The sequence below is a fragment of the Pipistrellus hanaki genome, assembly GCF_964339955.1.
Source record: "Pipistrellus hanaki genome assembly, chromosome: 1".
Classification (NCBI taxonomy): Eukaryota; Metazoa; Chordata; class Mammalia; order Chiroptera; family Vespertilionidae; genus Pipistrellus; species Pipistrellus hanaki.
The window spans coordinates 2845545-2915431 of NC_140503.1; the positions used below are offsets into that span (position 1 = coordinate 2845545).

The window sequence follows — 69887 nt, forward strand, 5'->3', positions numbered from 1 at the left end:
CTGAGGGGGGCAGGCTGGGCTGAGGGACCCCCTCCAGTGCAGGAATCTTCATGCACCGGGCCTCTAGTCCTTCTAATAAAAATGTCCGAAGTCCTCACGCGAGCCGTTAACATCCCCACAGGCGGACAGGGCAGGATTACTGACCCTAACGGATGGGGGAACTGAGGCCCCGCGGCTGAGGGTGGCAGCTAGGGGTCACCACGCCGGGAGATGGCGAGGGCCTAACTTCTTCTTTTAAAAAAAATTAATAATAATAATAATAATTTTATATATATATATTGATTTCAGAGAGGAAGGGAAAGGGAGAGAGAGATAGAAATGTCAATGATGAGAGAGAATCATTGACTGGCTGCCTCCTGCATACACCCAACTAGGGATCTAGCCCGCAACCGGGCATGTACCCTTGACTGGAATCGAACCTAGGACCCTTCAGTCCATAGCCCGACGCTCTCTCCACTGAGCCACACCAGCCGGGGCAGGAGGCCTAACTTCTGATGCTCAGTTCCCTCGCTGCCCTGTCCCTCCCGCCCCCACGCTCCGCCCTCGCCGGAGCCTAACTTTGCAATATGGGCAGGGAGGAGCTGAGCAGGGGGCGCGGGGCTGCCGCTGCCGGCCCGCACAGCAGAACACGCAGAGGACGCAGGCCTGACCTCATCGCCGGAGCCCAGCCCCCCATCTCAGGCCAGTGCTGCCCTCAACGTGCCCCCCTCCCTCCGGGAAAGCAGCCTGAGCAGCCCCCTCCCACTGCTGAGCTCGGAGGCCCGGCCCACCTGCCCCCAGCGCGCCCCCGGCCACAGCTCTGGGCGGGGACCGCAGTGCAGCGGCTGCTCCGGCTGCTGTATCCAGAGGAAAGGTCAGCAGCCGGGAGAGGCCGGACAGCTACGTCCAGCCCCCGCGGCCCCGTGACCTTCCACGGGGGACCTCTAGGGGACCCTACTCCCCTGCCCGCCCCTCACTCCCTCTCACTCCCAGCCCGAGCCCCGGGGGCCACATCCCCCCCACGGGCGGTGGGAAAAGGCAGTTGGTCCCCAGGGAGGCGGGGCCCAATGACAAGCGGCCAGGCTGTGCACACAGGCACCGTCTTCATTACGGGCTGACCTGTGTCCCATTCCGGGAGACAGAATAGCTTAAAAATAAATCCAGGCCCGTGAGCGCTCCCGCGCCCCAGGCCCGCCCGCTGCCAGCGGTTGTAAATAGAGCTAAGCCCTCTGTCAGGGGATTACGCTGAGGCTCAGCGCAGGGCGGGGGAGGGAGGGTGGCGGCAACAGGATAGAGGAGCAGGTCTGCTTCCTGGCAGCCTCGGGAGGTCATGGCCACCGGCAGACACGAAGTTGGACGCCACGTGGGACGTCCCAGGCCTTCGCAAGCTCTGGGCATCTCCAAGAGGCCGTCCAACCTGTTAGAGCCCCTCGGAGATCAGGGCAAGGTCTCCGAGGCTGGAGAAATCCAAGAAGGCTGCCTGGAGGAAGTGGTATTTGGAGAACTCGGTCACCAGGAAGAGTAGGCGTTTGGCTCTCACCTGACGCTGAAACACATGTGTTGTCATGTCCAGGAAGGACAGCTGTGCTCCTGGGGAAAGGCCAGCTGCGAATGGAAGACCTCCACACCTCCGCTCGGCCCCTGTGCTGTGTGCTCTGAGGGTAGCAGCTTGACCTCTCTGGTCCTCTTTCAAGTGCAAGGCACAGGCCCTGCCATGGCCACTTGCCTCAGCCAGTTCCTGGGAGGAACTTAGAACATGGGCGGGGTGTGTGTGTGTGTGTGTGTGTGTGTGAAGGGAATGGGGGGAGAGCCTCAGTGTGTCAGCTGCCCAAGGACTACAGCATCTGGAAAAATCACTTTGATGAACTCTACGACCAGCCACAAATCACTGCATTTTAAAACCCATTCCAAATGAAAAAAACCTCCGCGGAAGGCTCCGAGTGAGATGTTTCTCTCTCCTTCTGTAGCAGCAGATGGAGGGGACGCCAAGCAGATGCTGCTGAGACAGGCCCGCGGCCGCTCTGGGCCAGGAAGGCCTGTGGTGGGCAGCAGACTGAATGCTGAGCCGTAGGGCCTGGTCATCCTTTGGCATCTGGGGGGAGGGAAGCCTGCTCTGCAGGTTGACCTGAAAATAGTGGCCTGAGCTCTAGCCTGTGTGGCTCAGTGGGTAGAACATTGGCCTGAGGACTGAAGGGTCCTGGGTTCTATTCCGAGGGCCCGTACCTCCGTGGCAGGCTCCATCGGGCTCTCGCAGGAGGCAACCAATCAATGTGTTGCTTTCACATTGATGTTTCTCTCTACGTCTCTCTCTCAAAAATAATAATAATAATAATAATAATAATGAAAAAATATCCTTGGGTGCGGATTAATTTTTTATTTATTTTTTTATTTATTTTTAAAATATATTGTATTTTATTGATTTTTTACAGAGAGGAAGAGAGAGGGATAGAGAGTTAGAAACATCAATGAGAGAGAAACATCGACCAGCTGCCTCTTGCACACCCCCTCTTGGGGATGTGCCCGCAACCAAGGTACATGCCCTTGACCAGAATCGAACCTGGGACCTTTCAGTCTGCAGGCTGACGCTCTATCCACTGAGCCAAACCGGTTAGGGCTAAAAAAATTCTTTTAATTAAAACACATATTTAAAAATATAAAGCAAATAAGGAATAAAACAGCGAGCTGAGCTCTGCACAGTGCAGATTCCCTCCGAGCTTCTGCCCAGCCACACCTCCTACTGCTGGCTCCTCTTCTCCCCCTGCCCTCCCACCCCAAGCCTCTGCTCCAGCGCTCCCTCTCCCCCTCAACCCCCATCACCAGGCGCCTCAAACCACAAGGTTCCAATGACCTACCACCAAAGCCTAGGACCACTCCTCTGCCCAGCCACAGCATGCCGGGGGGCCCCCACCCTGCACCCCAGCACTGGTCATGTGGTATCAGGTCAGCCTCACCGCATACCTGAGGACAGCCCCTGCCCAGCTCAGCACGTGGCCAGGCATTCGGTGGGTGCCTGAGGGAGCGTGGTGGGGAGAGGGGGTAGGAGGTGCCCAGAAAGGCTGGGCTGTGGGGGCCAGGCAGCCTCCTCTCTGCTCTGATGAAAGGCCTCCTTGCTGGCCAGAGGCTAAGTCACAGGCAACTGCCACCACCTCCGGGAAGCCTTCTGGGGTTGCAGCCGTTTCTCCTCATCTCCTCGTCGATGTCCCATACGGAGCACTTTTTGACATCCTGCTTTCCGTTGTTCAGAAACATGCGGACTGCACCACCAGGAGGGCCGGGGAGTAGCTCTCAGGTGACAGGTGCCATATTGTATGTATGGGGCTTCCGTATCCAGCCTCACTCCCCTCCCCCACACCTGGCCCCAATCCCAGGGCCTGCACTGTGCTAGGAACACAGGGGAGGGACAGGAGGCATTAGGCAGATGAGCGTACCGCCTGGCTCCGTCCCTTATAGCAGCAGCCTCCACCCCTGGTTGATGCTCCCAGCTTCACACCGGGGGCCACACACGTTTTCTGTGAAAGGCAGGATAGTAATACTTTCTAAATACTCTCCGTTTGGCAGGCCCTGGAGTCTCTCTTGCAATGACCCAACTCCGCCATTAGAGGGGGAAAGCAACCATAGACAATACTTAAGTCAACGGGCACCGCTGTGTTCCAATAAAACTTTATTGACCAGACAGGCCAAGGGCCAGTCTGCCCGTCCTGCTCTGGAGGATCGGTGGAGACGACATTCAATCCCCTCGCCACGCAGACCTCAGACCACAACGTACAGTGTCCCAACAAACACATCATCGTACCTCTTCCTCCTCAGCAAGCCCGGCTTCCCACGTAGCACGCACACCATCTGAAACCACGGCCTGCCTCCTCGGCGACGGTGCCCCCACTGGACACAGACCCAGGAGGGCCGTGGCGGCTCCCGGCACCTGGCACACACACACTGGGCACCTCTTAACCTCTGAGGCCTGAATGGAGGTCACTGTTATTATTACTGTCGTTGTTGTTGAAGGTCTTCACACATATACTAAGGTTGCGGACTATTTTTTTAAATATATTTTGTTGATTTTTAGAGAGAGGGGAAGGGAGCGGGATAGAGAGCTAGAAGCATCAATGAAAGAGAAACATCCTTCACCGATTAGCCACTCCTACATGCACCTCGACCAGGGACGGAGCCCGCAACCCCAGCATTCACCGACGTGGTTCCTGGGTCGAGGCTTAACCACTGGGCCACACCGGTCAGATGCCAACTACGTTTAACGTGTTCATCTATGCTCCTTGGTTAACCATTTGCATTTGCAAAACCCTCCCTCGCTGCGGTGAGCTGCGGGGAATGATGATCCCCCGTGCTGGCAATGAGCAGGCGGCTCGGAGGGGATGCTGCCCGCGGGGGACCCGCTAGGACCGAACCCAGACCTCCGGCTGTCCTCACTCGGGCGGTGTCGGGTGGGACGAGCACTGGATGTGGAGTCTCCAGCTCAGCCTTGCGTACACGGACACTCCTCCTCACCTCTGCGCCGCGGAGACAGCCATGCCCACTTCGCCCTGGCCGGGCGCTCCCGGGGTTAGCGCTCCATTCCCAACACCAAGGCTGGGGGTTCGGTCCCCCGTCAGGGCACGTGAGTCAACCAGCGAATGCGTAAGTACGTGGGACAACAAATCGAGGCTTCTCTCTTTTTCTCTCAGATCGACAAATAAAAATAAAATGAAAAGAATGCCAACCTCACAGGGCACTGGCGGGATCGAATAATAGACATCAAATGAAGCACCCGGAAGAGGACCCGAGGCAGGGGAATCTGTCACTGTGGCTCCTGTTACATAACGAGATGACAGCAGCCACCACGGCCCTCCTTCCCCCCCCCCCCCCCCGCCTCCCCCCACGCCCCAGCCTCAGCAGGGGCTGGGCAGGGCCTGCCCAGGAAAGTGATTGTGAAACTGTCAATCCCTCCGGAACATTCCCGACCAGTGTTTGGTGACGCCCTGGATCCAGGCAAGATAGAAACTGTCCCTCCCCCCAAACACACAAACACAACGACACGCAGACATCACCCCGAAAGACAAAAGCCAATCTCAAAGGCCCCGGTCTCCCCGGAGCTTTAACTGCCGTCGAGAAAAGGGTTAAGTGTTCTTCGCTCACATCTGTACCCGCGCCCAGACGGCTGCAGAGGCCAAAACTGAACTGGAACCGGAACCAGGTCCCGTCCAGCCAGGACAAGGGCCCGGAGTCTCTGCAGCCAAAGCAGAGGCGAAAGGAAACGGCGACCCTCCAGCAGGAGGCGCCCCGTGCCCTGGCGTCCTGCCCCAGGGGCCAGGGCCAGCCTCTGGGAGGTTCCCGTGTGGCGGGAACCCTGTGTGCTGGGGAACGTGTAGGGCTGGGGCGGACACACACACACGGTGTTCCACCCCTGTGCACTGCAGCAGAAAGCGATTCATTTGGTCTCGGGTTTAAGTATTTATTCCTCAAACACAAAGCCACGCTGAGTGCACACATGCCGTCCGGCATCTGGCCTCCGAGGAGCATCTTCGGACGGAGCCACCCGCTGGGGCTCCGGCTTCAGAGGCCCCGCCTTCCTCCGAGGGGCTGTGCGGAGTGCGGGGGCCTCCCGCTCTGTGGAGGCCCGTGTGCCTTCGCCGGTCCCAGCGAGCACTCTGAGGGCTTCCAGAGGACTAACCCACTCCGTCTGGAAGGAGGCGTCTCGGGGCCTGGCCGGTGATGTCAGTCACTGGTTTGGAGATGGTTAAAGCGGCATCGGCACCGAGAGGCCGGCCTGTCGGACGCCACCGCCACCGGGTGATCCAGACCCCGCAGCCCCTGGCCTTCTCTGCGGGGAGCCCCTCAGGAGGCGTGGCCACGTGGGAGCCCCGCCCTGCACTGGGGGCAGCCTGTTTGTGACATGCCTGTGGCCACAACAGTCTGCTGGACGTGGATCTTGTCCTTGAATTTCTTTTTAATAATTGGGATCATGTAGTATGTAGCATTTAACATATTATATTATGTTAAAATTTTTAATATTATGTGTGGTGGTTAATTTTATGTGTTAATTTGGCTGTGCTACATACAGTTCCCAGGTTTTGGGTCAAACATTATTCTAGATGTTTCTGTGAAGGTATTTATATATATATATATATATATATATATATATATAATATATATATAAATCAATTTCAGAGAGGAAAGGAGAGGGAGAAAGAGATTCATTGGTCGGCTGCCTCTGCACACCCCCTATAGGGGATCAGGCCCAGGACCCTTCAGTCCGCAGGCCAATGCTCTAACCAGTGACCCAAACCGGCGAGGGCAAGCGAGAGGGATTCTTAGGTTCTCTCTTCACTGACGCTTCCCAGGGCTGGGCTCCTGAGAACCAGTGAGGACCGCAGGAATCCAGAAATTACAGGCCCGCTTTGCAGGCCGCGGCTCGCCGTCATTGCCCCGGCCTGGTCCCGGGTCACCGGCCCGAAGACAATGGCTTCTTATTTTCCCAGGATCCACCGCGGCGTGGCGGGCCGAGGCCTTCCCTGCGGCCACCCGGCTCCGGCACGGCCCCCGGGACGCCCAGGTTCCCCAGCCAGCGGGCCCGGCTGCCAAAACCCTGCCAGATTGATTCATTCCTTCCACAACTTTTGAAAAAAATTTCAAGGTCATTTCACAAAGCTCGGAAATTGAATCCAAATCCACTCCCAATTCTCGCCCTCTTCCCTCTAAATCTGCGTTCCTAAGCCTCTTAGGGAGAAGACAACTATTTTATCTTATCAGCTGCTCCGGTCTTAAGCCCCTGTCCTGTGGCCATGCAAACACTCCCACACCCAGGACAATTAGAGAAACAATTAGCAACAAGGTGTGTGCCCGATTCCTAATTCCAATCTGCTTGTGTCAGGGTGGCCCTGCGATGGGAGGGTGTCAGACACTGCTGGGGGCCTTCGTCTGTCCCCTCCAGCCCCTCCCTAAGCCCCCTCAGGGGGAGGACCCATCCCCATCCCTCCAGCACCTCACCCCGCCGATGGAGGCTGGGACCAGTGCCCAGCACCCCTGCCCCCTCTTTAAAAAATTTTTTAAAAAATATTTTATTGATTTTTTTACAGAGAGGAAGGGACAGAGATAGCTCTCTCTCTCTCCCCTGCGCCCTCGTGTTGCCCAGCCTCCCCGCTGGGACTCCACCTTCATGAGGGTGAAGGGACCCATTCCCCCTCCTTCGTCCCCGTAAGGAGGTGACGGACGAGGTGTGCAATGAACAAAGGAAAGCGGACTGGGGGGCGCACCGGAGGGACCCAAAGAGCTTCGGGGGGGGGGGCTCTGGGTGCCTAAACTGCTTTCCTTGAGCCCCTGAAAACCTCCCCGGGTTCGGGAAATGAGCTCCCTGTCACGCCCTCCCGCCCCGTCTCCCCCTCACTCAGGGGGAAGCCGCCAGCCTGGCTTTCACAAGCAGCCCTAGAGCAGCATCCTCCACACGGGTTAAGACAGAAACTCCACGTCCGCACGTCTGAGAGGCCACCGGCTCAGGCCTGTCAGGAGAGGTGCTCTCAGGGTGAGGTTAGCAGAGCGGCCTTTCCCCGGCCCCCGCCCCATGGCAGCCCAGAGCCCAGAGCGAAAAGCCGCGCTCCACGGAGCTCCCTCACAGTCAGGGGGTCCACGCCCCCCCCCGCGCTGTTACTGGGCCAGGTGCCCACTCCCGGAGGCCGCTCCCCACACCTTGCCGGACCCGCAGGGGTCTGTGGGAAGCCCGCTCGGTCCGTCAGCATGTGCCAGGGCCAGGCTTTTACCGGGGCCTCCACTGCCATCCGGAAAAGGGCCCTGCCTCCCGCCTCCTGGGCGCCTGGGGCCTTCCGGAAGCCTCTGCAGGGGACAGTGCTGGGCCCGGGGTCGGCACAGTCCACAGAGCCAAACAGCAACAGCACAATGACTGACATTCCTTTGGAGAGCCACATTTTTTCAACTTAAACTTCTTCTAATGCCACTTCTTCAACACTCACCCAGGCCGTGGCATTTTGTGGAAGAGCCGCACTCAAGGGGCCAAAGAGCCACATGTGGCTCTCGAGCCACAGTTTGCTGACCTCGGGGCAGGCGAACGCTGGGGTTGCAGTGGCGGTCCCGCTCTCTGCACTGAGCGGCAGTCCATTCCTGTGTCCGGGGCCGCGGCAGGCACGTGCTGTGAACGCCTGTCCACAGCCGCGGCCACAGAAAGCGCAGAGTTCTCCTCTTGGCCCCTGTGTTACCGCTAAGCCCGGTCTGCTCTGCTGTGAGATGGGAGAACACCTCCCGTCCCAGGGGAGCTGTGCGGCGCAGAAAACACTCAGGCCGGCACCGGCGTATGCCCAGCCCGTTTGAACACACACACACCACTCCCCACACCCTGACCCCACTCCCCACCATCGCGAGGCCCTGAGACTGCTCGAGGCCGCGTGCCGCCTGCTCCGTGACACCAGCCAGCCTCCGGACCCCACGGCGGGCTGACGGCAGTCGGAGCCCCGCTGCCCTGGGACTGCAGAACCAGGGTGGACTGTAAACAGACAGCCACCCTGACATCCCCTCCCTCCCTGTGTCACTGTGTCTACCGCCTGTGAGCAGAGCTGTACTGCAGCGCTGCTCCGGCGTGGCCACGGGGGAGCAGTCCCCCCTTCTGAGCCCCCCCAGGGGCTTCTGGGGGAAATGTCCAAGAACCTGCCCCCCCCCCCGGGCCCCCTCCCTACACTCGCATGGACCCCTCTCCAGACTGGGCAAATGCACGCTTTTTCAAACACAAGGTCCCCCACACGGGAAGTGTGAGCGCGCGGTATGGACAGAGGCACAAAGGGGTTCAGAGTCCCGAAGGTGTCCAGTGCCTCAGGGTGGGATGCTGCTGCCACTGCTGCCCTGTCAGAATGTTCTAGAGCCGTGGTCGGCAAACTCATCAGCCCACAGAGCCACAGATCAACAGCACAACGGTTGAAACTTCTTCTGAGAACCAAATTTTTTAAACTTAAACTCCTTCTAACGCCACTTCTTCAAAATAGAATCACCCAGGCCGTGGTATTTTGTGGAAGAGCCACCCTCAAGGGGCCAAAGAGCCACAGTGGCTCTCGAGCCGCAGTTAAGTCAGCGCCCATCCTGGACCCCTGCAGGCTCACCCCTCTGCAGGGGGATGGGGTCTGCACCGGGAGCAGCCCTGGGGAGCAGAGCCAGCAGGCGAGGCCCCCACCCCGGAGGTCTGCCGTCTGAGGGCGGAGGGCGGCCAGCACCGTGAGACCCTCTGAAGCAGAGGCACGGCTTGCTGAGCGTTTCTCCCCAGCGGGAGCACTTCCCGTTACGGTGTAAGACCGAGCTGTCCCTCTGTTAGGAACCGAATGTTGTTCAGACAGTTAACCTTCCAGAACCTCAATTTCCTCGTCTGTGAAAACGGTAAGACATTCCCCACCCCCGAAGCTCTCCAAAGAAAGTGAGATCATGTACACAGATCCCGAGGTGCCGGCCGCGACAATAAAAATCCTTATTTCTAAAGGAGTAACCACTCTGCTCGCGTTCGCCATCGCGCCATCGCGGTGCCGGCTCAGGGACACGGAGAGCGAGGGGCAGAGGCGGCCGGTCCTTGGTCTGAGGTGGCCCAGGAGGGAGCCTGGGTGTGAACCGGTGACCTCGCCCCCTGAGGGGGCCCTGGCCGCTGCCGCCCCTCCCCCTCTGCGGTCTAGGCGTGCTCCTTATTCAGGAGGCGTGACTGAGAGGCACTTCATATCCCGCCAGTGTCACCTCATCTACTCCAGAAGCACCTTTTAAACATGTAAGCAGCTGTGAGAAAACCTGCCTCTTGTAAAGAGCTGTTACCTCGCACGGGCTGAGGCCACAGCGGCACGCACAGCCGCCCGGAGGGTCCTCACGCCCAGGGCAGCGCAGCCCGGCAGGAAATGCCGCTCCGAGGCGGACACATCGCCGCCGAGCTGGGAGCTCAGTCTTCGCTTCCTCGTCTATAAAATGGATTTACCGCAACACCTACATTCCTGCAGGAGAAGCCACTTGTGCCGGCCCTGGGTGTCCCTCCTCCCTCCCGCTGGTCTGGGAAATCACCCGAAGGCTTGCCCTTATCTTCCTCCCTGGCCGAGCACTCTCTGGCCTTACCCAGCCTTCGCGGGAAGAGGACGGGCGCCCAGGCTGGCCCCGCACTCCTGGGGCCCAGCCAGTGCAGAGAAAAGACCTTTGGGGAGAAGGCAGGAGGAGCCCATGCTCCCGCCTGCACCGCCTCCTCCTCCACAGCCGCCGGTGCGCTCTTAGGCCCGGTTGGCCTGGCCGCCAGGCCCCCAGCACCAAGCGCTCAGGGAGAAGCTCTCAGGGCCCAGCGCCGGTCTCCACTGGCCGGGGCACACAGCCCTAGCCGCTGGGCAGGAGCCAGGAGGACTGTGGCAGAAAGGCTTGCCCTGGAGGAGACGGGCGGCAGCAGCGCCCAGGAAAGGCCAGGAAAGCAGAGGGAGAGAGGGCACACCTAAGCCGGACTGCACTGCCCTCACCCCTCCGACAGCAGGGCCTGCTGAGTGTCCCAGGATCCACAGCTCCCTTTCGGATCCTGCTTCCCCAGCTTCCTGCCTGCACAGGAGGGAAGGACCCTCGCTCTCCCCAAGGGTCTGGGGGAAGGGGAACCTGAGGCCGCCCTTCTCCTGCCCCCCAACAGACCCCCGCGCTCCCCACCCCTTCCAGGAGACCAGAAACCGAGTGTGCTTTCAGACCAGAGTCCCCGCCCGCCCCATGACGGATTCATGCCCAGTTTCTTTTTCTTTTGGACGCGGCAGAGCTGCCCAGTTTTCCTTCCAAAGCTGGGCTACATGGCTTTGTTTTCTGGCCTCAGCCCCTGGTCCCGGAGAGGCGCAAAACACAGCCCTTGACCCATCTTCACGGCCGTCACTTTATTGTGTTGTCACCTTTAACTTAACTATAAATACTACAGCGAACGAGCGAGGCACAGGTGGCTGCGGCTGCGGCCGGGACTGCGGGGCTGCAAGCCACCCGGCGCTGCCCCACTCGGGAGCCAGCCGGCCGCCGGCCGGCCCGGCTCTGTACACTATTTACAGCTCCGGTTCCGCTCCGGCCCTGGCCCTCTCCTGCAAGGCGGCGTGTGTGCAAGAAAGTGGCATCGTCTGTCTGTGCAAGTCCTTCCAGCGCGGCGAGCACCGGGCCAGCCGCGGCCGTCAGCTGTCCGAGTCCAAATCGCTTTTACCTTCCTCTTCCCTCTTCTCGGGCGACGCCTTGGAGGTCGGCTTGGGCCACTTCTCCGCGTTTTCCGACTCCTCCGACGAGGACCGCTTCTGCCGCCGCCACTTGGCCCGGCGGTTCTTAAACCAGACCTGGCGCGCGGAGGACAGAACAACGGTTACAGCAAAGGCTCGCTCGCTGGCTCCCCCAAACCTGGGCGCCCCGGGCGAAACCCTGTGACTCAGAACCCCGGGCAGGAGAGCGCCCGCGGCAACAAAAAGAAAGGAGACTCGCTCCCTCTCCCGCATTTCCCGGCCTCTTCCTGGGCCTAGAGGGCCCTCCGAGGCCTCCCGGCCGCTGCCGCCGGGACAGTGCAGAGTGCGGAGGCCCGGGGAGGCGGCGGGCCGGCGGGGCCCCGGATCGGGGAAGGGCCTTGGGGAAGGTCTCGGGTAAGGGGCCGCGCCTACCTCCACCTTCTCCTCGCGGAGGTGCACCTTCCGCGCCAGCTGCTCGCGCGTGCCCACGTCGGGGTACTTGGTCTCCTGGAAGAGGTTCTCCAGCGCCTCCAGCTGCTCGTCCGTGAAGATGGTGCGGTGCCGCCGCTTCCGCCGGCAGTGCAGCTGGTTGAGGAGCTGCAGCTCGGAGCGCGACAGCGTGCCCACGTTCATGTAGGGCAGCATCTGGTGCGGCACCGGCGACACCAGCACCGAGCCGGGGCCCTCATAGCCTGCGGGGAGCGGGCGCGGTCAGCGGCTTCCCGGCCCCGGCCCGCCGCCCGCCGCCGCTCCAACGCTAAGGAAACTCGCCTACCAGGGAGCGCTGGGGTGGAGGTGCATGGAAACCAGGGGTGCAGGGAAACGGGGGGATGCGCCAGGGTCCACCCACACGCCAAAGCCCTAAAAGCCGGAGCCTCCTCCGCAGACAGTTCCCGCTAACTCCCATCAGGCCGCAGCAAGTGCAAACCCCTGCCCCATCGGCAAACACGGAGAAAAAGAAAATAAACGGGGCGCGGGGAGGGATGATCCAGGTTTGCAAGAGGAGGAAAGTCAGAGGGAAGTGGGGAAAGCTGGCGCCGCCGCCCGCCCGCGCCCGAGTTGGAGGCCCCGCGGTGGCGGCGGCGGAGGCCGGGAGCGGGACCTACCTGGCGGCGCGGGGACGCAGGAGCACTGGGCGCCCAGCGGCGGCACGGCCCCGCAGCACGCCGGGCCCACGGGCGCCGCCTGCACGTGCAGCTGCCCGTAGAAGTAGTTGCCGTAGCCCAGGCGGGAGCCGCCGACCGCGGCCGGGAGGCCCGCGCCGCCGGGGGCCACGGGGCGCGGGTAGAAGGCGCCGTAGTCCGGGGAGGAGGCGGCGCTGCCGCCGGCGCTGTACAGCGAGTCCCCGTGCAGCGCCGGGAAGACGACGGGGGCGGCGGGCCCGGGAGCCACCGGCAGCACCGCGTCCTTGCAGCGCGGCCGCGCGGCCAGGATGTTGTCGATGCTGAACATGCTGGCGGGCATCCCCGAGCCCCGCGCGGGGCCGGGACCGGGACCGGGGGCGAGCGGAGGAGGAGAAGCGCCGCAGCGTGGGGGGGTCCGCGCCTCCGGAGCCGGAGCAAACCGAAAGAGAGCGCCGGCGAGCGCGGCCGCTCCCTCCCTCCCCGCCCCTGCGCCCGCCTCCCTCCGCCTCCGCCCTCCGCCCTCCGCCCGCCCCGCGCCGCCGCTCGCCGCGCTCCGCCGCGGGCAGCACCGAGTTTCGCGCAGCTGAGCCTCTCGTTGGTTTTATACCGAGCCGACGTCATCCTGGATTTGGTTCCCGGTAATATGCAGATGACAAACAGGCCAGACTTGGCCCTCGCCTTTCCTGGGGGGGAGGAGGGGGTCTGAAGGGGGGAGGGGCAGAGGTGCAGGGGGAGGGGGCGAGGGGGCCCGCGCAGAGATTGTGGATTGCAAATTAATGAAATTAACCTAATCTTTCCCATTCGGCCGCCCCGCCGCGGGCCGGGGAGCGGGGCGGGCGGCCTAATTGCCCCGTTAATCTCATTAATGCCGTCCTTCGGCCTCCGCGCCCCGCCGACCCTCCGCCCCACCTTTCCCCGCGGATAGGGTCCCATTATTGGTGCCATTTCCTCCACAAAAAGCTCACATTCATTGTGGCCCATTCTACTTTGGGGCAACTTTTCTTTTTTCCCCCCTTTCCAGTTTTGTTTTGTTTTTTGGAAAGTGTGAGGGGCAGCGTCCACCCCCAGTGGCACCGAAAGGTCCGCTCCGGGCCGCCCCGCGCGCTCCTGTCACCTCCGCTTTCTGTGTCTCTGGGGCGGGTTGGTTCCCTTTCGTTGTGGCGAAGGCCAAACTTCCTAAAGGCACAAGTGATGGAAGAGGTGCCCGTGCTTCTTTAAATATTTGTATGGGTGTATTTTATTTATTTATTTTTTGCAGTCACTTTGGGTCTGAAAACTCGCCCAGCAGCCGGTCCCCAGGCCTTGCCCGGCGGAGACAGAATCCGGCCGCTGGCCACGCGGCCGCCAGAAGCAGCGTTCCGAGCCCGTGTCCGGCTGTGTGCCGCGGGGGCACCTGGAGGTTTTGTGTTTTTCCTTTTTTTTTTTTATTTTGAAAATTAATTACATTTTGGAAACGGGTTGTCTTCTCTCCCAAACTTTCTGTTTCAATACGAAAACGGGCTTTGGGGATTCCCCCTTCCCCCCAACAATTGAGTCGCGCTTTTCCCCTCCGACTGGCCGGCTCCCGGCCTGGCCAGGCCTCCTCGCCGGCCCTCCAGGGGCAGCCCAGGCGGGCTCCGGCCTCCGCCGCCCGGCTCCGCTCGCCGCCGGCGGGATGTGCGGGGTCCTCCCCGCGATCCCCCGCGCGATCCTCCGCGGGACCCTCGCCGGCACTGCCCGCCCACCCGCCCGCCGGAGCCTCCGGGTCGCGTCCAGCCCACGACGGGCGCAGGCAGCTGAGCGCCCGGAGAAGGTAGGGACGGAGCGCGCGGAACGAAAGGAGCCCCCAGGCCCCGCGGGCCGCCGCCGGCTGCGCTCTCGGCCCTCCGGGCGGGCCGCTCCGGCCGCCGCGGGCAGGAAGGAGCAGCGGGGCCCGGGAGGGCGCAGGGGTTCCCGCAGCAGGGCAGCCGGGAACGCCGCCCCTGCCCCCGCGTCTCCGGGCTGAGGGGCCCGCGGGGCAGCCGGGGTCGCCGCACCGGCTGAGAACGCGGGCCGCCCCTGGGCGCTGGGCACGGGAACGGGCACTGTCCGCGGCGGCTCCCGGGGGGACGCCGAACCCGGGCGGCGCGCAGGAGCGGCCGGAACAGGGAAGCCGGCGGCGACGCTGCTCCGGGGCCTCCCCGCGCCGCGCGGAGCTCCGCGCCCTCCCCACCGGGGCCGGAGCGCCCACCGGGGCCGGAGCGCCCACCGGGGCCGGAGCCCGCGCTGCCGATCGGAGCGCCGGGCGGACGGAGAAGCGGCGGCGGCGGGGGAGCCGCGGGAGCCGGTCTCCGTGCGAGAGGCGACGGGACTTGCCATTGAAAGCCGCTCCGGAGGCAGCAGTGAGGCCCCTCCGGCGGGGCCAGTCCCGGGAAGCAGTGCAGCGCCTTCCCTCTCCTTCCCGCCGGCCGGGCCTGTCCGGGCTCTAGGAGGCTTCACCCCGCCTCTCCCGGTGCCAGCGCCGGGGACAGCGCGAGGCGGCGGCTTTGGGGCTCGGGCCCGGCGCGCGGCGGGGCGCGTGGGGGACCGTTCAGATCCCGGCCGAGCCGCCGGGGCAGAGGCCGCGGAAACGGGGCGAGGTCGTGCTGTCGGCGGCCTCTGTGCTCAGAGCGCAGACCTTGCTGCACCCGAGCCGCCTCCGCGGTTCTCCCCCTCCTTCCCCTGCGCCCGGAGCTCCTTCTAAGCATCAGCCTTAGCCTGGCCCGGCTCTCCTGCGGCCCCGCGGGCCCACTGACCCCGGAGAAAAGAGCACCGTGCGCGGCCACTTTGGCAAACCACCCCCTCCCTCTGGGCCCTGGGCTCCTAGGGGTAGAGCTGAGGTCTGCGCTCAGGCCTCTCACCAACCATTTAGAGTGGCTGCCCAATTGTTACCCCATTCCAGCTGAGGCTGGGTGGACTTGGGGGCTTTTTTTTTTAAGCTTTTCCTTGGGAAAAAGGAGTGTGCCTTCCCCACCCCTCACCCCTCCAAGGGTGCCAGCTGGGCCCGAGAAAAGGAAAATCCTTCCCAAGTCCTGCCCTCCCGCAGAGGGGCTTCCTGGGAGAGAGGGGTCACAGGGACCCCAGGCCCCCCAGCTCCCCACAGCGGGGTGCCCTTGGCGGTCTCTGTCTGCAGCGCTGGGCTGGGTCCGCAGGAAGGCAGGGGCAGGGAGGTGGCCGGGCCCTGCAGCTGCCTCCTCTGGCCGAGCCCACAAGTGTCCGCCCGCACCCAGCAGACAGCCAGCGGCCTCGCGACGGCCGCGCCATTGGAATGACAGCCGCGTCCACGCAGAGTGTGTGCGGCCCCGCAGGCCCCACTCAGCATGGGGGGACCCGAGCGCCTGGTAAACACGCCGCTGATTCCCCCCATTACCGCCCAAACACGATCTCACACAAGCAATCACCGCGCACAAGTCCATGGAAATGTGTTTGCCGAGGCGCCTGTCGCCGCGGTAATAGCCCTCATTTTTGAGACATTAAAGGGCGGATCAGCGGATTCCGCGCGCTTAAGGTGAACGCGCGGTACCCGCGTCCGTCTGTCCACCCGCAGTCATCGCTGACCGGGTTCCTCCCGCAGAGGACCTGCTTCTCCCGCGGAACGAACGCAGAGCCTGCCCCCGCGCCTCCTGTCCCAGCTGTTTCCACCCGCACACAAGCACCCGCCGCTTGTTACAAGCAAACAAACAAGCAAGTGAACAATAAAAGCCGTGGCCCCAGCGTCTCAGAATTACGGGAACGTGCTTTTCCTAATTCCTCAGCCTCCTGCCCGGTCTCAGAGCGGAGCGCATACATAGCTGGATGGTTTCGGGGGGCTCTTCTGTCCTGTGCAGAGAGGGGCCTGTCCTCTGGGCGCGGGGCCGTCTCCCAGGGCCAGCCGCAGCCGGTGGGCAGCACCAGACCCCCGTAGGTGTCACTGCGACTCCACTGTCTTTGGGCTTAAAAAAAACCAGTGCCTCAAACCTGCCTCAGGGCCCTGCCGCCCCCAGGGGACACCGCTGGTAGCCTGGGGTATTTGCCCCTGGGGGGTTAGGTGGGTGCGGTAGAGAAAGGCACAAGTGCCACCGAGCTGCCCTGCTCCCGGCAGGAGAGACCCTCTTTTCCCAACATCCCAGCTCTCGGCAACCTTCCCGATGAACGCACTGAGCCCCTGGGGACGAAATCATCGAGGTGTTAGGAAAACTCAGCATAACCCTGGGGGTAAAGGAGAGGGTGTCGAAAAATGACGCGTTCCCAAAGCCTCAGAAAAAAAAAAAAATAGCTTCCAGGGTTGCAGAAACCGGCGCTCCACAGCGGAGTTATTTACTCGTTTATTTCCAAAGCGGCTGCCTGTTGCTTTTGCAAATCGCGGAATGCAAATGCGGCTAATTGTCCTCGGCGGGCTTCCTCTTGAAGTGATTAGCGGAGTCAGTCATTTGAAAATTAGAGCGAACGCACCGCCGGTTCCCAAGCCCCTCGCTAATCGATATCAGCTTCTAAAGTTTTCATTCATGTAAACCTCATTAATGAAGATCTTTTATTTAAACGTCAGGGGGATTTGAAATTTAGAGTAAATTATGAAGCTTGTATGTCTAGCCAAGTCATGGGTCAAATGCATTTGTAAAAACTGCTAAAAGAGCATATGGTTTTGAATTTTTCTACAATGACTAGTGTTTAAATAAATTGCTTGTACTGCTTAACTTCATGTGTAATTTTGACAGAAATTGGCCTATAGCCTTTTGATATGTAAACATTTCAGCCTTTTATGCGGCATAAAAAAGACACGTGCTCTTTAGGGCCGGCTCAGGCGGTCACCCTGTAATTCAGAGGGCTGGCGCGTACCATTACATTCTTGCGAGATTTCAACTTTCAAGTGGCAGCCTCGGGGAGAGAGGAAAAAAAAAATAGAAAGAAAGAAAGAAAAGAAAGAGGATATTTCAAAAGCAATGTCCATTTGAGATGAAAAGCTGCAAATGAGGTGAGAATGTGCCACTTAGCTATCTGAAAGCAACGGGCAAACCATAGTTATTAGAGAACATTTTCTGTCATTTTTCTTTAAGCCAGCCCGTCCCTCGGAGGGGACACTTATGCAGGCCGGGGGCTGACTGGCAGCTCATTAAATGCTCGTCCCGATCCGTCTAACATACAAATAGGTGTTAAAACTCTGCGTCTCGCCTCAGGATGTTCCCTGGGAAATGGCTCCCTGTCATGGAACCCATTAAGATGCAAAAATCACTCCGTCTCAGGGGAGAGTCTTGGTGGGCGCGGAGTCACAGGACACAGTGGTGGGTCCCGGCCTGCGGGAGTTTTCTGGGTGGGAGGCTGTGGGTGGGAGGGTGGACGTCGGTGCAGGGTGCCATTTCAGACGGAAGGCCGGCCCGGCCGCCAGGGTTCCTGGAACACATCGGGATCCACAGGCGCCCCTTTGTGGCTCGTATCCGTCTCCCGCACATAAGCATGGGGATGTGGATTGGTCGGGCTCCTGGGGGGATTGGGAGCAAGCGCCCCCACGGTTGCTAGACGGAGCCACTGGACGTGGTGTGGCTGGGGCAGGGCGGGCACCCCTCCCCTCCAGGCTCGGCCCGCACGCTCTCCCGGAGACCGGCCGCTGCAGGGTGGAGGTGTTGGCGGGGAGCAGACGTCCTGGGCAATGGGCCCTCTCTTTGTGCACAGCGGAGTTTTCCGAACAAACAAAGGAGGTCCTCCTTATAAAAACCGAGCGGCGGAGGGAGGTGTAATTAAGAAGAAAGAGAGGAGGAGGCGTTTATTTGCGTTTCGTGTGCAGCATTCCGGCTCATGGCACTACGGTCAGCCAACGGGAGGACGTGTCCCTGACTTCGGGAAGCCCCCGACTTGGGGGCTGTTTTCTCTCTCTAAGCGGCCCGCGGCCCTGTCTCAGCCTTCTGTCCATCTTGATGTGGACAAGGGTCATTTTTTTCGTTAGCTATAGTTTTAAAGTTCTTAAACACATACACACACACACACACACACAGACACACACACACTTGACTTGTTAATGACATAGTCCTGGACCGCCCTAACCATTTTGGCTCAGTGGATAGAGGGTCGGCTTGCGGACTGAAAGGTCCCAGGTTCGATTCCGGTCAAGGGCATGTACCTTGGTTGTGGGCACATCCCCAGTAGAGAGTGTGCAGGAGGCAGCTGGTCGATGTATCTCTCTCATCGATATTTCTAACTCTCTGTCCCTCTCCCTCCCTCTCTGTAAAAATAAATAAATAAATAAATAAATAATCAATAAAATATATTTTTTTAAAAATAGTCCCAGACCTTTTAGCTTCTTCACTTCCAGGCATTTACCCCTGAAATGTGTCTGTGATCCCAGTTCGCTAAGCAAGATAGATATTTTGGGTAAAAGAGGGGCGCTCAGCCCTGAAAAGATAGTGTGGGAGGTTGGAGGTAGTGTTGTTTTGAAGTAATAATGCTATCGAAGAAAACGGAAAGTTATTGGAAAAGCCGCAGCGGTACAGTTCGGGGCTGGGAGGAGTGGGTGTGGTGGGGGTGCCAGTCTGTTCCACTTTCTCTCAGAGGGTGTGACAGCGGCGTGGGCTGCGGGCCGGCTCGGGTCTGCGTGTGAAATGGAGGCGAGGTCACGTTGGCTCTCTTTCCTCGTCCCGGGAGGGAACCAGCAAGCAGCTTGCTCCGAGCTCGCTGGTGGCAGTGGTTCTGACCAGTTTTCTGAACTAGAAGGGCAGTGCCAGGACCGTTAGCTCCTGTCTGCCTTTCCGGGAAGCAGCCAGACGCGCTGGCCCATGTGTCCGTGCAGCAGTCACGGCTTTTGCAGCCTGAGGGGTCCGGGGAATGGGGGCGGCTGTTCTTCCAGAGGCCACAGGGCTGTCACCTGTGCAGTGACAGCGGGCCTTGCCGTGAGCAGAGGAGGCGGAGCCTGTAGCAGCCTGGCTAGAGACGCCAGGCTAGTTCCCTGCGGTCCCTGATGGGAAAGGAGATTCCCGGGAGCCACCCAGACTTTCAGTGTGATTCTGGTTGGGGCTTTTCATGGCCTTTTCTCAGCCAGGAATACACTAACCCCCGACACACACACACACACACACACACACGCACACACACACACGCCCCCCCACTTATATACATACACACACCACACCACACACATGCACACACACACACACACGCCCCCCACTTATATACATATACACATACACCACACCACACATCACACACACACTCACACCACACATCACACACACACACACCCCACATACACACACACACATGCACACACCACACACACACACACACACACACACACACACACACACTTTGTTTTGCACTCCTGCCCATTCCTGGCCCTGTCCATCCCCACCAGCTCCCGGGCACCTCCGGCTGGAGTTGGTGTTTATTCTCTTGTTGGGGCGTCTGCCTCCCAGGGAGGAAGCCTCCTGGAGCTTGAACCCTGATGTGGATTGGGTTTCACTTAGCAGCCAGATTCCTCCTGCAGACCAGAAGGTCTAGGGTTTAAAATCGCAGGAGCCTCTCCCGCCGCGGGCCGGTAATTTATGTGAAACGGGGAAATTGTCTGCGCAGTAACGGCAGCCGGGGGAATTCGGCAGCGAGCAGCCAGGACAGTTGGACGGAAAAGAGGGCTCTGGCCCACAGGGTCCCCGCGGCTGTTAGCAGGCCCTGAAGAGCATTCTGCGCCCCCGTTCGCAGGCGTGCTCGGCGCTGCCAGCAGGTCACCGTGACATGTGACATGTGCCGGTGAACGGTGATGTCGGAGCCTGTCCTCCGGCTGTGACAGACTTGCTCCGGAGCACCAGCTCCTGCCGTGTCCGGATCGTGCAGGATCGCCGTGGACTGGAGACGGAACATACGTTTCTGATCACACTGTCCGCATTCTGATTTAGGCCTTGGCCACTCCCCTCCGCACCCCCCTCCCGCCCTCAGAAAGTAGCTTCCAAGTTAAACTAGAGCAGGGTGGTCAAGTGAATGTTTGACTTGAAGTAACTTTAAAAGAATGCGTTCGCTGTCCGGCCTTCGGCGCAGGCGGGCGGGCCGGTGGCGGTTCCCAGCTCCCTGACCCGGGAACCGGCCCTTCCGACGACGGGCACGCCGCCCGTGGGACAGGCGACCCTCCATTGGGTATTTCTCGCTCATGAAACTGGAGCCTCTGGGCAATCTTGCTGCTCGGCGCTCTGTGGGGCGGCCCCGTGTCTCCCCTGTGACCCGTTGTCTTCCCCGGGGTTCCCGCTCTAACTGAGGGCAGGCGCCCGCGCCCCGTTCTAACTGAGGCCGAACCGGCCCCGGGGCGGCTGACCAGGTCTGACCCAGGGCAGGCTATGTGCTTTGTTGTTCTAGAAAACGGGACGAATGGGCCGGGCGCCTGATCCTGAAGGTCCGGCCCGAGAGAGAGAGAGAACAGTGCCGCCTCTGTGCCCAGCTGTGCCCCTTGAGGGCGGGCGCCTGCGTCCCAATGCCTCTCTAGGTGGGGACACAGGACAGTGAGGACCCCCTCTGCCCAGCCCCCCCAGCAGAGGCTTGAACTTGATCTCAGCTCTGTGGAGCTCCAAAGCCAGCCCTTGCTATCATACTGTGTCAACGCTAGTCAAACAAGAGAGATGCCCAGTGCTCATGCTGGCAAGCCAGAGCCCTCTCTCCCTGGCACTGAGTACCTGCCCGCCTCCCTCCCCAAGTGTCCCCTGTCCCCGTCCCCCAGGACAGCCCTCCCCTGGGCCCTGGCCGGTCTCCACTCCTCCTCCACGGCCGCCCCTGCGGTCTGCAGGCCCACCCCTGGCTTCCCGGCCCTGCGTGGGCCTGTCCTCCCCCACCCTGAGGGGGTGCCAGAGGGCTGGCTGGGGTCTGGAGTCAGAGGTGTCGGACGGGACCACGGGCTCAGGCCCCAGGCGCAGCGGCTGTGCTGAGTGACCCTCTGGGTAAGCGGCTGCCCACGCCCTGCCTCCAGCGCTCTGGATCCCAGGCCTGAGCGCACTCCTGGGGAGCGTTAATGGAACCCAGTGGGTGCTCTCCTGGAGAAAAGAAAGGAGGAGAGGGTGAGACAGGCCATCCCAGACGCTGGCCGGTCCCCGTGCAGCCCCCGTTGGCCACAGGTGACACCTGCGGCCGCACCTGTGCACACAGGCGGGCGCTGCTGTCACCTCTGGGCCCGAGGACGGACACCCTCAGCGGAGCGCCCGCCGTCCCTGGGGGGCCCCCAGTGAGGAGCGTGAAGGCGTCCCAGGGGAGCCGCCTCTGCCCACCTGGGAAATGGGGAGCCATCCAGAGCAGCAGGCACCTGCCACGGAGCGTGGAGGCCCAGGCCCCGGGCAGAGCCTCCCGCACGCCCCTGCCTCCCAGGGTGCTTTCCCCTCGGGCTGGGAAGGGGAACCGGCCCGCCCTCCGGACCGGAGCGGTGACGGCCAAAGGCGGCCCTCCTCCGCCTGGCTGTGTGAAGACCACGGTCTGCCCGCCCTCCGCACTGACCGGGGGAGCCTTGCTCTGCGCAGCCGAAGGAGCAGTGGCCCGGGGGCACTGGGGCCCTGGCGGTGCGTCTCGTGTCTAGCGAGAGCCACGCCGAGCCGCCTGCCCTGTGGGTCCCAGAGCTCCCGGTTCCGTGGCTGCGGCCCCCCTGGGTGGGGCTCAGGGCTCCCAGGAGCGTACGAGCGGCCGGCCTGTCCGTGCTGGGCCCGGCCGTCGGCTCTAGGACATGGGATGTGGGCCCTCCTGGGGCCTGTGGTGAGGGTGGGAGGGGACGCTCATTCAGCAGCTGGGGTCCTACGGGTGCAGAGTCCCCGCACAGGAAAAGACTGGACCGTGAAGGGGCACACACACACACACACACACACACACACACACACCCCGCTCCCCGCCAGCAGTTTATCTGAGGACGGGAAGCCCAGCGCCTGGGCAGCTGGGACAGAGGCCGGGCTCTGCTCGCTCATCACGAGAGGCTCACCCTGTGGGGCTCCCAGGAGAAGGGTGCTTCCCTCAGGAACTGCAGCTTCACCGCCAGCTGGAAACAAAGGGGCTCAGGCAGACCCTGCACCCAGCTTTTCTGCTGGGACCGAGGGCCGAGCCCAGTGCCGGGCCCAGGCCTCAGGCTGGAGGGTGGGGCACCATAGCTGGGCCTCCGGGTAGCCTGGGGCCCACCAGATCCCCCGGGGTGCAGCCTGGCCTTCTGCTTCTTCAAACAGCAGCCACCCAGCTCTGCTGAGGCAGAAAGAGGGGGGCTTCCCCATGGTGACTCCCCACCACCCACCCACCCGCGGACCCGCTGGCCCGTGGCTTACCCGCTCTGCCCCGCACGTGTGATTCAGAGATGAGCCGACCACGTGAGGCCCCCCCCCCCCCCCCAGAAGCCCCTCCCGCCCTCCCTGTGCCCAGGCTGAGGGGGATGAGTGTGGTGTGGAGACACCGGATCGTTCGCGGTAGGTGCTCATCAAACAGGCCGCCGCCCACTCGTCACAGTGCCCACCGCCCCGGGCCCGGCGCAGCCTCACGGCACCGACCAGGAGAACCTCCACCACGTACTGCCCAGCGGCAATGGCCAGTGGCAGAATTCTGGCCTAGTGTGACGGTGTGTGTGTGTGTTCGCATGCACATGGCAGCGCTGACTGAGCCAGCATGTGGAAGGCAGTTAAGTGTTGTGTCCTGTTTGCGGGAGGAATAAAGACGCAAGAGAGAAAGACCCGGAACCCCTGTGTGGAATCAGCAGGTGCGATCCCCTCTGGGGCAGAGGGGCCGGTTAAAGGGGACGCAAGCCTTATCGCTCAGGCTTTGTGTCTGCACAGAGACCCGGCAGCTGTATTTACTGTGGAATTACATGTGCACCCGATGCCGGCATCTCCAGAACGCGAGTCTCTTTTCCCCTCCGCACAGACAGCTGTGGAGGGAAACGGCTCAAGGTCAGACAGTGACAGGCGATAAGCCCCGCCCCCACCCCCTCCTCACTTCCTCCGCCGACACCTCATCACAGGCAACCCGCAGCCTTGGCAATGAGGCCCCTTGCTAATGACTCCCTCCTGGTCAGCGGCTGGAGGGGAAGGGTCTGAGTGGTCAGCAGCTGGAGGGGGAGGGTCTGAGTGGTCAGCAGCTGGAGGGGGAGGGTCTGAGTGGACAGCAGCTGGAGGGGGAGGGTCTGAGTGGTCAGCAGCTGGAGGGGGAGGGTCTGAGTGGACAGCAGCTGGAGGGGGAGGTTCTGAGTGGTCAGCAGCTGGAGGGGGAGGGTCTGAGTGGTCAGCAGCTGGAGGGGGAGGGGTCTGAGTGGACAGCAGCTGGAGGGGGAGGGTCTGAGTGGACAGCAGCTGGAGGGGGAGGTTCTGAGTGGTCAGCAGCTGGAGGGGGAGGGTCTGAGTGGTCAGCAGCTGGAGGGGAAGGGTCTGAGTGGTCAGCAGCTGGAGGGGGAGGGTCTGAGTGGACAGCAGCTGGAGGGGGAGGGTCTGAGTGGACAGCAGCTGGAGGGGGAGGGTCTGAGTGGACAGCAGCTGGAGGGGGAGGGTCTGAGTGGACAGCAGCTGGAGGGGGAGGGTCTGAGTGGTCAGCAGCTGGAGGGGGAGGGTCTGAGTGGACAGCAGCTGGAGGGGGAGGGTCTGAGTGGTCAGCAGCTGGAGGGGGAGGGTCTGAGTGGACAGCAGCTGGAGGGGGAGGGTCTGAGTGGACAGCAGCTGGAGGGGGAGGGTCTGAGTGGACAGCAGCTGGAGGGGGAGGGTCTGAGTGGACAGCAGCTGGAGGGGGAGGGTCTGAGTGGACAGCAGCTGGAGGGGGAGGGTCTGAGTGGACAGCAGCTGGAGGGGGAGGGTCTGAGTGGACAGCAGCTGGAGGGGGAGGGTCTGAGTGGACAGCAGCTGGAGGGGGAGGGTCTGAGTGGACAGCAGCTGGAGGGGGAGGGTCTGAGTGGACAGCAGCTGGAGGGGGAGGGTCTGAGTGGACAGCAGCTGGAGGGGGAGGGTCTGAGTGGACAGCAGCTGGAGGGGGAGGGTCTGAGTGGACAGCAGCTGGAGGGGGAGGGTCTGAGTGGACAGCAGCTGGAGGGGGAGGGTCTGAGTGGACAGCAGCTGGAGGGGGAGGGGCATGATGGGAGTTCTTGGGCCACGGGGATGTCCTCCCGTGTGGACACTGTGGCTTCCTGTCGGCGTGCTCACACGTCCTGCTCGGCCTCTGGTGAGCCTGCGGGCCTCCCCGGCTGCCATGCCCCGTGGTGAAGGCTTGGACCCACCACTCTATGAGTCAGGCCTGAGCTCCAGGCCAACTCCACCAGCAGCGCTGCTCTGCCGGGGTGACAGAGCAAGGTGTTGCCCCCCCCCTCAACCCCCCCCCAGGATTCGTCCGTGTCAGACTGCACGTTGGGACTGCTGTCCGCGGCAAGAACCCCGCACACAGAAGGGCTTCAGCCAACGGCACCTTCTCGGGGCTGGGGGAGGGGCGGGGAGGGGAGGACAAGACACCTGCACACACACCCCCCCTCCCCTCCAGGCCGGCTGGCACTGACTGAGGCCGCAGAGGCACCCTGGGGCTCAGATTTAGCGTTTTCCTGGCTCAAATCACTCCTACCTCAAGTCATTGTGTGGCTACTCCAGTTGACTCAGAGTTAGCCAAGGTCTCTGCAAGGAAAGAGATAAGGGGTTCCTGATAGGGGGTTCCTTATCTGGGATGTGTGAAAGCCCTTTAGTGGCCTTATCACCCCCATTTGCACACGGGAAAAGGAAGTCCGAAAGGTGCAGCCAGCACCTGGCTGGGAGGAGGCAGCAGAGTGTTAGCACCACAGGGAAGGCCGGGCCTGGTGGACTGGAGAAACACGGGGGCACGGAGGCTCTCCTCTCTGCAGGGGCCTGGGCGTGCGTGCCGACCGCGCTGGCCCTCAGTGTCTGCCTCAGTAAGCTGGCGTTGATTGCAGTGCAGTCCACATAAGTTGCTGTGAGGATTAAAGGAGTTCGTTTTGGCCCTAACCTGTTTGGCTCAGTGGATAGAGCGTCGGCCTGCAGACAGAAAGGTCCCAGGTTCGATTCCGGTCAGGGGCGTGTGCCTTGGTTGCGGGCTTGATTCTCGGTAGGGGATGTGCAGGAGGCAGACAATCAATGATTCTATCTCATCATTGATGTTTCTCCCCCCCCCCCGCCCCTGAAATCAATAAAGACATATTTAAGAAAAGAAAAAGGAGTTCATTTTGAATGGCGTTAGCCAGCATGCAGGCCCAGAGGATGAGGCTGCATGGAAACACTGGGCCCGATGCACAGAACTGGGACTCTGACATCGGAGGAAAACAATGTAGGTTGCTTGTATTTTTTTCCTTTTAAATAACAGCACAAGGGAGAGATGCAGGGTGGGGCAAAACTCGGTTTACAGTTGTGACTGCAAGAAACACAGAGTTTATTGTTGCATTATTATTTATTAATCATCGTATTTTTTTTCCATCCGAACCACTGTGAACCTACCCCGTATGATAAAAAATCACTGTGGCTGCATAAGCCTGAAGGCCTCGTCACGTGAGCACGGAGGGGCTGAGTAGCCCACGTAGACACAGACCACGTGAGGTCTCCGTGGGGTGCTTGGCAGACGCCAGGGTAGAGTAAGTAAGAGATGGTGGCCCGGCCGGCGTGGCTCAGTGGTTGAACCAGCCCAGGTTGTGGGCTCGATCCCCAGTGTGGGGCGGGCAGGAGGCGGCCGGTCAGTGATTCTCTCTCATCACTGATGTCTCTCTCCGTCTCCTCCTCTGAAATCAGTATACATCTAGAGAGGGATGGTGAGCGAGTGGAACCAGGCTTGGAGCCAGGCACCCCGATCCTGAGCGGACGTGGGTAGCTGTCTGGCTGCCTTCTCGACCCTCAGCTCCCCCAGGCGAGGCTGAGACTGGCTGACAGGAGGGCTGGCAGCGCCGAGCGAACTGCCCTGGGGTGGGTGGGTGGGTGGGTGCGATATTAGGGAACTCCGTCCCCGTCCTTCCTCTTCGCTGTACTTGGGACAAGGCCAGTTTGGGGAGCGGTGGGGCTGTTCACAGGCAGGGTGTGGCCGAATCCCGCTGCCTCGGTGCCTGGAAGAGGGCTGCGTCTCTCTGGGGCTGGCAGGCAGACAGATGGACAGACAGACGGGCCACATGCTCCGAGCACAGCCGCTCCAGCAATGGGAGAACGTGCTGGAAATACTGGTTTTTCCTTGGGCTGAGGACTGTTAAGATTTGCCCTCTGTTTCTGTGGGGTCCCTGTTCTGGACGTCCCATGTACATGGAACCTACCACCCATGACCTCTCATGGCTGGCTTCTCTCCTGTGTTGAGGCCCCCCCGCCCACGCCCTCGCAGGGGTCCGTGCTTCAGTCCCTTTCAGGCGAGTGACTCTCCGTCGTGTGGACAGACCCCGTTCCATATGTCCGTTCATCCGTCCGCGGGCACGTGGGCATTGTTAGGCTGCTGTACACATGCTGCCCTGGACATGGGGTACAGGTGTGTGTGTGTGGACGTAAGTTTTCATTCCTAGGAGTGGAACTGGTGGGTCCGCTGGCAGCTCCGTCTTTAACCACGTAGGTACGTGCCGGGCCGTTCCCAAGAGGGCCACGCGGTGCTGCACACCCACCAGCGGCCTCGAGGGTCCCCGTTCCCCCACGTCCTTCCCAACACCCACCGTGTCCGCCGTGCTCACTGCCGCCAGCCTCGAGGCACGAAGTGGCATCTGGTTACGTTTGGGTTTGGGCTTTCCTAACGGCTAAGGATGGTCAGTGGGCGTTTTAACGTACTTACTGGTCATTTGTGTGGCTCCTCTGGAAAAATACCTGTTCAAATCCTTCGCCCACTTTCTAACGGGGCTGTTCTCTGTCTGCTGTTGAATTGTAGGGATTCTCTGTGTATTCTGGGTGCAGGTCCCTGTCAGAGCGTAAAAACACGCCTCTCTCCTGTGGGTTCTTCTTTGGAGAAGGCCTCAGCATTGTGTGTTTCCTCGCTACCTGTGTTTACCAGTTTCCAAACGAGGACGCTGGTTCTCTAGTACCGTGGTCGGCGAACTGCGGCTCTCGAGCCACAGGCGGCTCTTTGGCCCCGTGAGTGTGGCTCTTCCACAAAACACCACAGCCTGGGCGGGTCTCTTTTGAAGAAGTGGCGTTAGAAGAAGTTTAAGTTTAAAAAATGTGGCTCTCCAAAGAAATTTCAGTCGTTGTGCTGTTGATATTTGGCTCTGTTGACTAATGCGTTCACTGACCACTGCTCTAGTATTATATATTTCTGAGGGACCCCATGAGTTAATTATAGTCTTTCCTTATGTTTTGTCTCCTGGGTATCAGAGCTCATGCGTCTGAGTTTCTTTTGTATGTTTCAGCACACCGAGACCCGTTTTCTCTTCATGCTCCCATCCCCCATCTTTGGCGGGAGGGAACCTCGGCCAGGGAGTCTCCTATGACAAGAGGTTCCAGAATCATCTCGTCCGCTTCCTGTCCGAGGCCTGGAGCCAGTGCCCCTTGGTTTCTGTGCGGGAGAAGCGGTGTTTGGAGGCCTCACTCTGCTTCCCGGGAGCGGGCGTCCGTGCTGGTTGCCTGCAGTTTCTAGACCGTCCCCGCAGGCCTGGAGCAAGCAGAGTTAAAACCTACACCTTTCTGAGAGAGAACATAGGCCACCAGCGTGTACGGGTGCTTCTGATCCTAATCCAGGCTGCATGTCATCCTCTGAGATTAGATGTCTGTCTCCCTTTTCCTGAACCAAACACCCGGGCCCCATGGACAAATGGGGAGAGAGCCAAGACAAGCTGGTAGGTGCGGTGCAACAGAAAGAGCTGCCGGGTCCTGAGGGGCTCTCGGCGCCAGCCCCATCCGTCCCCCAGCCGGCCCAGCACGTAGAACCCGGCACAGGGCGGCGAGGGGGCCGCCAGGCAGTGCCCTCACCGAACTGCGTTCCCCGGAGGAGCCGGTCTTGAAGGGAAGTCAGTCTGAGGGACTTGGCTCAGGGTCTCAGCTCTGGGGCCGGGGGATCTCCCTCTAGACCAGCGGTCGCCAACCGTCCGGACCTCACGGAGCACCGGTGGCCCGGGGCCCGCCGGCTGGCACCACCGCTCTGGACCGTGGGTGAGGGCTGGGCGGCCCCAGGCTCCAGCGGGCACGCCAGCCGCTGATTCCTTCCGAAGCCCTCACTCCACATCGAAAAGATGTTTTTGGGGAAATGTGAATGCAGGATACTTATCAGGTTATAGTATTTACTTATTCTGTTCATCCTCACCCGAGGACATTTTCCCATTGATTATTTAGAGAGAGTGGGAGGGAGAGGGAGAGACAGAGAGAAGCATCCATGTGAGAGAGGCACACCGATGGGTGGCCTCCTGCACACACCCTGCTCAGGGCCAGGGAACCTGCAACCAAGGTTATGTGCTCTTGACCGGAATCCAACCTGGGACCCTTCAGTCTGTGGGCTGATGCTCTAGCCACGGAGCCAAACCAGCTAGGGCAGGTTATAGTATTTTTAAAATAGTCACTTCCCTGAATTTCCTCATTGTAATGGTTACGTAAGAGAATGACCTTGTGAAAAGAAAAAGAAAAAAGAAAGAAAGAAAAAGAGAAAATGACCTGTTGAGAAATACCTGCTGAAATCCAAAGGCCACCCTCTCTGCAGCTCACTCTGCAACGGTTAAGCACATGATGGCAGCAGGTGGGACAGTCATGTAACCGCTTTGCTGTGTGCTGCCCTCTGTGCCCATCTCCGAGTACCTCACACACACGCACATGTGCACACAGATTGTCCACACCAAGCACACACTGCCTCCCGCCCGGTCTGAGGGCTTTTCCCAGACACCTGCCTGGAACGGTTTCTGCCTCACCTTCCGGCTGTAGCGCCTGAGCCCCACGTGGGAGGCACCTCCAGGGTAATTATTGGCCAACAACATTCACCCTGAACACAAAGGCACGGCTCTGGGGCTTGGGGAGGCTGAGGCGGAACAATCCCAGTGGGTGGGAGAGAGAAGAACCGGGACCAGAGAATGAAGAGCGTGAGCTCAGGCCGACAGGCCCAGGAGCCACCCTGTTTCCAGACGCTCGTGGCACGGGCCACAGGGCGGCCGTACCGTCTCCAGGGGCCACAGTGAAGGGCAGAGGGACAGAGGAGCTTCATTCTGATACTGAATTTGATTTACCCTACTATATCCCAAAGAGGTCACGTCAACGTGTACTCAATATAAAAATCCTCACTGAGATATATTTCATTCTTTTTTTATTTTAACTATATCGTAGGAATCTGGGATGTATTTTACCTTTATGCACCTCTTACCCTGTATCAGCCATACTTTTAAAAAATATATTTTTTATTGATGTCAGAGAGGAAGGGAGAGGGAGAGATAGAAACATCCATGATGAAAGAGAATCGTTGATGGGTTGCCTCCTGCACGCCTCCCGCTGGGGATCAATCCCATAATCCAGGCATGTGCTCCTGACCGGAATCAAACCCGGCACCCTTCCGTCCCCAGGCCGAGGCTGGATCCTGTGTGGGGCAGATCAGCCAAACTTCAGTTCTCAGGAGCCACCCTTTGTGGGTGCCACGGCACAGAATAGCACGGGGTCAGACCACGAACCTGGAAGTGGTGGGTTCAAACCCCGGCCCTGCCCCTTTTCAGTTCTGTGAGCTTCCAGCAATCAGTGTAATCTCTTTAAGCCTTAAGGCTCCTAAAGGAAGGTGGAACTGCCCTGGGAACCTCTCTCTGTGTTGAAGATTACAGCTCAGGATCTGTGCAAAGCTCTTTATGGAGCGCTGATTCACTCACCCATCCATCAACGCCCCCTTCAACCAATGCCTGCCATGCTAGTGCAATCACACCGCCACGCGAGCGAGCGAGCGAGCGTAGCACGAGGGGTGATCGGGGAAATGCATCGGGCAGACGCTGGCAGGAGCAGCACGCTGAGGCCGCCCGGAGATGGTGAGGACTCCTGGCTCAGAGGCGTGCCTTTCCGAGCGCTGGGGTCCCAGTGGTTTCCCACAGTCCTCCACCCACGCGGCGGCTGCACCAGGAGCTGTGCCTCGGGGGACGGTGCCCAGGCCAGCACCGAGGAGCTGGAGAGTGAGCCAGGCAAGGCGCTGGGATGTGGGGAGGCGGGAAAGGGCCATGAGGCACCCTAAGACTTGGGGGGGAGGGGCAGGGACCTGGGACAAGGCCACAGGAGGCAGATGGGAGGCCGTGCACAGTGTCAGGCCATGGTGTGGACCAGTGACCGGGATGGGCGGGCCGCGTCTTGCACAAGTAGGAGTAAAGGAGAGGCTCTAGTCTGTGGCTTAGGGAGAATAAAACTGGCTACGTTGTTGTTGTTTTTTTAAAAAAAAGAGTAAAGGAGAGGCCTAGCTGGTGTGGCTCAGTGGATAGAGCATCGGCCTATGGACTGAAGGGTCGCGGGTTCGGTTCTGGTCAGGGCACATGCCTGGGTTACAGGCTCTATCCCCAGTGTGGGGCGTACAGGAGGCAGCTGATCCATGATTCTCTCTCACTGTTGACCTTTCTCTCTCTCCCTCTCTGAAATCAATAAAATTATTTTTTTTAAAAAAAGAGTAAAGGAGAGGCAGATGGTGTTTCTGAGAGGTCACATTTGAGAAGAGAAGAGGGCCAGGGGCTGGGCCTGGGCAAGGCTGGGGCGGGGGGGGGGGGGGGGGGGCCTGGCGGTGGAGCAGGAAGTGCCTGGAAGGGCGGGAGGTGTGAGGGAGGTGGGTGGTCGTCAGGGGCATTAGGAAGGAGGCCATGGGGAGGGCGGGCCTGGCTGGGGAAGATGCTGAGGATCAAAGAGAAATCGCCCTGGGTCCCGGCTGGGGCCCCAGAACCAGAGCGGATCCCTCTCCCCCTGGAAGCCAGCAGCCCTGGGGGCGGACTGGGACCCAGGACCCAGGTGCTGGACTGTGGCTTAGGGAGGAGGAAGAGGATTAACAACATTCCTCTAACCAGCCTGGTCTCTGGGCCTTTCCACTCGCCTTCTGGCCCGTCACCGAGAGGCCCAGCTCCTGTCTGTGCAGCTGCCCCCTTCGCAGCGACAGGTCCCATCAACCCCACCCGCCCCGGGAAAGGCCAGTCCTGACCCTACTCCTGCACCTCCTCTTCCCGTCCTCTCTCCCCCTACTCCAACCGCACCCGGTTCTAGGCCACCCCTCCCGCCCTGGAATCACACCATTGTCTTCCGATTGTCTGTTTCCTCCTCTAGAACGTCATGTGCTCCTTAATAGCAGGGATCAGAGAGATGGTTGTTGTCTGGATGAATGGATGGGCGGATGGAGGGACAAATAAATGTAGTGATTCTTTTCTTTCTTTCTTTCTTTTTTTAATATATTTTATTGATTTTTTTTTTTTTTTTTTTTTTTTACAGAGGGTGAGAAACATCGATCAGCTGCCTCCCGCACACTCCCTACTGGGGATGTGCCCGCAACCAAGGTACATGTCCTTGACCAGAATCGAACCTGGGACTCTTTAGTCCGAAGGCCAGTGCTCCATCCACTGAGCCAAACCGGTTAGGGCTGTAGTGACTCTTCCAGTGTGCTTAACACTAGAATGGGTGGAGAGGCTGCACATGATCTGAATGGAAGGTGGGCGTGTTTGATGTAGTCCTTAGTTCAGAAATATTTCAGAGCTGAACTTCATCCCAGTGACTGACGGTGCCATTGCATGGGGAAGTGAGAGAGGAGGAGAGGGGACCCTAAAACAGGAAAAGAGGCCGCAGGACCCTACTCCGGCTACATGATGGTTGGTTGGAACTATGTGATCTTTGAACATTTTTTTGAATTAGTTGTCTGCTTTGGAAAACCTCTACAGATTTCAAATAATTTATTTATTTATTTATTCACTTATTTACTTATTTATTTGTGGCTAATTCTCACCTGAGGATATTTTCCCATTGCTTTTTAGAAAGAGCCGGAGAGGGGAAGACGGAAAAACATCGATGTGAGAGACACACAATCAATCGGTTGCCTCCTGCAGGAGCCCGACCAGGGCCTGGGCCAGGAGGAGCCTGCTACCAAGGTACATGCCATTGGCTGGAATCGAACCCGGGATCCTTTAGTCTGTAGTGGACACTTTATCCATTGAGCCAGATGGGCTAGGGCTAAATTAACACATTTACATGTCTGGCAGCACCAGGCCTGCATCTCTACGGGACAAAAACTGGTGGGAGTGTTTGCCCCCATGTAACCTGGCCTCTGCCACCTGGTCCCTCTACAACACCCATCCCCACCCGCACCCTTCATCCCTGACCCAGCCTCCTCCGCCTGAGCTTACTGCTCGTGGTCCAACACTCAGAAGGATCATCTGCAGTGGTGGCTCTGGTTCAGAATATGAGGACTCCCTTGTAAATAAGTTCCCCTTGGAAATTAGGGCACTCTTAAGGGTAAATAGATAATCAAGCAATAAAATAAACAAGTAAGCAAGCAATTAAATAAGCCAATAAATAGAATCATAGAACTAATACTTCCTCACGCCAGGAACTCGGGGAACACAGAGAAGTAATGGAAGATGGTAAATATCACCCACACACCCGACCTGTGTGAACAGCACTGTTTATTTGAGTGGATGTGAGGACTCCTAAAAAATCTCCATGGTCCTCATAAGTAGTTTTACATGTGGTAGATATTGGTTGGGCAAAATAAGATGTAATTATTGGGGGGAAAAAACACTATGAAGGACCACGAATGAAGAAATGTGAACTCCCTTCAACACATCTGTTACCCACAGCCATTGGGAAAATAGTCATACATGCACATGGACATATGTTACAGGCCCACCCAGTAGACACTCCTTGGTGCCCACTTGGAGGTTCAGATGATTGACTTATCTTTGTGGGCCCATAACTTATGCTAAGAAAATACACTGAGGGGCCAGATTATTATGATCTCTAAAGGCATAATAATCTGGCCACTCTGTGTGTGTATGTATGTGTATATATGTGTGTGTATATATATGTATATTTTAGAGGCCTGGTACATGAATTCGTGCAGAGATAGGGTCAGGCCAGCCTGGCCAGGAGGAGGGGACATGGGCGGTTGACCAGCCTGCCTGCTGGTCGAACTCCTGGTAGAGGGGACAATTTGCCTTTTATTATATAGGACACACACTGAGTGGCCAGATTATTATGTGTTCAGAGATCATCATAACCTGGCCACTTCGTGTAGAGTAAAGACTGCAGAGTAAGCCAGTTTGGGGCGCTAGGTACCCTAAGGCAGTGGTCTCCAACCTTTTGGACCTCATGGACCTCCAGTTGTCCACGGACCACCAGTTGGTGACCGCTGCTCTAAGGCTCTCTTATCACCATCAGATCCTGGTGCTCTGACAGCAGACATACATTTTAATGTATTAATGGGATTATTGGAAATAACGGCACTCTTAAGGGTAAATAGATAAGCAAGCAATTAAATAAACAAACAAATAAATACCTCAGAGTTGACACCAAAGCAAGGAGTGGTAGACAGTGAGGGAATAAATGAAGTGCTAACTAACTATAGGATTGTCCTGAGATCACAGGCTGTGTCAGGACCACCAATGGGAAACTAAGTTCTGGGTTCTTAGAAAGGAGGGGAGCTGAAGCTGAGACAGCTGCTTTGGCTCCGGATTCTCTAAAAAACAGACAAGTAAAGAAAATATAAGCACTGAAAAAGTACACATTTAAATGATGTCAGCAAGGTCCAGTTATTTCAGGAACCACAATAAATATAAGTGGACTAAACCTATCAATTAAAAGACAAAGATGGTCGGCTTAGCTTTTTAAAAATTGTGACATAAGACACAGTTGAAGCTAAAATACAGACAGTTTTTGAGAAAAAGAAAGATAAGGACTATACCAGACAAATAATAACGTAAAGACATAGAGGAGTTGAGCTATGATTTAATGGAGATAAATCATAGCTCAACTATGATTGTGTGTGTGTGTGTATGTATGTATGTATATATATATATATATATATATATATATATATATATATATATATATATATATCTTCAAACAAGTAATGCTTATTTGTCTCAGGGAATGTGGAAACTTATGCTTTAAGATTTCTTACCATTTTTTTTTTAATATATTTTATTGATTTTGTACAGAGAGGAAGGGAGAGAGATAGAGTGTTAGAAACATCGATGAGAGAGAGTCATCGATCAGCTGCCTCTTGCACACCCCCTACTGGGGATATGCCCGCAACCAAGGTACATGCCCTTGACCGGAATCGAACCCGGGTCCCTTCAGTCCCCAAGCCGACGCTCTATCCATTGAGCCAAACCGGTCTCGGCAAGATTTCTTACCATTTTTAAAAATTGATTTCTAACTTAATTGTATTGTGGTCAGAAAACATGGTTGAAATATATACACTTTATTTAGCTACAATACAAATCATTTGTCATGATACTGAAAATCATTATCACACAGATATCCTAATCCTCTGATAACAAGGAAATTAAGAAAGTAGAATCAGATAATGCAAAGATAAATTTCAGTAATCTTCTATGTTTTAAATTTAAGCACATACTTTATTTTTAAATATTTTTTATTGATTTCAGAGAGGGAGAAAGAGATAGAAACCTTGAGGATGAGAGAGAATCGTTGATCGGCTGCCTCCTCCACACCCCACACTAGGGACCGAGCCCAAAACCTGGGCATGTGCCCTGCTGGGAATAGAGCCATGACGTCCTGGTTCATAGGTCAACACTCAGCCACTGAGCCATGCTGGCAGGGCTAAAAGCACACTTTAAAAAAACACAGGAATAAAATAAAAACAATATAAATATAAAAATAATTAGAAGTAAATGATAGTGAAGATATTACATATCACGTCACTACTTGTATTCAGCAAAAGTGGTACTTTAAGGAGAAACCCGTAGCCTTAAATATTATCTTAGAATAAAGAAAAACTGAAAATGTATAAACTAAAAGGAACAACAGAACCCCTCCCCCAAAAAGGTAGAAAGAAGAATACAGTAAAGATAAGAACAGAAATTAAGGAAATAAGGAAAAATAGAGCAGATTGACTAGGTTACATGTTGGTTATTTGAAAAGATTAGTAAAAAAGACTTCTATTAAGAGTGATTGAAAAAGAAAGCACCCAGAAAAAAAAATATTAAGATCAAAACCATAGCAACAGCAAGGATTTAATAGAATTTTATAAAAACCTCGATGCCACATCCTTGCTGGCTTGGCCTTCCTACTAACGGGTCCTGGGCTCGATTCCAGTCAAGGGCACATGCCTGGGTTGTGGGCTCGATCCCCAGTCGGGGACGTGCAGGTGACAGCTAATCAATGATTCTCTCTCATCATTGATCTTTCTCTTTCTCTCTCCCTCTTCCTTCCTGTCTGAAATCAATAAAATTTGATATATTGATCAAATAAATGCCAAAATTTGAATTATTAAATAGTAAAACTTTTAGAAAAAAATACACTTACATAATTGATTCAGAAAGAATTAAGAAGTTCAATTTTTTTGTATAACTGTTTATAAAATGAGTAAGAGGCTCACAATTTTCCTACAGGAAATAATAGTTACAGGTCTCTGATTTTTAAAAAAAACAAACAAACAGGGGAGTTTAGCCAAGCTTCCAAGATCACTTCCAGAGATTAGTTAACAAAGAGCCTAACTCATTCTGTGATGGTAAAATAACCTCGATATCAAAACCATCCAGGGACCGTATGATAAAAGAATATTGCAGGGAAATATCCTTGATTAACATAAATGAAAAAGTCCTGTCCACTATATTATCAAACTTAATCTGACAATATATAGAAAAGATCATGAATGAGAGCCAAGTTGTGTGTGCAAAGGTGATTTAATTTTTTTTTTTGGGGGGGGGTCTATAAATATTTACTGCCTTAAGAAATTGATGTCCACAAATCAGACCAAAATGTGTAGAAATAAGAATCTGGAGAATCTGACCCCTCTTCATAATCACTCAAACAATCACAGAAACATTTACTGAAACAGAGAAATGGAAAATGGCTTCTTTGACAGCCTACCAGTAACTACCTAACTATTAATCTTAACAGTGATACGTTAACCTTTTCCTTAGAAAATAGAGATAGGAGAAGAGTGCCTTCTATCACCACTATTGCCCTTGAGGTCCCAACCAGTGCAATGAGGTAAGAAAAAGATGCAAAAGATATAATAATCGTTCTGATTGTCTACGTAGCAGATACAGAGCAATCTACAAATTGGTAAGATTAATTCGAGCCTAGCAAAGTGCCTAGATCATAGACAATAGTAAAAAATTAATTGTATTTCTGTGCAACAGTAATTAGAAAATGTACTTTCAAAAATGATACCACTTATTCCATTAAGAGAATTTGATGTTTTTGTATTTTTTTCTTTATTTTTATTGTTGATACTATTGCAGATGTCCCCATCCCACTCCTTTGCCCCCTCCACCCAGCTCCCACCCTTTCTTTCCTTCCCTTTTAAAAAAATATATTTTATTGATTTTTTACAGAGAGAAAAGAAGAGGAGTAGAGAGTTGAAACCATCGATGAGAGAGAATCATCTATCAGCTGCCTCCTGCACACCTCCAACTGGGGATGTGCCTGCAACCCAGGTACATGCCCTTGACCGGAACAGAACCTGTAAACTTGCAGTCCGCAGGCTGACGCTCTATCCACTGAGCCAAACAGTTAGGGCCCACCCTCCTGTCTGTTGGCCATCACCACCCTGTTGTCTGTATCCATTGATATAATAACACACACACACACACACACACACACACACACACAGAGGTATGAGTCATCTGACGATCTTTTTACTGTGGAAGACTTTGATAGAGAAAATTACATCATGTCAGAGAAAACCATTAAGGGAGTCATAAATAAAAGGAGAAATCCTTCTTATTTTATAGCTCGGATGGCCTGAAATGTTGAAACTCTCAAATGTCCCCAAATTGAGCCACAGACTTAATTCAATTCCAGTCAAAAGCCCCACTGGACTTTCTGGGACCCGAGCAAGCTGATTGCTGTGGCAGCCATAGGGGGATCTGAGCGGAGGGCCACACGCCCAGCCCGGAAGGGCCCTGTGCTGGGGCAGAGACGCCGTCAGACACAGGAGCCCCGGAGCAGACCGCAGGGCGGCCGTGGTGGCCGCAGTGGCATGGAGCCAGAGGAGGACCTGGGTGCGGGCTGGGCCACGGCTCACAAAGCAAATGGGTCCCCGCCCGACCTCTCGCCTGCACAGCGGGACCCAGAGTCCAGTGTGCCGACAGCAGGCAGGTCTGGGCAGCCGCGGAGGGCGTGCTGGGGACCGCCATGAGGGCCTTTCCACACCCGGCTCGGCGAGGACCGTCAGAAAAGACAGCAAGTAAAATGAAAAAAGCACAAAACAACACAGAACTGTCCAAATGGACCTTCAGCACACTTCAGCCGGCTGTCCTGGCTCGGTCAGTTGGTGGTCGAGCGTCAACCTATGAACCAGGAGGTCACGGTTCGATTCCCGGGCAGGCATGTGCCGGGGTTGCTGGCTCGATTTCCAGTGTGGGCTGTGCAGGAGGCAGCCGATCCGTGCTTCTCCCTCATCATAGATGTTTCTCTCTCTCTCTTCTCTCTTCTCTCTCTCCCTCTCCCTCCCTCCCTCCCTCCCTCCCTCCCTCCCTCCTCCCTCCCTCCTTCCCTCCCTCCCTCCCTCTCTGACATCAATAAAAATATATTTAAGAACAAAACAAAACTGCAAACTGGGACAAGACAATGCAACGCCCTCACAGACCAAGGACTAATCCAGGTGGGAACAGTGCCTGTGGCCGGCTGAGCCGCAGACCACCTCCGGGGACAGTTTAGCATTAGAATGGGACACACACACACACACACACACACACACACACACACAGAAGCAGGGCTGTCTCACACCTTGTGGTGTCTCCGCCTTACAGTGTCTCTGAGTTTTGTGCTGGGAGGAAGCCAAGGAAACACGCGTGACGAGAGTCCCCTTCCTGGAAGAAATGGGGCACTACTGGGGCGGGTGCTGTGAGCGGGAGGGGGTGGGGGAGGGGAGGGGGGAGGGGAGGGGGGCAGCTACTCAGCTGGCCCCGGGCGCAGAGAACTGGAGATAAGGAAAACTTGTAAAGAGGGAAACAAAAATTCTCTTTTTATCATTATCTCCAAATAATCCTTAAATTAAGGGGATTAACATATGGGCAAAGGGTTTAGAAAACAAAGTGTTTTATCAGTGATGGGGTGGGGCCATTCCCTGCTTCCAAAGAGGAGGAACTGGGCTGCAAAGACATAAGTTAGAGGTCAAATGGGCACCCTGACCTCTGTGGCAGCTCCCGGCAGTGCCTGCCCATGAACGAGATGGCCAGACACCTGGGCGGGGAGCCCTGGGACAGCAGGGGAGTCTGGGCAGCTGGGAGCACTGACTTCAGGCCTGTCCTGTAAAAACGGGGCAGTAACACCCTCTGCCCGGGAGGTGTGGCCTGTGCCATTTGGGGAGCCTGGAGCCTGGCACACAGTAGGTGAGCCTAGCACACAGTAGGAGCTCAGCCACATTCGGGAGCTCTGTCTGCCTTGGGAAACCCAACAATACTTCCTTGCTGAGGTTCAACTCCTCCCTCCTCCCCCTGCTTCTCTCCTCCTCCCCAATTCCCGCCTTCCCTTCCCATCCACATTTAACTCGTGAAGCGCCACTCCCCCCGCGTGCTGGCGGCCGGAGACCCGGGTGAGGCTGCCAGAGGCTGTGTGTGTGTCTTCAGAAGCGTTTCTCGCACGTATTTACCGGTCTGTACTCCGTGTTCCCTCAGGAATGCCTTCTCGTCAGCCAGCGGTCTGTGGTGCTGTCCGGGGCAGAGTAAACCATTTCTGTCCCCGTCACGGGGAGTGTCAGGAGCTGTGAAAGCCATTCCAGGGACAGCAGTTTTCCCAAGTCCCGTCGTGGCGCCGTTCTTTTCCCATCGTCAGAGCCGAGGGTTCTGAAGATTGGCGTGATCAGAGAGGCAATCTGCCGCCTCCTGCACCACCCCTGCGGGGGACCAAGCCCACAGCCGGGCATGTGCCCTTGACCGGGAACGGAACAATGACCTTCTGGTTCATAGGTCAACGCTCAACCAGGGAGCCACGCCGGCCGCCCCCCAGAAGGTGTAAGTGTGACAGCGATGTTGCCCTGCCCCAGCACCCCCTCTCCATACCTCCCCTCCCCCCAGATCGCTCCTCCACAGACCCTCTCCGCCAGCCCTGCTCAGCTCCCCGCGCTGAGCTGCCTGCCCCCCTGTGACCGGGCCGTGTCCATCTCTCGCCTCCGACACGGCCACCGCCCGTCCTGTCCGCAGCCTCTGGGCGCAGCCTGGGTGGGGCGATGGGTGGGAGCTCTGCGACCCGCCTCAGGGCCAGGGCTGATCTGTCAGGCTGTTCCCGAAAGGAATTCTCTTTTTAATTCTTTTAAATTGATTGGTTTTTAGAGAGAGAGGAATGGAGGGGGGGTGGGAATAAAACAGAGAGAGAAGCATGGAGCTGTTGTTCCACTTATGCCTTCATTGGTGCTTCTTGCAGGTGCCCTGCCTGGGACTCGAACCCGCAGCCTCATGTATCAGGATGACGCTCTCACCACCGGAGCCGCCCTGCCAGGGCGCAGGCACTTCCTTCTCTGTGTCCCCAGGAGCTCAGCTCTCCCCAGTCGGTCAGAGACTCTGTCATCGCTCCCCGGAGCCACACCTCCTCCTGCGGCCCCTCTCCCCCTGCGGCCCAGAGGAGACCCCCATGGCCTGTGTCTGAGCCCAGCCCCAGGCCCCCTGCAGGCCGCCACCCGCGTCCCCCACCCCCGCTGGGACCCTGGGCTTGCGCCTCCAGTCCTGAGACAGGCTGGCTCATAAAAGCACTGCCCGCAGCCGGGAGGCAGGCGTGGCTAATGCCGAACGGGCCTCCCAATGGGCCGCTAACGAGGGCGGCGAGGCGCGCGGGCGGACGGGCTGCGGTAATAAACGCCAGGAGGGCCCGCAGTAAACAGCCTGCCAAGGCCCATTTATGAATTTATTTTTCTGACGGGGAGCGCTGACCACCGAAGCTGCTCCTGCGGTGCCGGGTCTGGCCGCGGGAGGGTGCGAGGGACCCGGGGAAGCAGAGGGGGACGTGGAGGCCGTCCAGGGAGCCCCCTGGCCGGGCCTGCAGGCTGAGGGTGGGCACAGGATGGGGGCGCCCCCATGGGCACGGATTGGGTCCCAGCTGCCCCACACGTGTGGAGGCTGAGTGTGGTGCCAGGGTCCTGCCGCCGGTCATGGTGTGCCCGGTGCTGGGCCCTGGCAGGAGCCCCCTGCCCCCTCGGGCCTCAGGTCCCCCAGCGCCAACAAGGCCTGGAACTGAGGTGCATGGCGGCCCCATCCATGCCGTCCTGATCGGACCGCACTGGGAAATGGGGCCACTGCAGGTGGAGGGGCCGTACCGGATGGGGGGCAGGGGTGTTGCCAGAGAGAGGAGGCGCAGTGGCAGCCCTGCCCCCGCCTGGCACCGGCCTGGCAGAGGGGGCTCTGCGTTCATGGCACCGCCTGGGGGGGCGGAGGGGAGCGGCTGCACCATCTCCCTCCTCCTCCTCTTCCTCCCCCTCCTCTTCCTCCCCCTCCTCTTCCAGCCCCTCCAGCCCGTAGCTCCGTGAGTGAGTGGTGAGAGGCTGTCCAACCAGGGCTCTGGCCTCCGGGGCCCGGGGGAGGTGGGGGCATCTTGGGTCAGCAGGTGCCCTGGGCTTCGGTAAGTTCCGGAAGCAGCAAGAGCCACTGTCCCTCCTTTGTAAACTGGGGTCCACCCTGACAGCACAGCCCGCTGGGGGTCCGTGAGGATCGATAAGACAATCTAGCAAAACAAAGCCCTCAGCACAGCGCCTGGCCCAGGGCGTATGCCAGGATCCCACCGCCCAGCGCCTGCGGCGGAGCCTGGTGCCCCCCCCCCCCCCCCGCTCTCCCCCTGCCCTCGAGCACGGAGATGGCCAGGCACCAGCGGGCGTGCCCGGTGTGTGACCGTCTCCGAGGCTCCGTCTGCAGGCTGTAGAAGGGGGCAGTGCTTGTTTTCACAAACAGTGCGGGAACGATTAAACGAAAGAAAACCCACAGCGAGCACGTGCCGGCTCGGAACGCATTCCCTGCCCTCTCCCTGCCCTCTCCCTGCCGTCCTGCGCGGAGGGTGTCACGTCGGGGCCTGGCGAGCCGTGTGGGGCTCTCCGGAGCCTCGTTGCCGGCCTCGTCACCAGGCCTGGAGCTGAGGGTTCCCTGGAGACAGCGGCACCCCACAGCCCAGCCTGCCCGGGGAAGCCTGAGGCCGGCGGGGACAGCAGCCCCCAGGGCAGAGCAGAGGCCCGGCACGCTCCTTAGGGATTTCCACCAAGTTCGCCGTCAGCACCGGGCGCGCAGAGCCAGGGCTGTGAAGGGGCGGCGAGGTCTGTGCGCCACGCCAGCCGCCTGCCGAGGCCGAGCGACGGCTCTGGAGGGACCCGGCCAGCTCCCTGCGAAACGTGTCTTTGGAGCCGAAACCGGTTTGGCTCAGTGGATAGAGCATCGGTCTGGGGACTGAAAGGTCCCGGGTTCAATTCCGGTCAAGGGCATGTACCTTGGTTGTGGGCACATCCCCAGTGGGGGCTGTGCAGGAGGCAGCTGATCGATGTTTCTCTCTCATCGATGTTTCCAACTCTCTATCCCTCTCTCCTCCTCTCTGTAAAAAATCAATAAATATATTTTAAAAAAGAAAAAGAAAAGTGTCTTTGGAGAAGCTCCTGTGGATGTAGCGGCGTTACGGGTCTTGAAGGGCAATTAGCCCAGACGATCAGGTGGCCCGATGCCCAGGGGCCTTGGAAGGGACAGAAGAGGGGAGCGGGGAGAAGGCTGGGGGGGAGGGGGGGCGCGGAAGCAGGAATGGGAGCGGTGGCCTCACGGTCCCACTGTAGAGGTAAGAAAGCTGAGACGCAGCGAGGCCAGGAGGAGGTGGGACTGAGAGGAACCTGTGTTTGCGTCCGGCCTGTGCTCTTTGTCTTTCTCTAGAATATATTCTTGTTGATTTCAGAGAGGAAGGGAGAAGGAGAGAGAGAGAGAAACATCAATGATGAGACTCATGGATCAGCTGCCTCTTGCACGCCCCCTACTGGGGATCAAGCTCAAAACCTGGGCATGTGCCCTTGACTGGAATCGAACCTGGGACCCTGCAGTCCACAGGCCGACACTCTATCCACTGAGCCAAACTAGGGGGGGCTTGGCCTGTGTACACGTTCTCTCTCTCTCTCAAATATATTGATTTCAGGGAGGAAGGGAGAAGGGGAGAGAGAGAGAGAAACATCTCGGGGCTCTTTAGTCCACAGGCGGACACTCTATCCACTGAGCCAAACTGGCAGGGGCCTGGCCTGTGTACATGTCCTCTTTCTCTCTCTCTCTCTCTCTCTCTCTCTCTCTCTCTCTCTCTCTCTCTCTCTCGGATATATTTTTATTGATTTCAGGGAGGAAGGGAGAAGGGGAGAGAGAGAAACATCTCCGGGCTCTTTAGTCCACAGGCCGACACACTATCCAGTGAGCGAAACGGGCCAGGGCCCGGCCTGTGCTCCTGACCTCAGTGCTGGGCTGTCAGACCCTAGAAGCCCGTCCCAGCTGCCCTGTGGTCCTCTCCTCCAGCTGGCTCTCTGCGGAGACCCTGCCCGGCCCAGCAGCTCTGGGGCAGGCGGGCCAGTGAGGGACGGTAACACTAGCCAGGAGCATTTACCACGCATCCACTCTGTGCCAGGGCCGTGCATACGGCCTGAGTGTGAGTGACATCCCTCCATCTTCTCTGACATCACGATCCCAGCTCTCAGCGCCGATTCACCGGGGGATTTCACACTCGGGAATTGGGCCTCCTCCCCCATGGACTCTGAGCTTTTGAGGTCAGGGTTTGTCCTGGACCGGCGCCTAAGGCAGGGGGAGACCGAGGCTGGGAGGAGAGGCCACGGGGGAAGCATCCGGAAACAGATCCCGCTCCTGGGCCTGATGGACGGCAGTGAAAATGGCACTTAATTGGCTAAAACCAGAGCTGTCGCCACTTCATCAGGAGCCGGAGAGTGGATTCCCAGCGCCTCCCGCTCCTGCTCGGGAGGCTGGGGGCCGGGGGGTGGGGGCCGGGAGGCCTGGGAACCTCAGTGGCGTCTCTGGGTCTGGGGGCACCTGAGCGTTGGCCTTCCCATCTGGACCAGGGTGCCCGCTGTGACGGAGAAGCGGGTGCTGAGCCTACAGCGTTTGCTTCTTTGGCTGAAGCAGGGTCACCTGGACCCCAGGGCCCGGCGATTGGAGCCGCAGAGCGCGTCCACGCCAGGAAGCCGCCCGTCTGGGTCGGGGAGGGTCAGTGGCCAAGAGGTCAGGGGTCACAGGCAGCTCCTCGAGGCGGTCCTCAGGGCATCCCACATCCCCCGCCGGCCAGGCTCTCATCAGAGTTCCTTTCTGCGATCGCTCTCAGCTGAAGGGAGCGCCTCCTCCGAGGTCACGCGTATTTCCCAGGGTCCTCTGTGCGGGGTCCTGATGCGGAGGGCATCTCCCTTTTCCACATCCCGCACGGAAAGAGAGGTGAGCGAACTGGTTCTCAGTGGAGGCGGCCAGGGATTGAGAAATAATAGAAAGAAAGAGAGAAAACACAGGTGGATTTAAAGCTGGGAGCCGGTGGGCCGCTACTGTCTGCTGGAGAGGCAGGAAGACTGTGACCCCTCCCAGCGCATTTATCTTATACCCCCAACACCAGGAAGGATCACCAGCTTATCTGCATTCTTAAGAAGGCCTAGCATGCCTGATTTACATATCTAGCCCCGACCTGCCCACAGCTGGGCCTGATGAAGGCCATGCTGACATCTTGGGGAAAGGTGTTTCCTCGACGCGGCTCTGCCAGGCGTCTGGGCCTCAGCTGGCAACAGTGACAAGAAATGCCCACGTGCCTTCCCAGGTGGCCCTCCCCCCTGCTGCATGCAATGGCTGGTTGATGTGGGGCATAAAGGCCTTGGCTCCTGCCAAAACCAGTTTGGCTCAGTGGATAGAGCGTTGGCCTGCAGACTGAAAGGTCCCGGGTTCGATTCCGGTCAAGGGCATGTACTTTGGTTGAGGGCACATTCCCAGTAGGGGGTGTGCAAGAGGCAGCCGATTGGTGATTCTCATTGATATTTCTAATTCTCTATCCCTCTCCCTTCCTCTCCTTAAAAAACCAATTTTATATATATATGCTTTGGCTCCATTTGAGACAATTCCAAAGGGCCTTCCTGGATCCAGAGCTCCGGGGAGGGGTGAGACCTTTGTTGTGTAGTAGAGTTAGAATGTGCTGGATGACAGGATGGATGGATGGGCAGAGGGATGGATGGGTGACAATGGATGGGAAGATGGGTAGATAATGGAAGGTTGGCCGATGGGCAGACAGGCAGGTAGATAAAGGTGCCTTGCTCTATTTAACCTGTTCACCTCAAGCCCCATCTCTTTGATCTTCCTTGTGAATCCAGCCACCCCCTCTCTGCCCTGCAGCCCGCGGGGCTCCGCTGTCCTCAGGCACAGCCTGCTGGCGGCCGGCCTTTCCCGCAGCAGCTGTTTGAGGAGCGGACGATGGTGTGGAGCAGGTACCGGCTCTGGAGTCAGCCCCAGACCCAGCTCGCCTCAGCCATCTGTCTCAGAGGACCTGCTGTCAGTCTGAAAATGTGAAAAACTTCTCCCAAGTGCTTACGTGGTCATGCACCCGGGGGGGGGGGGCAGTATTCTCTCCCCTCCCTCCCCCCACACACTCCTTCCTTCCCTCTTTTTTTTTTTTTTTTTAAATATATTTTATTGATATTTTACAGAGAGGAAGGGAGAGAGATAGAGAGCTAGAAACGTCGATGAAAGAGAAACATCGACCAGCTGCCTCCTGCACACCCCCCACCAGGGACGTGCCCGCAACCAAGGCACATGCCCTTGACCCGAATCGAACCCGGGACCTTTCAGTCCGCAGACCGACGCTCCACCACTGAGCCAAACCGGTTTCAGCCTTCCTTCCCTCTTGATTGTTCCTGTCCCTCTAGGGCCTGTGCCTCATTCATCCTGAGCTCATGTAAGGCAGCAGCCACTAAAAATAAAAATACTTACGAACTATTATTTCTTTGCATCCTGTCTCTTTCTAAAGACACAATGGGCACGCTTAGGCTGAAACTTAGCCTTGGAAAGGATAATCCAAGCTGAAGTCGGGAGTTAGGAAACTAGGGAACTCAGAGGCACTACACATTTGCTGGCTGTGAGCTCCCTGGCAGACAAAGTGACAAGGGAAACAGGATCCCGTGCCTAGATCTTACTATCAGCTAATGAAGAATCCACCATCATCCCAGGAGGTCAGAAACGGTGCATTCTACCTGGGACACAGAAAGGAAGTCCTGCCCCCTTCTGAATGCCGGGCCTGCCTTTCTTCTCGGCAGAATCTCCACATAAAACCCGGACGCGGGCAGGGGGGGGGAAGGTTCGGGAGGAAGGGAAGTCGATGCTGTGAAAGAATTACGACGATTACACAAAGCAACGGCCTTGCGCTAGCATCTCCCCTCCGGGTGCCTCTGTGGAGAAACGAGACTCGCATGCACGCGGGTTGGAAAAGCGCTGCCGCCTAATTGCTGTGGATAAAGCGCGTTATTTATAGCCGCCCAGGAGGGGCCTGGCTCCCGCTCTGAGTGCACCGGGAGCGGGGCCAGGGGCGGCTGTGTCCAGGCGCTCCGTGCTCCCGCGGCGGGAACCGGGAACCGCTTTTCCATAAACACGGCGGCCGCGGCCCTTCTTCTGCTTACACTTAAAAAAAAAAGATTGCAGAGCTTTCTGAAGAAGAACCGCTTCATCAAGATGTGAGGGCTCAGTGCCCCCTGATGTGGTTCGGGGGTGGGGTGGGAGGGCGGGGGACTCCTCTTCAACAGTAAAGACAGGGACGGGCGGTATCTGTTACAGCTAAACACAGCCCATCCTTGGGTGCGTGCCCGAGAGCGGGGAGGTGGGAGCACCCAGAAGGCAGGGGCGGGGGGCGGGGGGCGGGGGAGAATGTTCGTCGGAGCGTTGTTTACACACGTCTCCGGTGGGACGCACAACCCACGTGTCCTGCCAGGGGATGGGTGACGATCGCATGGGGCACACGTGAGGTGATGGGCCACACGGTCACCACCAGGGACGGATCGCTGGTGTGGAGATGGATCCCACAAACACGCTGGTGACCAAACACGTCCCGCCCTGTGAGAGCGCCCGTGCTGGGGCTGCGTCTGCTCCTGGGCCCCGCCACGGGCAGGAAGCTCAGCCCCGGGGATGCGCTGGCGGGGCAGACATCAGAATGGGGATCTCGGGCGGGGATGTGATGGGGAGGGGACCAGCGTACTCTCCATGGTGACGGGGATGGGGCTGCATGGCACCCACGGTGATACATGTCCAGGGCACGCCCACCATGCGATGGATGTAAAATACACGCCAGAGGCAGGGACACGGGCGTGGACAGGGCCTGGGCACCAGCACGGCCGCCGGGCGGTAGGGGGCCTCGGGGAACCATTGTCGGACGGAGGAGCGCGAACGGCATCAATAATCTCACATGAACGCCGCGCCTCGGTGCCGCGGGGAAGGAGATGGGAGAGGCAGGAGCCGGCCCGGGTTAATGAGCCGCAGATACACACTCATCTGGCCAATTTGGGGCGAGGGAGGGCGCCGGGGACGGTGATTGCAATGCCAGCCCTTGTTCTGGTGACAAATTAACCTGCCGGGGGCCCGGGGAGCGGGAAGCGTGTGCCGGCGCGGCGCCCCCGGCCGGCGGCCGCGCTGCTGCCTGTGGCCATTACGCCGGAGCGGAATGTAAATTGATGTAAATCAGGGAAGCAGCCCTGCGGCCACGGCTCCTCATTCCCCGCGCCGGGGCCTCCCGGTGTCCGTCCGTGGGCGGCCGGGGCTCTCCGGGCACCTCGTGGGCACCTTCCCCGTCTGGGCCTGTTGGGGGCGAGGAGGGGGCGAGGGGGGGCACGGAGGCTCGAGGGGAGGCGGGGAGGTCCCGGGGCAGGTATCTATGACAACGGCCGCCCAGCTCCTCCCGGACCTGCCCGGCAGGATGTGTCCGGATCTAATGGGCGCCGAGGGCCTGAGGGGGAGGCCGGCCACGCGTCTGCCAGGGCCATCTGTCCCCTGTGGGGAGGCGAGCACATCAGAGAGGAAAACGGAGGGACCGCCAGCCCACCACGGCCGTCGCCGACAGTCAGGGAAGTTCAGACGCGCTTCCCCGCGGGCCTGTGCGGACACACGTGGAGCGCCGCCGTCTGCGGGTGGCGTCCGGGTTTTAAGGGTTAAACTGTGTGTCCCATGTTAAACGGTGTGTTCCATGTTAAACTGTGTGTCCCATGTTAAACTGTGTGTCCCATGTTAAACTGTGTGTTCCATGTTAGTTAAACTGTGTGTTCCATGTTAAACTGTGTGTTCCATGTTAGTTAAACTGTGTGTTCCATGTTAAACTGTGTGTTCCATGTTAGTTAAACTGTGTGTTCCATGTTAAACTGTGTGTCCCACGTTAAACTGTGTGTTCCATGTTAGTTAAACTGTGTGTTCCATGTTAAACTGTGTGTTCCATGTTAAACTGTGTGTTCCATGTAAAACTGTGTGCTCCATGTTAGTTACACTGTGTGTTCCATGTTAAACTGTGTTCCATGTTAAACGGTGTGTTCCATGTTAAACTGTGTGCTCCATGTTAAACTGTGTGTTCCATGTTAAACTGTGTGCTCCCTGGGCTCCGTGTAATGAGTTTAGAAACCGAGTTGGGATGAAGGAGGTCGACTTTATGAAGCAAGTGACCCTGAAGCGACAGGACCCCCCCCACTCCTCCCCTCTCCCCCCAAGCTCAGCCCCCTCCAGGGCCTGCACCCAAATCTGCGTTCACCGGTTTGTGTTCTTTTCCCCAGAAGGCCGGCTCCCCGGCCGTCTCCGTGCCCGCACGTCTCCGAGGCCAGTGAGGTGGGCGGCATTGTGTGCCCTAACCCCCGTTCCCGAGAACTTGAGCTTATCGGAAGGAAGGTCTTTGCAGATGTAGCAGTGAGGGGAGGCCCTCCTGGCTAGGGCGGGCCCCGAATCCCATGACCCGCGTCCTTATATGAAGAGGGAAACGGGGCAGGCGCACGGGGCCAGGCCTGGGGGGGGGGGGGGGGACAGAGGTGGGGTTGGGACGATGCATCCAGGAGCGGCAGAGGCTGGGCGTGCCACGCACCCCCCGACGCCGGAGCCACGGCGGGCTCTGCCTGGTCTCCGGGGAGCACAGCCTGGGACACCCGGCTCCACACTGCCGGCCTCTGGAGCTGAGAGCGTGGTTTCGTGGCTCTGTACGCCACGCGGTGGTGGCCGTTTGCCACGGCAGCCCTAGGCGACTGGAAGCCCCGAGCTGGCCGAGCCTCGGAGCTTCAGGGAGACGCCGGTGACCGGCAGGAGGCTGCCAGGAGAGCAGAGGTCCCGGTCAGCGGAGGGAGCGAGCTGCCGGCAGGTCCCTGGCTCTCAGGCTCCCGCCTGCTGGTTGGGTTGCCATAGGCGGCTCCCTAGTGAACAGAAACTCGGCCTGGCTCGGACCCCCTCCTCCTCCCTGGCCCGGGGGGGGGGGGGGCATCTGCCAGCTGTCAGGACCGAGCTAGGTCTTCCCATTTGTGGCTTATTGCCACAAGTCTCACAGTAGCCCCCAAGGTCCATGGGAGCGTCCCCATTGCACCGAGAAGAAAGCTGAGGTTCTGGAAGGTTCTACAGCTTACACAAGGTCACAGAGAGCAGACACCAGAGCCAGGCTCTGAGCCTAAAGGGTGCGTGCCCCAACGCCAGTATACTCTCCCCTCCTGTCCCCTAAAAGGGACTTGGGATCCCGTGTCTAAGCTTCGGCTCTCGCCGTCCATGGCTGGAGGGAGGACCAACTGGATGGGAGCTCTCAGTGTCAGCGTAGGTGGGCAGTTTCGCCAGAGCCTGGCTTTGCTGTGTCCCACCAGCCAGTGGTCCCCGGCAGGCAGGGCCGGCCCATCAGCTCACCACCACTTACCAGCCAGCGAGACTGTGGTGAGCACTGAGCAAGGCAAGAATAAACCTCCACTTAAAACACACACACACACACACACACACAAAAAAAAAAAAAAAAAAAAAAAAAAGACCTTAAAAAACAAAACCTGGAAAGCTACGACTTAGTGAGGGTGGGGGGAACTTGGAGCCCTTGTCACCGCTGCCGGGAATATAAAATGGAGTGGCCGCCGTGGAAGACAGTAGGGCGGTCCCCCAGCAAGTTAAACAGAATTACCACAGGACACAGCAATTCCGCTCCCAGGTATGGACCCAAACGAACACCAATTCATGGAAGATCATAAGCAGCACTCCCCACAGCAGCCAACAGGGGGAAGCAGCCCAAACGTCCATCAGCAAATGAATGGACAAACGAACACAAGAGAGTATGACTCGGCCATAAAAATAAATGAAGTACGGACACACGCACTACGGTATGGATGCGCCCTGAACACATTGTGCTAAGTGAAAGAAGCCAGTCACAAAAGGCCACACATTTTATGATTCTAATCCTTTTTTTTTTTTTTTTATTGATTTCAGAGAGAAAGGGAGAGAGAGATGGAAACATCAATAACGAGGGGATGAAGCCCACAACCCAGGCATGTGCCCTGACCGGGAATCAACTGTGACCTCCTTGTTCACAGGATAATGCTCAACCGCTGAGTCACGCCGGCCAGGCCTATATGACTATTGATAGGACACGTCCAGAATAGGTAAATCCATGGAGACAGAATGCAGAGTGCTGGTTGCCAGAGGCGGGGGGGAGTGACTGATAATGGGTGTGGAGTCTCCTTCGAGGGTGATGGAAGCGTTTGGCCTGATGCCACTGGGTTGTGTCCATTCACCTGGGCAATTATATGTTATGTGTATTTTACCAAAATGAAGACTATTTCACACAAGCCACACACCTTCAATGGACTTCTCATGCTGCTGCTCTTTCTACCCTCTCTCCTCTGTGTCACAATCACATTTCTTAGGAGGGCTGTCCCTGCAGGCCTTCCCCATGTGGCCATCCTCCTCACCCACCACCCCTCCAGTCTGGTCCCAGCACCCTTACATCCTCAAGTGGTCACCTTTTCTCCTGCCTTACCTGGCCTGAAGGCATGATCTCACACACACACACATGCACACACACACACACACACACACACACACGCACACGCACACACGCACACACACGTGCACACACCCCCCTTTTTCCATCCAGGGTGGGCTCCCTTCTCTGAAGACTGCACTGTCCCTGAAGCAGGTCCCTTGGCCTCGACGCTGACCTTGAGCAAGGTTTCCTTCTCCAGGCGGAGAGACAGCCGAGCCCAGCAATTACGGCCGTCAGCCCCGCTCATCCGAGAGACCCGCCCCGGCGGCGGCGGTGGCGGCGGGCGCACAACACGTATTCACGGGTGTCAGAGGTAATGCACACCTGTCAGCCGGCCGCCTGCCCTCCCGTCAGTCTCCTGCCCCTGCAGGAGGGAAAATGAAAGGCTTGGGATATCGCACCTTCCAGGAGTTACAGGTGACGGGCAATCAGGGTGTCAGAGCTCTGACAGGCTGACGGCTGGCCTGGGGCTGGACTGGCGCTGTATCGCGCCGTGATCAGTGCCCGTTGGCACCAGGCCCTGGAGGCAAGAGCAGTGAATGTAGGGAAAGCACAACCCGAGGGAAACTCCGTGAACCCTCTCGCCAGCACACCCTGCAGACACGGTGACCCTCTGGGGTTCAAGGTCATTGAAACTCGGAGGTGACAGAGCAAGGGATGCAGAATGCTAGCCTTTCTGCCGAGATGCCGGCGTGTCAGCCCTGGCTCTGCCGCTTGCCAGCCTCGAGGCCCAGCCCAGGCATCCGCCTTTCGGAAGTCTGGCTTCCCCTCTGTCCCTCTCTGCAGCCTGGGGCTTTGGTGACCCTCCCAGGCCCACATTTCTCCGCCGGATACACCTCTAAGGGCAGAATGGAGGCCCATTGCATACTGTGTGCCGCCTCAGAGAGGACAGCCCAGCTTCCTGTGCCAGGGACTGGCTGCTCAGCTCCCTTTGTCCAAACGGTTAATTACACCCTGGAATCCACTCTCTCTTTTTCCTCTCTTTGTCATTATAAATGTCCTTCCCCTACACACGCACACACTCTGACCTATCCCATCAGCAGGGCTATTACACCCACCTACACTCTGTTTTCCCAGCCTCCCTTGCAGCTAGCTGTGACTTGCAATGAGATTCTGGCCAATGCACCATGAGCAAAAGCATGTAAAGTCTCAGTGCATCCTTAACAAGGAGGTGGCTTGCCCTCTCTGCCCTCATCCCCTTCTTCCCTTCGGAAGCAATGGGGGCAGCCATCACGGGGCTGGGAATTGTGACGAGGACGGCAGGGCTGCCCTGACAGGCGGTGACTGAGGACGTGGCGGGATTCAACCAACGTTCAGGCCGGGCCCACCCACCTGCCTCTACACTAAGAGCAAGAAAGAGAAATAAAACCCTCCTGTTGGAGCCACTGTGTGTTGGAGTCTCAGCGACCATGTAGCATTGGAGCCCAACCAGATGGAACCGGTTTTGCTAAGGCCAACTCTTTTTATTTTATTTTAATGACTTCAGAGAGGAAGGAAGAGAGAGAGAGAAACATCAATGATAAGAGAGAATCATTGATCAGTTGCACATCCCCTACTGTGCCACAACCCAGGCAGGTGCCCTGTCTGGGAATCGAACCTTGGTCGACGCCCACCACTGAGCCACACCAGCCAGGCACTAAAGGCAGGTCTTAATGGGGGACTCAGGAGCTGGTTTCCTTCATGTGCCTCTCAGAACATGATTTCTTCCTGGATTGGGAGAGGGTGCAGGCTGGGCTGAGGGACTCTCCTCCGGGCATGAATTTTGTGCACTGGGCCTCTAGTTTTAATAAATGAAAAACGTCTTATCCCCCTCCCCTGACAGACTGCATGGTGAGCGCTTTCCCGTGCTGTTACATGTCCCCTGGAAACATGACTCCCATCAGGGAGTAACATTCCCTAACCGGCAGGACGCTTCGCTACTTACTCAGCCTCCTGCTGGCAATCCGATGACCTCTTTTCCCTACTCTTTTCCTTTAAAAAATGTACGTAAATGAGATCCTTGTCTTAATATCTTAGTGCACATTTGGGTAGATTATTCAAAAGGAAGTCATTGGGGCAAAGGGTATGACTACACTTAATATTCTTTTAAAAAATATATATATTTTATTGATTTTTTACAGAGAGGAAGGGAGAGAGATAGAGAGCTAGAAACGTCGATGAGAGAGAAACATCGACCAGCTGCCTCTTGCACTCCCCCTACCGGGGATGTGCCCGCAACCAAGGTACATGCCCCTGACCGGAATCGAACCTGGGACCTTTCAGTCCGCAGACCGACGCTCTACCACTGAGCTAAATCGGCTTCGGCAACACTTAATATTCTTATATGTATTGACACGTTTCCTTCCCCAAAAGTTGCAACATTCCCACCAGCAGCCTAGGAGAATAGGACTTAGACCCATGACTACCTACTGTGCACGAGGCACAGGGGGTGGATACACAGCGGTTACAAGACATACATAGTCCTTCTCCTCATGGGGTGTATGGTGTACTGGCTGGTGGGGGAGATGTAGGAGGCTCTAGATCAGTATTTCCCAAACTTCTCTCATGATGAGAATCACCTGGTGGAGTTGTTAAAACACAGATTCCTGAATCCCAACTAAGAAGTGCTAAACTAGAATTTTTGAGAACATATAGGTAAAATTGCATACCTAACTTAGTGCTCTGTATATAACATCTGTCTTAGAGCACTAGTTAAGTATACAATTTTACCTATATGTTCCCAAAAATTCTAGTTTAGCACTTCTTAGTTGGGATTCAGGAATCTGTGTTTTAACAACTCCACCAGGTGATTCTCATCATGAGAGAAGGTTGGGAAACACTGCTCTAGATCAACAGAATCCTAGCTAATAAAGAGGGTATATGCAAATTGACCATCATGCCATAACAAAGATGGTAGCACCCAGTCGCCTCAACCCTGTCAGAGTCCCCCAGTCCTTTCAGCCCTGCTTAAGGGGGGTGGGGTGGGGTGGAGGGCAGCAGGCACACAGTGTGGCCGGACCCACCCTCAGCCCCCCAGCCGCCTCGGGCCAGCCCCAGGCACAGGCAAGCCTCTGATGGCGGCTGCCCAGCTGCCCAGGGCCTCCCGAGGCTCAGGTAAGCATGGCCGGCTGAGGCCTTCCCCTGATTGCCGGTCACCTCCCGCCCCTGAGGGCTCCCGGACTGTGAGAGGGGGCAGGCCGAGCTGAGGGACCCCCCTCCAGTGCGTGAATTTTCATGGCTTCTAGGAACCTAGAACCTCCGCCGTCATGGTGAAGGATGCAGCGAGCGCTCGGTGCTGGAGTGCACTGGGGGCCTCCTTCGGGGGAGTGGCAGGGGCCTGTGAGGAGGGAGCGTGCGATGTGAGGACACGGATGGGCAGGAGCCCGGGATGGCTGGGGGAAAGTGCTCACGGCCTGCTGCTCTCCGAGTGTGAGGGGCCAGAGGCAGCGCGGGCCGAGGTGGAGGGCGGCCATGGCGGGAGCGGGCGCGGAGCGGGGGGCCGTGCGCGGGGCTCCCTCTGTTCCACATCCCAGCCGCGGGGGGCTCCAGGAGAGGCGCGTGGAGGGGCAGGCCCACCAGCCGGTCCCAGGGGAAGGGGCTGAGGAGCAGCGAGCAGCACGGCTGGAATCCCGCCCGGTCCGGGAGAGCCGGCCAGGCCCGCAGGATGAGGGGGAAGGAGGCCAGGAGGTGTCTCCCGGCTTCTCTCCACGCCCTCCTGTGGGGCCTCAGGTGGCCTGACCCCGAGGCCTGGGTGCTGTTAGCCTTTTCCTCCGGCCTCGTCCGCAGCCCCTGGAGAGGCTGCGCACAGGGCCTGCCGGCTGCTCCACCCCAGGGAAGGCGCCGAATCCACCTGTAGACGAGCCCCCTGGCTCTCAGGCCCCTCCCGCCCCCCTCCCCCTTCAAGGATCATGTCATTTGTAAAGGAAAATCCCCCAGGAGAGGTCTCAGCTCAGCCTGTTCTCCAGGACTGACCCCGGTGGGACAGAGGTGGGGTTTTTTTGTTTGTTTTTTTAAAATATATTTTATTGATTTTTTACAGAAAGGAAGAGAGAGGGATAGAGTTAGAAACATCGATGAGAGAGAGTCATTGATCAGCTGCCTCTTGCACACCCCCTACTGGGGATGTGCCCGCAACCAAGGTACATGCCCTTGACCGGAATCGAACCCGGGACACTTCCGTCCACAGGCAGATGCTCTATCCACTGAGCCAAACCGGTTTTGGCTGGGACAGAGGTTTTGAGCCTATACCCAAGGCAGGCTGCTCTCTCCATATCCCACCCCCGCCCTCCGTTCAGCCACGCCGGTGCCCGCTGTGCCTGGCCAGGTGCCGGGATGCGAGGTGAGCGAGTCTGCGGCCCGGCGGGTTGCTCTGGCTCCCGTTTGTCGGTGGAAATGAGACGTGGCTGGTGCCCAGGTGACTGAGCACCCCTCTGGGCGCCCGGCCTGTCCAGCCTCCTGTCCGACCTCATCCCGTGCGTCCTCTCTGGGCGGGGCTGTGGCCCGGACTCTCCTCCGGCCTGGGCGTGTGGGGTTGGGGCACCTGGTGTCGCTGGCGTGCACAGGACAGGCCTTCGCCCACCCCGTGCCGGGAGTCGCAACAGACGCTGAGCAGGTGCCGTTCCTGCCCCTGTCACCCCTCAGACCACTGGGTCCTGGGCTCTTCCCCCGAAGGCACCCCATCAGCACCCTCTCGCCGAGCCCCCCTCTGCCCGGCCAGCACCGGCGGCAGGGCTGTGGGCGTGAGCTGGCACGGCCCGGGAACACGCAGCCGCAGCCGCCAAGGCCACGCCAGGCCTTGTTATTGCGGCTCGGACATGCATTCTTTCTAGAAGGGTCTTGGTCAGGAGGCCAGAAACCTGTTTAGTGCTCTGACGAGGGGGAAAGAGGGACAGGAGATCCAAGAGCAGAAAGAATGGGGAAGCATGAACAGACCCACTCTCCCGCCACGTGCCCCCCCCCCCCGCCCCGCCTCTCTCCCGGCGTGGTCGCTGGTGGGGGGGGGGTTGTTACAACAATGGAGGAGGGGTCATGCCTGCCATTTCCTGGGGGGTAGGTGCCCCTCCCAAGACCCAGGGCATCCCCACTGCAAAGGTTCCCCCAGACATTCCTGTAAGCAGATCAGAGACACAGTCCCTGCAGGCCCCGAGCCCGGGCTGCGGGTCTGCATGGAGGGTGCTTGCACCCAACCAAGGCCGTCGGCCATGTCAGGCGGCTCAAACCCACACGTGGAGACAGCCCAGCCTCGCCCCCACCCTGCACTCGCCCCTCCCCATCTTCTGTCGTAGCCCCCACATCCAGGCAGCCCCAGGCCCCTCCCAGCCACGCCCTCAGCTGTGCTCTCCCCTCCATCCTTGTGTCCCCCCCCCCCAAACAACGTAAAGTAACAGCGAGCCCAGCGCCTGCTGTGCTGAGCGCTGTGCCCACAGCAGCGGGGGCCGGGCGGCTCTGGGGAGGGCTGGGGGGAAGAGGGATAAACTCAGAAAGACAGGCATCTTCCCCAGGTCCCTCCTGCGGAGGCGGGGCTGGGACTGGAGCCCAGGCGGCCTGGCCCCGGAGGCCCTGTCTGAGCAGCCACCCCACAGCGCCTCCTAGTGGTGCCCAGCCCAGAAACCACGGGGGGGGGGGTCCCCACAGATCACACAGGCATGGGGGAGGTCTGAGGGGGGCCGGGAGGAAGGAGGCTGGAGCCACGCCACGCACAGGCAGGGCGGGGGCTCTGTGGGCCCGCCCCGCCCCCCAGAGGATGGCGGCCACGTCTCCCACAGGGACCTGCCTGGCATAGACTCGTCATTGGTCGATTCTCTCATCGCTGATGCTTCTCTCTCCCTCCCTCTCCTTCCTCTCTGACATCAACAAAAATAAAAATAAATGGAAAGACATGTACACATATAATACCTTAATTAAAAAAAAGAAAATTTAAAAAAATAAAAAGTTAAAAAATAAAAATAAAAATAAAAAGCCAACTCGGCAGCAGAGCCAGTGCCGACCCGCCCACGCGAGCGGTGTTCTCCCGCCGCGGCCTCCGCTCGCTCGGTGGTGGGAAGGATTCCCGCCCACCTCCCGGCCCGCTCAGAGCCCCACCCGTATCTCCTCAGCTCCCTGCCTTTGGGCACGTGGTTGTCATTAGTCCTCACGAGCTACACTCCTGCCCCAGTCTTCCCATCTGTGAAATGGGGACACTCCTGTGGCACTGCCTCCGGCTGCTTTGGGAATTAAAGGTGTATTACAGGCAGGTGGGCTTTCAGCAGGGCCCCCACACAGCAGAAACTCTTTTTTAAATACATATTTTGATTGATGTCAGAGAGGAAGGGAGAGGGAGAGGGAGAGAGAAACATCAGTGATGAGAGAGAATCGTGGGTCAGCTGCCTCCTGCACGCCCCCGACTGGGAATCAAGTCCACAACCCGGGCCTGTGGCCTTGACCAGAATCAAACCCAGGAGCCTTCAGTCCACAGGCCGATGCGCTATCCACTGGGCCACACCAGCTCTCATGGTTACTGTTACTAAGCCAGGCATGACTCCCCTGTGCTGCCAACCCCCAAGGCTGTTCTAACCTGACCTCAGGGGGTGTGGCTGGTTCTTGCACCCTGGCCCTGTCACCGTGCGGCTGGGGGCACTCACCACCACCCTCCCTCAGGGGGCTGACCATGCTGTGATGGGGACCCGGTGAGAACCCGCTGCAAGGCAGCCGGCTCGGGAGGAGGGGCTGCGGTGGGGAGCGGGGCTCAGGGGCTCCTCCTGGCCTCTGTCTTTTCTCCTTCCTCCTGGTCCTGGTTTCCTGACGCCCTGAGGTTAGGAGGAGCCCAAAGGCAGGGAAGAGGGAGACAGCCTGCCCGGCCCCCCATTTCTGCTGAAGTCCTCTGGGCTCCCCCGCGGCCTGGGAAGCCCTCCTCAGCTGGCGGGTGGGGGCGGGGAGGTGCGTTGGGAGAGCGGGTAATCCCCGCCGGGGAAGAGGCCAGGAGAAACCCGAGCTGCTGGACGGGGGCGGCCGCCTGTGCAGCGGACCATCTCATTGCGCTCAGCGGCAATCAGGGGATTCACCGAGCGGCGGGGGCGGGGGGAGCACCAACCCCAGCAGCTCCCGCCCAGGCCCCGGGGGGCGTCACGGCCCCTCCTTCTGAAAAACAAGAAAAGGGGACCAGGGAGGCGGGGGGCACCGAGCCCATGGTGGGCGGGGGCTGCACAGCCCTCTGTGTGCGCCCGTAGGCGGCCGGCCTGCGGCGTCTGCTCTCCGGTTTTATTGGGGTCCCTGCCCAAGGCCGCGAGGCGGGAAACGGCGGGCACAATGGCGCAGGGGCCCGGCTCCTGGCTAATCACTCCCCACACCTGGAGGGACCCTGGAAGGAAACAAGAAACAAAATCCCTGCGATTAGGGCTGCGGGCTGCTGGGGTCCCGGCTAATCTCTTTCAGGTGGAGGGCCCGTGGGGGGCCGGCTGCCTCCGACCCCAAGCTGACCCAGAGCCGGGAGCCTGGGCTTGGGGCCTGGGGTCTGGGGTCTGGGGGGCTGGGGCCTGGGGGTCTGGGAGGCTGAGGGTCTGAGGGCCTGGGGACTTGGGGGGCTGGGAGGCTGGGGGCCGGGGGACCAGCAAGGCTGACCTGAACGTCTGCGGCGGCAGGTGCCCTGTAAGTGCCTGGGGACCGTCCAGACAAGCCAAGGTGTGAGCAGGGACCCCATAAAAGGGCTCGGCCCTGGAACAGACCACCCTCCCCGTGGACGCCCCCTCCCCGCTCAGCCCAGCCCCGAGGCAGGCCAGGAGGCAGAACATTCGCAGCTTCCTGAACAAAAGAAGCAAACATATAACCCTTTAAAATCAAGGATTTTTAGTTAAAAATTTTTTTTTTTTTTATTGATTTGAGAGAGAGAAACATCAATTTGTTGTAACACTTATCGATGCATTCATTAGTAGATTCCTGACCGGGGATCGAACCCGCAGCCTTGGCTTATCTGGACAACGCTCTAACCACAGCCCGCTGGCCCGGCCAAGGCCTGGGTTTGCTCAATACGAAAGGAATAGATGTTTATGGCGAACAATTAAGATAATACACAGACGAGAAAGAAAGGGGAGATGCAAGCACCCAGCCCCAGGCCCCAGAAACAACCAGGTTTCGTACCTGGGGTTAATGACTGCTATACCAGCCCATCCTGGACACGTATGAGTACCAGCAGAATCAGGCCAGGTACACCATCTTACCCTGTCGTACGTCCTCGCTCGTGTGCTTCAGCGTCTTCCCGTGGCGTTGACCACTCTCCCGCCCGTCCACGCGGCCAGAGCCTCGCCTGTGCAGCGCGTCTGCCTGGCAGCTTCGGGGGTCCCTGCCCCCACACCTGGGATTGCGCTGCTGCGTCTTGAATCTTGAAAACATCGTGACCTTGAGGCTGGGTCACTGCTTGGAAACAGACAACAAAATAACGAAGAGCATCAATGAATTGAACGAGAATTTTACGTGAATCGGCGCATGGTGGACCCCACCAGCCAGGGCATCCTCGGAGGAGGGAGGTGCTTGGGGGAGGGGATCCGGTCCACCCCGAGCCACCTGGTATTCCTCACCAGTTTAGCCCTCGGAGGGAAGCATTTCGGCCAAGGTCACAGGACAAGAATGTGCCTGAGGCAGGCCCCTGGCCGCCGGGCAGAGCTGGAGGAAGCTGCGGTGTGTGCGTCTTTTTCACCCGTTTTAACCAGGAAGACTCTGTTCTCCAGAGCCTGGGGCCCAGCTCCCCTCGTGTGTGCATGTCGGTTCTCAGGACGGCTCAGCCTCGCCCACAGGTGACGAGGCCCACTGGGCGCCGACCACTGGGCGCCGACCACTGGGCGCCGGGCACCGGGACCTCCGAGCCGCCGCGTGGGCAGGGCCAGTGCAGCGAGCCTGGAGGGCAAGCCCGGCCGGGAAATGCCGCGGAGAAGGGCCGTGCCCGCTGCTGCCTGGGCTCATCGTCCTGAACTCACCCGCAGGCAGGCCCGCGGAGAAAGGGGCCCGCTGACGGGGAGAGACCCCCGGGAGGGGAAGCTCCGGGGGAGCAGGAGGAGCGCTCCACTTTCCAGGGTCTCAGTCCTGAGCCTGCACCCTGGCTCCAGAAAGGGCGCTCCCCGTCCTCCCTGAGCCTGCACCCTGGCTCCAGAAAGGGCCCTCCCCGTCCTCCCTGAGCCTGCATCCTGGCTCCAGAAAGGGCCCTCCCCGTCCTCCCTGAGCCTGCATCCTGGCTCCAGAAAGGGCCCTCCCCGTCCTCCCTGAGCCCTGCATCCTGGCTTCAGAGAGGGCGCTCCCTGTCCTCCCTGAGCCTGCACCCTGGCTCCAGAAAGGGCCCTCCCCGTCCTCCCTGAGCCTGCACCCTGGCTCCAGAAAGGGCGCTCCCCGTCCTCCCTGAGCCTGCACCCTGGCTCCAGAAAGGGTGCTCCCCGTCCTCCCTGAGCCTGCACCCTGGCTCCAGAAAGGGCGCTCCCCGTCCTCCCTGAGCCTGCACCCTGGCTCCAGAAAGGGCCCTCCCCATCCTCCCTGAGCCTGCACCCTGGCTCCAGAAAGGGCGCTCCCCGTCCTCCCTGAGCCTGCACCCTGGCTCCAGAAAGGGTGCTCCCCGTCCTCCCTGAGCCTGCACCCTGGCTCCAGAAAGGGCGCTCCCCGTCCTCCCTGAGCCTGCACCCTGGCTCCAGAAAGGGCGCTCCCCGTCCTCCCTGAGCCCTGCATCCTGGCTCCAGAAAGGGCGCTCCCCGTCCTTCCTGAGCCCTGCATCCTGGCTCCAGAAAGGGTGCTCCCCGTCCTCCCTGAGCCCTACATCCTGGCGTCAGAAAGGGTGCTCCCCGTCCTCCCTGAGCCCAGAGTGCTGAGCTGCCTTTCCCCGGCCGACGCCATGCCACGTGCAGCCACGATGCCACCCACTTCCTGCAGCCTAGACCCACCGCTCCACCCCACCCAGCACCCAGTGCGGTGCCATTAGCGCCACACACACACACACACACACACCCCTACTTATAGCACACACACACACACACACACACACCCCTACTCACAGCACACACACACACACACACACACACCCCTACTCACAGCACACACACACACACACACACACACCCCTACTCACAGCACACACACACACACACACACACACCCCTACTCACAGCACACACACACACACACACACACACCCCTACTCACAGCACACACACACACACACACACACACACCCCTACTCACAGCACACACACACACACACACACACACACACCCCTACTCACAGCACACACACACACACACACCCCTACTCACAGCACACACACACACACACACACACACACCCCTACTCACAGCACACACACACACACACACACACACACACCCCTACTCACAGCACACACACACACACACACACACACCCCTACTCACAGCACACACACACACACACACACACACCCCTACTCACAGCACACACACACACACACACACACACACACCCCTACTCACAGCACACACACACACACACACACCCCTACTCACAGCACACACACACAGACACACACACCCCTACTCACAGCACACACCCCTACTTACAGCACACACACACACAGACACACACACCCCTACTCACAGCACACACCCCTACTTACAGCACACACACACACACACACACACCCCTACTTACAGCACACACACACACACACACACACACACACCTATAATCATTTGTAAACACATACCTACTCACAATACACACACCTACTCACAGCACACACACACACACACCTACAAGTATATGTGTGCAAACACACACACCTACAAGCATATGTGCGCACACACACACACAAGTGCAAGCATGGACGGAGGGCACAGGCACGGAGCACGGGGTCTCTGCGGGGAGCGCAGTGATGGCCGGATGCAGAGGCCCGTCCCCCGGGCCGGGAGATGTTGGCGAGCCGCTCCCAGGCTGTCCGTGTGCTCACCTGTGCGATGGAGGGCTGGCAGCTCACCACGGGGGGCGGGGTACCTGGCACAGGGCACACACGCACTAAGTGCCCAGAAGCGTCAGCCACGGGTGCCGTCCGCCCGCTCCGCCCGCAGGCACAGGCCTTCCAGAGGTGCCATGACCGCTCTCCTCGGGATCAGAGGGATTCCCGTTTACGGGGACGAAGAGACGGCATTTCCGCGGAGCTCACGCCTTCGGGGCAGAGAGCACTCGGGCCATTCGGACAGCGTTCACCTGACTGGGGGGGTGGGGAGGCTGGGGGGCAGCCTGCTGCCTCCTGCCCTCTGCGCCACGCCCTGAGCTGCACGCTCTCCTGGCGATTTCACCGTTTGCCGACCCGAGAACAGGCCCTCATTGTTTCCTCCCGGCCCGGTTCACTTGTACATTTTTGCCGCTAAATTGAATCTGCTGCCCGTAATCTAATTTACATGTGAAGGCTCGCACAACGCCAGCACGACCCAACGCCAATAAAATCCCCAGCGAAGCCCATACATGGCTCGGCGCTTGTGTTTATGGAAATCTTAGCCTGCTCCTGCCCCCGCACCCCGCAGCCCTGCCTAATCACGGCCATATGACAGCGAGGCCCTCCGGGGCCCCGGCCACGGCCTGCGGTGGGGACCCCGGACCCGGCCCTGTCCAGTGTGTGTGTGGGGGCGGGGCAGTCAGCGTCAGGTGCACACACCTGCAGCGCCGGCAGCTCTGACACGCCTCCGTGAGTCCTCCGCTCAGGCCCAGGTCCTTCCCATTTTACAGAGGGGGAGACCGAGGCATCTGCAGGCCACACAGGGAGGAGGGTCAGGGGCCTGACCCGGCTGATGCCACGTCCCAGCGTCCTCCTGGGGGCCAGAGAGAGCCAGGCCTCGGAGGGGGCTGATGGAGGGAAGCGGGCTCCTGAGGGGCCATGAGTTCCATCAGACGTGAGAGAGGCCTGTGCCGGGAAGCCACGGGGACCAGGCAGGACCCGCCTTCAGGCTTGTGGCTCAGGGACGGCACGCGGGGGAGGGAGCAGGGTTGCAGAGGTGGCCGGTCGGGGAAGAACATGAGCCACACGTGGGTGAGCTGTGAACCACCAGAGGCGGCCGCACGCCAGGGGCCTCCTGTCCAGGGGGCGTCCTGCCTGACCCGGCTCCCTTCCACTCACCTCGCGGCCCTTCCGGCCCAGGCCGCCTGCGCCCGGGGCTCAGAGGCCCTCTGCTGGGCGGCAGTGCCACCTGCTGCTGAGGGCAACACGGGCAGCGGCACCCGGGCACCCTAGGGACGCAGAGCCCCAGCCCCGCCCCCGCCCGACCCAGCAGGACACCCGTCTCAGCAGGACCCGCCCGCCTGCTTGCTGGTTGCTGCCCCTTGATGGCCACGGTGAAACGTGTCCAGCCCTCTGTGGTGCCCAGCCCCCCCCCCCCCCCGGGCCTGCGGTCCAGGGGCCCATGCGGGACCCCGAATGAGCAGTTGGGGACAGAGCCACGGGGGCTGAGGGGTTCCCGCTGCCCCGACTCGGAGGACATACACATGCCCGGGACTTAGGTGACAGCAAAGCATCTAGGCCGGAGGTCGGCACCTCATCCGTCCACAGAGCCAAACATCAACAGCACAACGACTGACATTTCTTTGGAGAGCCACATTTTTAAACTTAAACTTCTTCTAACGCCACTTCTTCAACATAGACTCGCCCAGGCCGTGATATTTTGTGGAAGAGCCACACTCAAGGGGCAAAGGAGCCACATGTGGCTCGCGAGCCGCCATTTGCTTACCACGGATCTAGTGGAAGCATCAAGGAATGATGAGTTTCTTTACCTTTGCTTCCGTTTTCCTAAATTTTTATTGATTGATTGATTTGAGAGAGAGAGAAACGTTGATGATGTTGTTCCACTTGACGATGCAGCCATTGGTGGATTCTTGTGCGGGCCCTGAGAAGGTATCAAGCTCACCACCTGGGTGCATGGGGACAACACTCTAACCGCTGAGCCACCTGGCCAGGGCAGCAAGGCTTTTTTTCCTTCCTTCCTTCCTTCCTTCCTTCCTTCCTTCCTTCCTTCCTTCATTTTTTCCTTCCTTCCTTCCTTCCTTCCTTCCTTCCTTCCTTCCTTCCTTCCTTCCTTCTTTCCTTCCTTCCTCTTCTTTTTTAAATATGGCGCAAAGCAGAATTTCAAGCCTTTTAATATGATTTTATTGATTTGAGAGAGAGGAAGGAGAGGGAGAGATAGAAACATCAATGATGAGAGAGAATCATTGATTGGCTGCTTCCCACATGTTCCCGACTGGGATACAGCCTGCAACGGGGAACCGACCCATGACCTCTTGGTCGACATTCTACCACGGAGCCATGCAGGCTGGGCAATTTTGCCTTCTTAAAAATTAATAGACTTTATTCTTTTAGATTGGTCCCCTAAACCAGTGGTCGGCAAACTGTGGCTCACAAGCCACATGCGGCTCTTGGGCCCCTTGAGTGTGGCTCTTCCACAAAATACCACGTACAGTGCGATTGAAACTTCATGGCCCATGCGCAGAAGCTGGTTTTCAGCCTGGGCGAGTCTGTTTTGAAGAAGCGGTGTTAGAACACTCAAGGGGCCAAAGAGCCTCATGTGTCTCGCAAGCCTGTTTGCCTACCGCTCCCCTAAACTCCCCGCCCCCCTCACACACGCTTGGCCTTGTCTACCTGGTGATGTGGGTTGGGACACATGTATGATGATATGCCTTCACCATATAGTGTCATACAGAGTAGGTCCACTATCACCTTTGCTGGGGCCTTTGGGAGGGTCCCTGTGCCTGGGCATTGGGAGGGTCCCTGTGTCTGGGCATTGGGAGGGTCTCTGTGGCTGGGGGACCCTGTGGCTGGGCATGTGGGAGGGTCCCTGTGGCTGGGCATGTGGGAGGGTCCCTGTGGCTGGGCATGTGGGAGGGTCTCTGTGGCTGGGCATGTGGGAGGGTCCCTGTGCCTGGGCATTGGGAGGGTCCCTGTGCCTGAGCATTTGGGAGGGTCCCTGTGGCTGGGGCCTTTGGGAGGGTCTCTGTGCCTGGGCATTGGGAGGCCCCGGGGCTGTGCATTTCGCCTCCCTGAGGCCGGGAAGCCCTGGGCGAGGCCTCAGGACAGCCGGGCGGCCCGCAGCGGGAAGCTCCGGCACCCCTCGCCCACCTCTCTGAAATTAAATTAAGAGGTAACAGTGCTGCCATTGTGGCGCACGCACGGCCGGCCTTTAATATCCACCGCTGACAGGGTGGAATTCGCCGCACTCTGTTCGGGTTTTGTTTCTGGCTCTGACTTCCATCCCCCACGGGTGTAAGCTGGTGTTTAATCCCGTCGGAGCCCCGGCCACTGTTACGGGGACAGCTGGGCCGGGCGGAGGCCTGGCCCTGGGGCGGCGAGCGGAGTGCGCCCGCGTTGGCCAACACGGCCGGCAGGGGAGCGGCTGCGGAATTACCGTAAGCCCCCGGGTCATTATCCTCATTAGAGGAAACCGGAGCCCGCTAAGAGGCGCGGGAAGAAGAGGGTGTAATTCAATAATCCTGGACACAGTCCGCATTCTTTTCTGTCTCTGGCCCAGAGAGGCGATTCCTGGCGCGGCCGGAGGAGCAGAACCGAGCGGCGCGGGAGGCAGGCCCGGCGGCCAATGGGAGACGCGGTAGGATCTGGAGGCCCCAGTGGCCTCCCCTTCCTCCACAGCCCATTGCGGCCTCTGCCAGCCCTCTGGAACCTTCCAGATTGTGAGAGAACATCCAACTGCCGGATCAGGCCTAAACCAGCAGGCGGACATTCCCCGAGGGGCCCCAGGTTAGAGAGGGTGCAGGCTGAGAGATACCCCCCAATACACGAAATCCATGCACTGGGCCTCTAGTATAAAGTAAAAGGCATGTTCCCCTAGTTTTCTTTTCCAGAAACTATGGAGATGTGCTCAAAGAGGTTAAACTGCCCCCATTTTTGTCACATTTGACCCTGATGTTTCCCACATTCTCCTTGAAAGTGTTGGCAGGCTTCTGTGTTTGACCCTTAAATTAGGCTACATCCTCAAAACCAATAAACTGCCTTCCACGCTTCCCGGATCTGTGTCTCTGTCCCCATGAGCCTGCGTGCAGGGTGGAGCGTACACGCAGGCGCTGGGGCAGGGGCGGGGTTCCCCCGCCTAGTTCCAGCCGCTGGGTCCTGGCCGCCTGAGCCAGTCCGCAGGGGCCACTGAGCCACAGCCACGCGTGGGGGGCGGGTGGCGCTCCTCATCTCCACCCCTTCCCGCCCTCCGCACCCCATTCGCACCGGGGAGGGTGGGCGCTCCAGCCCGGAAGTCCACGCTGAGGCCAGCGGGCCAAAGCCTCCTGCAGAGGTGTGTGTGCACACACATGTGTCCCAGCCTGCTGCCTCTTGCAGACATGCACACACACGTATGTGTATGTTCACATGAGTGTGTGAGTATGCCCATGTGTGTGCACGTGCACTCACGTGTCCCAGCCTGCTGCCACAGTAAAACCCACAGGCTCAGCTGGCTCTGGGAACCAGCACACGGGAACATGGCCCTCGGCGATGGGAGGTCCACGCGGAACCCACCAGGAGATGTTTGTGACGAGGTGGGATGGGCGGGCCAAGGGGACAGGGCCACCTGGGGAGAGAGGAGGCTCAGCAGAGGAGCCGCTGTTCAGGGAATCTTGAAGGTGAGTGAGAGCTTGTGGGTACAGAATCGGCTGCGCACTGGAGACTGTCAGCGGCCCTGGTCCATCCTCTGGCTCCCTGGCCCGGACTCTGACCTCGGCTGTGCCCTCCTGTCTGCAGCGCCGAGAGAGGCAGGAAAAGCAGCCAGTTTCCTACCGGGAGCCCGGGCCGGCTGGATCCCAATAGTGTGAGTGAATCGGTGGGTGTTTGTGGGGGGCCGAGGAGGGGGGGGGTTTCAGGAAACCAGCAGGAAGGCCGGAGACCCCCTGAAACTGAAAGCAAGACACTGGAGGAAGTGGGTGCCCCGGGGGAGAAGCCCGCCTCCCAGGCAGCCTGCGGGAACGTGCAGACGGGACCCTGTCCCAGAGGCACCCGGGCCCTCCACGCGATGCGGTCTTGGATGACAACGGCGGCTGTTAGCGTCCAGGCGCCCCTCCCGCGTGGGCCCTCCACACCTGAGCTGCACACAGCGCCGAGCCCCCGGCTATTGAATTGGGCGCCCCGGCTGGAGGCTGGCACAGTGCCCTGTGACTGCTGTCGGCTGTGATCTCAGGGGGGAGAGGCCGGGCGCTGACATCTCCCCCGGCGTGTCCCTCTGCGGACACCGGCGACCGCCGCCCCCTGGTTACGGGCCCGGCGGCTCCAGCCCACCGGCTGTATGACCCCCTGAGGCTTCGGCCCGCACCTGGGGCAGCCTGCCCTCCTGCAGCCACGCCCTCCTCCCTTCAAGACCGGTCCGATGCCCCTCAGGCCGCTCAGCTGTTTCTTGCATCCGCTCTTGGCGTCACAGCCCTGCAGCTGCGAATGCACAGCCTGCCCGGCCGCCGGCACCGGCCTCCGAGCCCGGCTGTGCTGCCTCCGCGCCCCTGGGCCCGCGGAGCCTCAGTGCCCGCTCTGTGCAGGGGGCGCTGTGACAGTGGTGGCACCTTCCCGTGTGAGGACTGGCTGCTCTACGACCCAGCCCAGTGCCCCCCTGGCCTCTGCCAAGTGCTTCGGAATGACAGTGAGCTGCCAGCTGTGTGACTGATCATCACTCACTCGCCACCCCGCCCCACCCAGTGCCTCCCGCTGCACCTCAGGCCCCGGAAGGAGGTCCCGGTTCGATTCCCCGCTGGGCACAGGCCCGGGTTACAGGCTCAGTCCCCAGTGTGGGGCGTGCAGGAGGCAGCCAATCTGTCTCTCTCTCTCTCTCATCATTTGTGTTTCTATCTCTCTCTCCCTTTCCCTTCCTCTCTGCATTCAATAAAAGGAGAGAGAGAGGGAGAGAGAGAGAGAGAGAGAGAGAGAGAGGGAGAAAGAAAGGGGGGAAGGGGCTCGGCGTGGACCACGGTGAGATGTGGCCTCCAGGCTGAACCCAAAGGGCCGTGTTGGATCCTCACGTCTCTGAGGCAGGGAGAGCAGGGATCATTTAGTCCCACTTCTTAGAAAGCCCGGGCTCAGAGAGGTTAAGCTGCTCACCCAGCGTCACACAGCCAGTACTCGATAGAACCAGGGCCCCAGCCTGGGCTCTCTCACACCTTCTCAGCCTTACTGATGACAGCGAGGTGAAAACTCAGAGCTGATGCCGAAGAGGGTCCCTGCCGTCCTGCCAGCGGAGGGGGTGCTCGGGGCCATCATGGGGGCACGTGATGGAGCATCTGCAACACCCCCGTCCTGGCAACACGCGCCCGGGAACGCCATCGCACCGGGTCTCAGAGCCACGGGCAGCAGAGCCAGGCCGGGCGGAGGGCGGCGGGCGGGCGGGCGCGTGCATGCCTGCGCCCTCACCCACGCCGGCCCTCGCCGCTCGCTGCCGGGGGGACCAGGGCAGGGAGAAGGCCTGTGACCGTCGGGTGCAGCGTGCCAGGGGGAAGGTGGACATTGGCAGCCCGTCGTAAGGAGCGAGACCGAGCTGGAACGAGCGTGAACTCATTTCCCCTGCGCAGAGAGGAAGGCGAGATTAATGAAATATCCCCAAATCCGTCCTGCGCGCGCTTATTAAATCAGCAAATGAAACCCAACCCCGTTCGGCCGCCGCGACCCTTCCCGCAGACTGGGTTTCAGCGAACCCCAGTGAGACAGCCCCGCCCACAGCACCCTCCGTGGGAAGCCGACCGCCGCCAGCGTCAGGCCGGGAGCGCGCCGCTGGGAACGGAGGCTTCCACGCAGAGCGGAACGACGGGGCCGCCGCCCGCGGACAGGGGCCGCGGCGCCCGGCGATGGCACTCTGTAGCTCCGCTTCCCACCTCGTGGCTAGACTCGGGTTAAAGACATCAGTTGGGCCCTCGCCGGTGTGGCTCAGTGGATAGAATGTCCACCTGAGGATGGAAGGGTCTCAGGTTCGATTCCAGACAATGGCCCCATCTCAGCTTTGCAGGCTCGATCCCTGGCCCTGGCCGGGGTGCATGCGGGAGGCAACCCGTTAACGCGTCTCTCTCCCATGGGTGTTTCTCTCTGTGTGTCTCTGCCCTCCCTTCCACTCTCTCTAAAACACAAGTCAATGGGAAAATACCCTGGGGTGAGGATTAGCAGCAGGATCAGCTGGGTTTGATGTCTGCAGCTGCAATGCCCTCACCTTCAAACAGGGGTGAGAAGGAGGGGAGAGGACAGCCAGCAGCGGGCCCTACTGTGTGCTGGGCACCCACTGTGTGCGGGCACCCACTGTGTGCCAGGCACATACTATGTGCGGGCACCTACGATGTGCTAGGCAACTCCTGTGTGCGGGCACCTACTGTGTGCGGGCACCCACTGTGTGCGGGCACCTACTGTGTGCGGGCACCCACTGTGTGCGGGCACCTACTGTGTGGGGGCACCTCCTGTGTGCCGGGCACCCACTGTGTGCGGGCACCCACTGTGTGTGGGCACCCACTGTGTGCGGGCACCTACTGTGTGCGGGCACCTACGATGTGCTAGGCAACTCCTGTGTGCGGGCACCCACTGTGTGCCGGGCCCTACTGTGTGCCGGGCACCCACTGTGTGCCGGGCACCCACTGTGTGCGGGCACCTCCTGTGTGCGGGCACCTCCTGTGTGCGGGCACCCACTGTGTGCGGGCACCTACTGTGTGCCGGGCCCTACTGTGTGCCGGGCACCCACTGTGTGCGGGCACTCACTGTGTGCGGGCACCCACTGTGTGCCGGGCCCTACTGTGTGCGGGCACCCACTGTGTGCGGGCACCCACTGTGTGCGGGCACCCACTGTGTGCCAGGCACCCACTGTGTGCCGGGCACCGGCTCTCCTAATGGTCCAAGGTGACACCATTTACTCATTGTAAGGACAAGGACCGGAAGTCTCAGGGGCGTGGCTGAGGTCACAGAGCTGGGACTGCTCGCCCCACATTGGGGATCGGGCCGCCACCCGGGCCTGTGTCCTGACCGGGAATCCGACTGTGACCTCCTGGTTCATAGGTCAACGCTCAGCCCCTGGGCCACGGCCGGGCCCCGGGACTTCTGGCACCTGACCTTCACGTGGCCCCAGGAGAGGAGGTGTGGAGGCCATCGGCAGCTTCAGGCCGGAAGGCACAGGTCCAGGGGGCGGAGGCTCAGTGGTCAGCCCCTCGGGCCCGGCAGCACGTGCAAAGGTGATACCAGAGGCATCATCCTCGGGCACAGTGGTGACGGGGGCCACCCTCCGGGACGACTTCCAGAGGGCTGGCGAGGGCGTGCAGGGGGGCGGGTCCCCGCTCCCTGCTGCTGGCGGCATCGAGGGGCAGAGCGGAGAGCGGTGCCTGGGAGGCTGGGGGCATCTTCCTGTTTCTCCCGGGCTGGGGGCCCTGAGGCGGGGAGCTCTTCCTGTTTCTCCCGGGCTGGGGGTCCTGAGGCTGGGAGCTCTTCCTGTTTCTCCCGGGCTGGGGGCCCTGAGGCTGGGAGCTCTTCCTGTTTCTCCCGGGCTGGGGGCCCTGAGGCTGGGAGCACCTTCCAGACGCAGCTCTCCGCTTGGAAAAGGGTCCTTGGCCGGAGCTGCCCGCGGCCAGCGTGCCCGCCTTCTGGAGATGAGAGGCGGCGGCTGGAGGACGAGCGGAGACAAACTGGCCGCTCGGAGCCTCTGGGCCTCAGGGAACTTGGCACCACGTGTTCTCCGGGGCGAGGCTCGGTGACCCCAGGCCGGGCCTCGGTGTGCCAATGGGAGAGGATGCCATG

General features: G+C 59.1%; 1 protein-coding gene and 1 long non-coding RNA gene across 2 annotated transcripts; one reads left to right on the plus strand and one right to left on the minus strand.

Annotated features, from left to right (window-relative positions):
* Positions 1-10823: 10823 nt before the first annotated feature.
* GSC (goosecoid homeobox) lies at positions 10824-12735 on the minus strand. Its single transcript, XM_084901581.1, has 3 exons — positions 12257-12735; positions 11583-11842; positions 10824-11267 (listed from the first exon to the last, which is right to left on the minus strand). Exons 1-3 carry the CDS (start codon positions 12612-12614, stop codon positions 11112-11114), a joined length of 774 nt encoding a protein of 257 aa, XP_084757707.1. The 5' UTR covers positions 12615-12735; the 3' UTR covers positions 10824-11111.
* Positions 12736-12830: 95 nt separating this feature from the next.
* Positions 12831-39191, plus strand: LOC311620106. Its single transcript, XR_014794633.1, has 3 exons — positions 12831-12912; positions 32052-32165; positions 38889-39191. It is a non-coding gene; the product is annotated as an uncharacterized lncRNA (long non-coding RNA).
* Positions 39192-69887: the final 30696 nt, after the last annotated feature.

Bases quoted from the DNA above. Each gene is read 5' to 3' on its own strand.
- GSC (XM_084901581.1), bottom strand. From the start codon at position 12,614: ATGCCCGCCAGCATGTTCAGCATCGACAACATCCTGGCCGCGCGGCCG. The intron at 11,843-12,256 runs GTAGGTCCCGCT...CGCTCCCCGCAG, and splicing joins CTGCGTCCCCGCGCCGCCAG to GCTATGAGGGCCCCGGCTCG. The intron at 11,268-11,582 runs GTAGGCGCGGCC...TCCGCGCGCCAG, and splicing joins TCCGCGAGGAGAAGGTGGAG to GTCTGGTTTAAGAACCGCCG.